We start from the raw sequence: 60,948 nt of genomic DNA on the forward strand, positions 1-60,948 counted from the left end.
ATTATAGGCATGAGGCACCATGCCCTGCCTTCACGTGGCGATATTTTAAAGCAACCACAGAGGACAAATGGTCGGCACCTGTAAAACAGTTACATTGGATTTGTAGCTCATATCTGATTCTAGGATAAAGTCCAAATTGATTTAAAACCTAAATGCAAAAATATAACCCTTGTGTGCTAAAAGAATCAGTGGGAGACTTATAGCCTGGAGCTATAACATAAAATATAAAACTCAGAAGGCACAAAATTAAAGATTAATAAATGTGACTGTGTGTGATGCTTTGGCCATGCAGAAATTTGTTTCTTTACATGTAGTCAAAAGATAAAGTGGGAAAACCACTTGCCAGTAATACCCCAGACAAAGGGTTAAATTTCCTAATGTATATAGAGTACCACAAGTTGATACAAAGATATATAACTCAGTGGAAAAATGAGAAAATAAGAAAAATTCACCAAAAAGGAAATTAAGAGTCACTTAAGAGTGACTAAGATGTTCAACTTGATTTATAACAAGAAATGCAAACAAAACCATTCTGAGATTTCATTTTCTACCACGCAATTTCACAGATCTGAAAGTTCAACAACTGTTTATTTATTTATTTATTTAATGTATTCATTTTTGACTCAGAGTCTCACTCTGTCACCCAGGCTAGAGTGCAGTGACGCGATCTCAGCTCACTGCAACCTCCGCCTCCCGGGTTCAAGAGATTCTCATGCCTCAGCCTCTGGAGTAGCTGGGATTACAGGTCACCCCTGGCTAATTTTTGTATTTTAGTAGAGACGGAGTTTCACCATGTTGGCCAGGCTGGTTTTGAACTCCTGACCTCTGGTGATCTGCCCACCTTAGCCTCCCAAAGTACTGGGATTACAGGTGTGAGTCTCTGCACTTGACCATACCTGGTCCATTGGCTAAAGTGGAGAAAGCAGCAGTCTGTCTGCTGGATTATTGTATGCTTGTCCACGTATGCAGCTCTTGGAGGATAAGCCAGCAATGCTTATTACAATTATAAATCATACTCTTTGACCTAAGAATGCTACTTCTGAGAGATGCAGATTATTTATTGTGTTACTGGTTGTAACTGCAAAGGATTAGAAACAATATAAATATCCATCAAGAGAATGAATAACCTCATAGGACAGAATACCCCACTGATCCCCACCCCCAACATGCTCACACTCAAAGATGAAATTCTTATATGCTGATGTGGAAACAGCGCCACAATATATTACTTAAAAAGAAAAGCAAAGTCAAGATACACAGCAGTGTAAACCGTGCACTGCCTGTTTTTGCCCAGGATTGGGTGAAGGAGGTACTATGTGACTGCTGTGAAGGTAAAACCTGAGACGTGCATTCATTCACAAAGTTAGCTTGTCTTTCTTAAGACTGAGATGCTTCCCTGTCCACTCCAATGTCTGTAAATCACTGCTCATGTCCTATGTCACGTTTCCTTCTAGACAAGCAGATTGTCATGGGAATCATTCCTCTTTAACAGGCAACACAGCCTCCTGCTCAAGACCCATCCAGCTTGCTCCAGAATGAAGGGTTAACCTTAAAATGTGGCCAAGCTTGGTGGCTCATGCTTGTAATCCCAGCATTTTAAGAAGCAAAGGGTGGATCATTTAAGGTCAGATGTTCGAGACCAGCCTGGCTAATCTGGTGAAACCCCGTCTCTACTAAAAATACAAAAAATTAGCTGGGCGTGGTGGTGTGCATCTATAATCCCAGCTACTCGAGAGGCTGAGGCAGGAGAATTGGTACTTTGTTCCCTGGATCTGTAAGTAGAATTTGATTTTGGACTGAGGCTGAATAGCTTGGCTTGAAGATCTGTATGCTATGATGGAGTCTACAAACTGACACAAAGAAAGACCTATGGCTCAATTTTTAAAATAGGGAAAAAATAGAGAGACTTCAAATAAACAAACAAACAAAAAAAAACAAATAAAAATGTCCCTTAACACCAACGCTGGTCTTCAGATTGTAACATAAGCCCACTCCCTGTGTTTGTCATTCCAAGCGCATTTTCAATACATACTCCATGATCAACCGAGGAATTCCTTGAGCTGTTTCTTCTTTCAACTAAGCATGATATCAATCAAACCTTCTCAGCTGTAGGCACAATTTGGAGGAGAAAGCTCAAAAACACCAGCCTCAGCTGGGCATTGGTGGCTCATGCTTGTAATCACAGCACTTTGGGAGGCCAAGGCAGGTGGATCACAAGGTCAGGAGTTCAAGACCAGCCTGGTCAGTATGGTGAAACCCCAACTTTACTGAAAACACAATAATTAGCCAGGCATGGTGACGCACACCTGTAGTCCCAGCTAGTTGGGAGGCTGAGGCAGGAGATCTCTTGAACCTGGAAGGCAGAGGTTGCAGTGAGCCAACATGGAGGCACTGCACTCCAGCCTGGGCAACAGAAAGAGACTCCATCTCAATAAAAAAAAAAAAAAAAAAAAGCTTTCCATGAGTAATGTGTTCAGCTTAAGAAGTCTCAGCTCCCTTTGCTTTGCCCTTTGAGGTGAGATAACCCCACGGTATGGCGTCCTTGCCTTCTGGTGGTTTTTGGCAAGCTTTCATTAGCATTCCTAGTCTCACCATGCAGACCCAGTTTCTCAAATTCTTTTTCAACCGGCTTTATTGACTCTGCTTGTTCACTCATTAATGAGTTAAATAAAAATTGGGCATGTGCTTATTTCACATAATGCATCAGTCTGCATTACTTGTGGATTCTATATGGGCAAAAAAAATTTTTTTTGGAGACAGAGTCTCGCTCTGTCACCTAGGCTGGAGTGCAATGGTGTGATCTTGGCTCACTGCAACCTCCTCCTGGGTCCAAGTTATTCTCCTGCCTCAGCCTCTGAGTAGCTGGTATTACAGGTATGCCACCACACCCAGCTAATTTTTGTATTTTTAGTAGAGATGGGGTTTCACCATGTTGGCCAGGCTGGTCTCGAACTACCAACCTCAGGTGATCCTCCAGCCTTGGTCTCCCAAAGTGCTGGGGTTAAAAGTGTGAGCCACCGCACCCGGCCTATATGTGTAAATTTATTTATAATACCCAATCACTACTCAGGGCATTTCCATGATCACTGGAGAACATGTGCAGAGTGATGAAGAGTTTCAGATGCAGTATAATAAGCACATTCTCTGCTGTGGTCAAAAGGGCAATGCTCTGCCTTCCTGTTCCAGCTCATGCTGTAGGTGAGGGTCTTCCTCCTTGCCTATCTGTGCCATGCTTTTCACATTTTGGTGCATTTTTGTAGTAATACGGCAGTTTAAGATAGTCCCAAGCAGAGTGCTGATGTGCTGTCTGCGTTCCTAAGCCCAGTAGGGCCATGGGTGACATGCCTCATGGTGCTGAAGGCTGTGAGTTCTGTGCTGATGCATCAACAATACACACATGCAGAAAAGAGGGAGCCAATGTGCCCATTTGCACAGGAGGCCATGCCAGAAGGTGCTAAAGTAACATCTATAGTGTGTGATGATGCCATGGGAAAAATGGAAAGTTGGCTAAATGTGTGGATTCCTGAGATGATGACTCATTTCACAAAGTACAGTGGATAGCAATATAGTGAGGCTGAAATGTACAGAAATGTATGACCACGGTACGCAGGGTCAGGAAACTCTTCTTGGCTAGTGCTGGAAGCTTACACATTTCAAAAGGCGATACAGTGCAAACAATGTTAAACTTGCAGGTGAGATGGGTTCTACAGATCAGGAGGCTGCGGGAGAATTTTTAAAATATATAAATGTTATGCACTTACGAAAGGGATTGTATGGAAGAGCAGGTTTCAATGCTGACGCTTGTTTTTTTTTTTTTTTTTTTTTTTTTTTACAAAGACATTGGCAAAGTGAACCTGTATCATACAAATGGTACTTCAGTAACAAAACATATTAGGACCAGGACTCACAGGAAGCTACGATGTATTTGCACAGGATCAATAGTTCAGTGTTTGCTAATCCAGTGTTCACAGTGACTTTCTAGAACCTATCACAAACAACAAGAACTGGCTGTATTTTTTTTTCAAATAATTTAAGAATTATGCTTTATAGTCTGGTTACCCTGAACTGTGGAATCTTACAAGAGCCAATTAACATCAGCAAGAAGCTTCTCTTTACCCAACCTGAGGATATATCTAGTTCTTACCATGCTAAAATATCCTGCAAAATTATTTCTAATTTCATCCCATTATGTCCAACACAGAAAAGATGCCAATTTTTGGCCAAGTATGGTGGGTCTTGCCTGTAATCCAAGCACTTTGGGAGGCTGAGGTGGGCAGATCATTTGAGATCAGGAGTTTGAGACCAGCCTGACCAACATGGTGAAACCCTGTCTCTACTAAAAATACAAAAATTAGCCAAGCATGGTGGTGGGTGCCTGTAATTTCAGTTTCTTGAGAGGCTGAGGTAGGGGGATCACTTGAAATTAGGAGGCAGAGGCTGCAGTGGGCCAAGATTACGCCAGTGCAAAGCAGAACAAGACTCCATCTCAAACAAAGACAAAATAGAAAAGAGGCCAATTTTTAACAATTCCAGACAAAGGAGATTTTTAAAAATCAGTTAATTGACAAGGGGACAGCCACATCAAATCGAAATTGAAATTTTATCTTCACTGAAGCCCCTTTCCCTGGTAGCTTTTCTGTCGTGTTAAGGGACCACTTTTGCTCACCTGAGGAGTAGCCGAGCCGAGAGGTGGCAAGAGAATTGTTGATTGCCCACGGATGCCTGCTTCCTTCCTACTAACAGGCCTCACAGCCAGACCAGGTATCTGGCTCCCGCCTCAGGAGCAGCTCACCTCACCTGCAGGGAGGCTGGTTAGTCTCAACCTCTTCAGGCTAATGATTGGTTCAGAAACAGCCATCTGATAGGATTGAGGTCAGTAAAGAGGAATGATGGGTTTGGAGGGCCTTCAAATTCAGAGAAATTCGTTCTTCTCTCTTTAATAAGAAACCCTCTGGAAATTCTTCTTTCCATAAAAACTACTGTAGCTGAAAAGACAAAAAAAAAAAAGAAAAGAAAGAAAGAAAGAAAGAAAGTCATTTCTACATTGTACACAAAAGACAGAGACTCTAAAATTACATTATTACTGAATCTACTCTGTGCTCGTATTGGTTGCATCATACAGAGAAGTTAACATGCCTTCCCATAATGTCCAGACATCAGCTTTAACACGACTATTGACAATGTCCAGGTCTGCACAGGAGTAACTTCAAGTATTACAGGGTCGCCAGGTCCATATGCTTGCTGCACAGTAACAGCCAGTGCACCAATACAGTACTGTTCACAGCAGAGTAGGAGTTTAGTGACTGCAGGGTGGCCAAGTGAGCAGATGGGAGGAGACCCTCAAATCTGTCTCCCTGAGGAGTTCTGGCTGGGGTTTTTTAAAGGGTATCATGGAAGGCAAGGAGTGGGAAAAGTGGGTTTGCTGATTGGTCAGGGGATGGGGGATGAAGTCATCAGGATGTGGAAGTTGCATTCTTTGATGAGTCAGCTCCTTGCGGAGTCCTTCCCAGCAGCTGGTGTCAGTAGTTTCACTGGTATGCAGGACCCGAAGGAATGTCTCAAAGGCAAACCTTAATGTTTTATCATTTCAAGTTGTTATGTACAGAGCATTTAAGGGGAACTATAATCTGTGTCAGAGTCCATATGATTCTGGAGCAACAGGCACCAAACAGCTATGAGGACGGGGCCAGAGAGCCAGCTGACTCATGGTGAATGCTGAGAGTGCTGCAAGCTTGGCTTATTTTCATTTCTTCCCCCTCCTTCTTGTCTGATTAATTTTGTAAAGTTTTTAGGGGTGGTTTCACAAGTTGAACAGTGTAAATATTTAAGGAAGGCCAGAGTCCTCAGGTAATAGCCACATGGAAAGCCCTAGATCACCACTACATACATTCACCTGGTGCAGTCACTTCACTGCTTCCTTTTCTCCCAGGAACAACACCCTTTAGGTGAAATTACTGCATTCGGAAAGAAAAACAACACATATTTGCACAAACAGTCTACAGCTTTTGAAGAATAAGATGCATTTGTGGCCACTCCCCTGACTTCCAGCCTGCCCACATTTGTAGCAGATGGTGTTTTAAACCAGCAGTTTTAAACCACAGGTTCACAAATAGAATGGAAAGATTGCTTTCACCCTTTCCTTCCTCTGGATGGAGGTCTTCCAGTGCACCGCTGTTCTCACTGTACAAGCTGTGAGCAGCCGCAGCTCAGCACTGCAGCGGGCTCTGCTGTGATCACCGCTGGTGACAGCCAGCCACACCTCTGTTAGTTGGGGCATCCCTGTGTCTACTGTGAACTCCAGTTGCTGGAAGCCCCTTCTGGGCTCTGCAGTGATCACCGTTGGTGACAGCCAGCCACCCCTCTGTTAGTTGGGGCATCCCTGTGTCTACTGTGAACTCCAGTTGCTGGAAGCCCCTTCTGGGCTCTGCAGTGATCTCCCTTGGTGACAGCCAGCCGCCCCTCTGTTAGTTGGGGCATCCCTGTGTCTACTGTGAATTCCAGTTGCTGGAAGCCCCTTCTGGGTTCTGCAGTGATCACCGTTGGTGACAGCCAGCCACCCCTCTGTTAGTTGGGGCATCCCTGTGTCTACTGTGAACTCCAGTTGCTGGAAACCCCTCCTTTCTGCCACTGCTGGTCTTAAGTCTACATCTCAGCCCCTACCCAGCCAGGTGGTCCCAGCAACAGCCCCAAATCCTCAGCATTTCTGGGTGTCCCAAGTCTCACAGCTGCCACTGCAGGAGGACAAGTGAGGCCAGTCGTGTTGATGCTCACCTGACTCCTGGGGCCCTGCTGGGCTCTTTCTAGAGGGTCCGATTCTCAATCCCCAAGGGAAGGGTCTTCACCAGAGGGTACCACAGCCCAAGGACACAGTTGAGGACTTGCCTGTGCCAGCGGCTACACTGAATTCTTCATATTCATGGTCTTCAGAGTCATCACGAATTCGAATGACCCGTGGCTGCGGTGAAAAAGTGACTGCCTGCAGCCAGCAGGTCCATGCCGTGCCCATCTCTCCCGAAGCCTGCCCTCCACATCACTGCACATACCGTCTCCTAAACACATTCATAGAATAATCTCTAGGACGAGCCTCTAGGGCAAGGGTTTGAAAAGGGACAGATAGTAACTATTTAAGGCTTTGTGGGCCAGGAGAGAAAACTGAATCTATTGGGTAATTCCCTCTGGAACCATTTAAAATTCAAACATTTCCAAATGTAAAAACCATGCTCAGCTCACCGCTCATTCCTGGCCCTGATGACAAGCTGCCCGACTCGCTAACTCCTGGGCCCCATGGCCAGAAAGCGGAGGTCGCAGGTCTAATAACTGCCTCCAGTCCCTCTCCAACCCTTGCTCTGAGGATTGATGGAAGCACAAAGGTGATGAGAAGCTGAAACTCTTTTTTGACTTTTAAAAATTTAAGTATCAGTGTACATGATTCAAACGTCAAATAGAGAGTCGCTTTTGATAAAAATCTATGCTCCTCCACTTCTCCCCAACTCCGGCTTTATGGCCCAGAAATAACCATTACGAGCTGTTAGCTGTCTCCCCCAAATCCTGTGAGTATCTTGTTTTCATATTTATGGTCTAGGCTTTTATCATTTCTCCACTGCTCCATTTCACATACACAGACTTCCTCCTCATCAAGGATGAGAATTTGGTTCACCGTCAGCTCCTCATTGGATGTCTAACTTTTAGGTTATCAACTACGGATGATGTCTCTCACGCCCCTTGTACAGAAGCGTGAGGGACGTCATACTCTGTCTTAGCATCTTCCTCCCCCTCTTCCTTATCCTTGGGTTAAAGTTGGCAGGCCACATTCAATTCTGCAGCCATCATGGTCTTCTCCATGCTGCCCATTAGTTGATTATAAAAGCTGAAAATCAGTAAGCTGAGTTTGCATCCTGAGTACAAGAAAGTATTGTTCCATGCCAGATGAAATAGTAAACTGTGATATTACCTTACAGTTTTATTTTTCCTGGAATCTGATGGCTTTTCCCCTTCCAGTGTGTTCTTTTCATCTCATCTTTAAATCATTCCAACCTCCTCAGGATCCAGCTAAATCTGCATATCCCTCCCTCTCTTCCTGTTAGAAACCTGAGGTCACACTGTTTCCACCTGGATTTACTCCTTCCTCGTCACTCTCCAGACACGTTATCCTGCAACTTCCCTTCATGGCTTCCTTTTAGAATAGATCCACCCTTTATTCCAATAAAGAAGTTCTCATTTTTCCTTGTTTTGTTCAACAGATAGCCTCCCAAGGTATTTGCATACAAACGAAATAAACTTTGATTTTGTTTCAAGATGATTTCTTCTGTTTTCACATTTTGCTTTCGTATGTAGCCAAACTGTCATTTCAGATTAAAACAGATTCTCCTAAAGATGTAAGACATCGCTTCACAGTCTTCCAAGATTCAGTGGTGCATTTGAGAAATTGAATGACAGCCCAATGTTTGTTCCCAGTGTTTGTTTCTTAAATGTTATTTCTGCTCTGGAAAACGCTGGGATCTTTCTTACGTTTGGGGCTCTAATTTTATGAGGATTATGCTTGTATAACTCAATATTGATGTATTTTTGACCCTCTTTGGCCCTTTCATTCTAGAGGTTGTGCTAGTTAAACTCTGGAAATTTCTTTGTCATTTCTGATGGTTTACTGCTCTTTTTAGTTCCTACTTCCTGGAGCACAAATTCATTGATTTGCCATCTATAAAGCTTTCTTTCATTTTCCTTCCTTCTGCTCTCCTTCCTGGGAGATATGACTTCATTTTCCATTCCTTTTCATTTCTTTTTCTTTTTTTTGTTTTTTTTCTTTGAGATGAAGTCTCTCTCTGCCATCAGGCTGGAGTGCAGTGGCACCATCTTGGCTCACTGCAAACTCCACCTCCCGGGTTCAAGCAATTCTCCCACCTCAGCCTCCGAGTAGCTGGGATTACAGGCATGTGCCATCATGCTCAGCTAATTTTTTGTAGTTTTAGTAGAGACGGGGTTTCACCATGTTGGCCAGGATGGTCTCCATCTCCTGACCTCGTGATCCGCCCACCTCGGCCTCCCAAAGTACTGGGATTACCGGTGTGAGCCACCATGCCCGTCCTAAGAATCTTATTTTTTAAGAGGTCTTTCTCATGCCAGCTGTCCTTTCTCAGTTTACCATTCTTGTTGCATAGATGCAGAATTTTTACGCAAGTGTGAGAATATGAATTAAAATTTTGAGTTTTGTTTTTGAAAGACACTGTCTATTCTTGGAATTACTTCTCCTCTAATATCTTTGTGCTTGTTTATCTCAGGCTCACGGTCTCGCCACTAACTCTCTGAGTGCCTGATTATCCTCAGTTGTCTGCAAGGGGCTGCACAGGCTGTGTGGTGCTGGCAGTGGCTCTGTGTAAGCATACGGGACCTCCTGGCAGGACACTTCCATTTTGGGTAAACAGGTGAGGATCTGGCCATCCGATGGGGGCATGCTTGAATGTTAGAATGTGGCAAATGTGATTTCCAAAATGAATTTACATACAGTAGAGGCTGGAGAATCATCTGAGGCCAGGAATTTGACACCAGCCTGGGCAACTTAGTGAGACCCTGTCTCTCTATTTTTTTTAAGTTAAGATTAAGTGAAAACTAAAAGCAAGAGCTGGCTTTGATGTTGCCATGGTTTGGCTGTGTCCCCACCCGAGTCTTTTCTTGAATTACAGCTCCTATAATTCCCACATGTTGTGGGAAGATATTTAAATCATGGGGGCAGTTCCCCCATACTGTTCTTGTGGTAGTAAATCTCATGAGACCTGATCATGAAGTCTGGTGCTTTCGCTTGGTTCTCATTCTCCTGCCTGCCACCATGTAAGACGTACATTTCACTTTCCTCCATGATTGTGAGGCCTCCCCAGCCATGTAGAACTGTGAGTCCATAAAACCTCTTATTTTTTATAAATTACTCAGTCTCGGGTATGTCTTTACCAGCAGTGTAAAAATGGACTAATCCAACTCTGCTAATGCAATAAATGGAATATTAATTTATAAACTTCTGAGTACTGTCTTCAGTGCACAAATGCTACCCTTGAGAGCACCTTGAAAGTCACATTTAAATTATATGTTGTCATTAACTCCATTCTACAAGTGGGCCAGCAGACTAGGCAGGTACCTTAGATAGAGATCAAGTACCTGGGAAGTGGTAGATCCAGGATGCAAACCCACACCTGGGCTCTGCAAGGCTGTGCTGTGCCAGGTTGCTGCTGGGGGCCCTGGAGAGCTGTGGAAGCCATAAAATCAACCAAACCCGCCCTCCATGGAAACAAGTAAAACACCAATGAAAGCCTGCTGGAAATATTCCCCAAATGCAGACCTCCCTTCCTTATACTTGAGCCTGTTTTTCCCATCCTGTTTTGATTTTTCTAAAAGCTTCCCAGTAGCCATGCTACAACAGAAAGAGAGGAAAGCTAGAGCCATTATGAAGAAAAGTGGCCAGGCATGGCAGCTCACACCTGTAATTCCAGCAATCTGTATGCTGAGGTGGGAGGGCCGCTTGAGCCCAGGAGTTAAGAGTCCAGCCTTGGCAACACTGGGAGACTTCATCTCTTTAAAAAAAAAAAAAAAAAAAAAAAAAAAAAAAGAGGCTGGGCGCGGTGGCTCAAGCCTGTAATCCCAGCACTTTGGGAGGCCGAGGCGGGTGGATCACGAGGTCAAGAGATCGAGACCTCCTGGTCAACATGGTGAAACCTCGTCTCTACTAAAAATACAAAAAATTAGCTGGGCATGGTGGCACATGCCTGTAATCCCAGCTACTCAGGAGGCTGAGGCAGGAGAATTGCCTGAGCCCAGGAGGCGGAGGTTGCGGTGAACCGAGATCGCGCCATTGCACTCCAGCCTGGGCAACAAGAGCAAAACTCCATCTCAAAAAAAAAAGAAAAAGAAAAAGAAAATATTGATTGAGGATGCTTTTTATAAGTGAGTGAAATAATACACCAAGTATATTGTAAAATAGAAAATGGACAATATGGGAGGGGAGAGGGAAAATGGCTGAGGCAGGGGAATCACTTGAACCTGGGAGCTGGAGGTTGCAGTGAGATGAGATTGTGCCACTGCACTCCAGCGTAGGTGACAGAGTGAGATCCTATCTCTAAAAACAAACAAACAAACAAAAAAACACAAAAAAAAAAAACACAAAAAAAATGCCAGCCAGCTATGTTGACCTCTTTTCTGTGTAGAATTACGTGACTCTGGCGTGTGCATTTAGTGAAAGGAACCCTATAGTCCCAGAAGCCACTGGTCTGACCCCAGCCATGCGTGTGTGCAGAGAAAGCCGTAGGTGTCTGTCTGGATTGGACGCAGGGGCCCCCTCTGAGGCCGGCTTGGCAGAACCCTGCACTGTGACAGAGCTTGCCAACCTCAGGAGGAGGGATGGTGAAAGATCTAGCAGCCGCTCAGGCTGAGCTGGGACCCCGATGACCACTTAGTTTTCCGTGAAGTCTCTTGTCCATAGCGATTTCCCTCCTGGCAAGTTGAAATCAGGTCTAAAATGATCAGAGGAAAGAGTAGGAAGGCTTTACGTATGCGTTCAGCTTTCCGCTTGCCTCCTCTCCTCTCTGCTCTGCACACCTGTCCCTGGAGAGGCAGCCTGTCCTTCGAACAGGGGGTCCGCTTTGCCATGGTGCTGACAGGCCTGAAGGGCAGCTGCCTCCACCCCTGCCCTTCCTCTGTGCAGAACCTGGGGTCTCCACCTGGGAGGAGTTCATCTCCAGCACCAGGCTCTGTGCATCCCCTGCTCCTGACTTTCCTGTGTGCCCAGAGACTGTCAGAGCTAAAGGGATCTGTCTTTTTGTCTCACTTTCCTCATTTCCGACTTACAGTACAGCTTTTTAATTCACTTATTCTTATTAGAATAGAGAACACGTTTGAGTGATTTAGAATTCGCAGGATATAAAAGAGTCTCTGATTTTTAAAAATTCTCCAGCCACCCAGTTCCTCTTCCCGGAGGGATCAAATGTAAAGTTGCTTTTTTTTTTTTTTTTTTTTTTGAGATGGAGTCTCGCTCTGTCTCCCAGGCTGGAGTGCAGTGGCAAGATCTCGGCTCACTGCAAGTCTGTCTCCTGGGCTCAAGTCATTCTGCTGCCTCAGCCTCCTGAGTGGCTGGGACTGTAGCAGGAGTGGCTGAGAGAAACAGAGCTCTCAAACATTGAATGGGGAAGGGAGGGGTTTATTATGGCCGGGAGCCGGGTGATGAGTTGTCCAAACCCAGCTCATCTAACAAAGGAAGGTTCTGCCTTTATATAGGCTTACACTCTAGATATTACATGCGGAAGAATCTTACGTTGACAGCCTTAGAAATCACAAGTGAAAGGGTTTGGGATTTACACCTTTAGGAATCACATGTGAAAAGGTTTCCGGGTTTACAGCTTTAGAAATCACATATGAAAGGGTTTAGGGTTTACAGTTTTAAAAATCACATATGAAAGGGTTTTGAGTTTACAGTTTTAGAAATCACATATGAAAGTATTTCTGGGTTTACTGCTTTAGAAATCAAATGTGAAAAGGCACTGGTCTCCAGATGGAGGAGTGGGGTGGGGGTTTGATCTTGTTGTTTTGTTTTGTTTTGTTTTATTGCATTTTAGGTTTGGGGGTACATGTGAAGAACATGCAAGATTGTTGCATAGGTACACACGTGGCAGCGTGATTTGCTGCCTTCCTCCCCTTCACCTATATCTGGCATTTCTCCCCATGCTATCTCTCCCCAACTCCCCACCACCGGCTGTCTCTCCCCAATTTCCCCCCAACAGACCCCAGTGTGTAGTGCTCCCCTCACTGTGTCCATGTGTTCTCATTGTTAAACACCCGCCTATGAGTGAGAACATGCAGTGTTTGATTTTCTGTTCTTGTGTCAGTTTGTTGAGAATGATGGTTTCCAGGTTCATCCATGTCCCTACAAAGGACACGAACTCATCGTCTTTGATGGCTGCATAGTATTCCATGGTGTATATGTACCACATTTTCCCTGTCCAGTCTATCATCGATGGGCATTTGGGTTGGTTCCAGGTCTTTGCTATTGTAAACAGTGCTGCAATGAACATCCGTGTGCATGTGTCCTTATAGTAGAATGATTTATAATCCTTTGGATATATACCCAGTAATGGGATTGCTGGGTCAAATGGAATTTCTATTTCTAGATCCTTGAGGAATTGCCACACTGTCTTCCACAATGGTTGAACTAATCTACACTCCCACCAACAGTGTAAAAGTGTTCCTATTTCTCCACATCCTCTCCAGCATCTGTTGTCTCCAGATTTTTTAATGATTGCTGTTCTAACTGGTGTGAGATGGTGTCTCACTGTAGTTTTGATTTGCATTTCTCTAATGACCAGTGATGATGAGCATATTTTCATATGTTTGTTGGCCTCATGTATGTCTTCTTTTGTAAAGTATCTGTTCATATCCTTCACCCACTTTTGAATGGGCTTGTTTGTTTTTTTTTCTTGTAAATCTGTTTTAGTTCTTTGTAGATTCTGGATATCAGATCTTGTTTTAAGTAAAAACAGTGTCTTCCAGAGAGTTTCCCCAATACCAAGCATGTTATTTAAAGGAAGGTGATTCAGGAGGCGCCAGCTGGCCTGCTTTTTCTTCTACTGAAATGCACTGTGGAAGTCGAGGGGGAGGTGATCCCAGATGCCTGGGTCTCCTTCCTCAGGACTACAGGCGCCTGCTAACATGCCTAGCTAATTTTTGTATTTTTAGTAGATATGGGGTTTCACCATGTTGACCAGGCTGGTCTCGAGCTCCTAACCTCAAATAAGATGCTCATATTTACCTAGAGATGTTTTACACATTTCCTAGCAAATAGGAATACAGGCTTGGGTGTGAGGCCCTCATTGCCACGGTCTCTTTTCCTCACACTTCACTACGGCCACCCAGAGCTGTACCCAGAACACAGCGAGATGCACTACTGTACACGACACGAGAAACGAAAAAGGTAAGCAAAGTATCCGGCATAGTGGGCTTATGCCATGTGACTTAGTGAGCTGATAAAAATTTAATCGTTGGTCATTTGGTTTTCTGTCATTAATAAGCCACAGGGAGAAATAAGGGGGGCAGTTTGGCAGCTGCCTTCTTTTTTTTTTTTTTTTTTTCTTGAGATGGAGTTTTACTCTTGTTGCCCAAGTGCAATGTTGTGCTCCTGGCTCACTGCCACCTCCGGCCCTGGATTCAAGCAATTCTCCTGCCTCAGCCTCCCAAGTAGCTGGGATTACAGGCATGAGCCACCACACATGGCTGATTTTTTTTTTTCCACATTTAGTAGAGACGAGGTTTCACCATGTTGGTCAGGCTGGTCTCGAATTCCTGACCTCAGGTGATCCACCTGCCTCGGCCTCCCAAAGTGCTGGGATTATAGGCATGCACCATCAGGCCTGGCCCCTGCCTTTAAACATCTAGTTCTATAAAAGAACTTTCAGTTTGGTAACTTATAATAATATTCATTAGCATGTTTTTCCCCTACACTTTGAAAGTATGTGAAAACATCACCCAGTGAACAGTACAGAGATCATTAACTGTATATGAATTCCAGTTTAAACTTTTTTCTTTGCCTTCAAAACCAGTCGACTGAGAACAGATTAAAAAGCTTAAAAAGGAAGACGGATCAAACAGATTTAAAGTAAAGGCTTCATTTTCAAGTGAATTATTTAGCGTAAACCCACCCTATGGGAATGCCCCCAGAGATATTTGGGATGCCTGGAGAAAGTGTTGGGGAAACAGTTGCTTCTTTAGAATCTTAGCATTATTTTATATTTCTGTGCTTAATTGGCTTCAAAAATAACCTGCAATAGAAATATAGTATCAAGACGCTATGATCTCCTATTTACATTCATTAATTCAGGACCGCCCATAGGATAGGTTTAGTCTTGTACAGCAAAGTCCTATTCACCCCTTTCTTGTTAACTTAAGAATATTTGTGTTTTAAAAAGCACTGGGCAATGATAATGTTTGCAAGCAACTAGAGCTAAATATTTATTCTATGCTGTCTTTTTCCCCCATGCTATCTGTTGAGACTGCCCTGAGAGGTCTGACTCTCCCATACAGGTGCTGATTTGCAGCCTCACCCATGTCTCATGTCTTCAGCTCTTCCTCCTCTCCTGATTAGGATGCCTCACCCCTCCCTCACACTGGGGTGAGTAGCAATCTCACAGCCCCGTACAGGTCTGCAGCAACTCCGGTTCCTGACTCCTCAGAAGAAGGAGTTTGATGGAGGAGGCAGAAGGCAGAAGCAGACCCACAGTGGCAAGTTTTGGAGCAGGAGTGAAAGTTGATTAAAAAGCTTTAAAGCAGGCGTCCCCCAAACTATGGCCCGCGGGCCGGCCGCATGCGGCCCCCCGAGGCCATTGATCCGGCCCCCCGCCACACTTCAGGAAGGGGCACCTCTTTCACTGGTGGTCAGTGAGAGGAGCACAGTATGTGGCGGCCCTCCAACGGTCTGAGGGACAGTGAACTGGCCCCCTGTGTAAAAAGTTCGGGGACGCCTGCTTTAAAGGGCTGGGCGCAGTGGCTCATGCCTGTAATCCCAGCAATTTGGGAGGCCAAGGCAGATCACGAGTCAGCAGTTCAAGACCAGCCTGGTCAACATGGTGAAACCCCGTCTCTACTAAAAATACAAAAATTAACCAGGCATGGTGATGTGCACCTGTAATCCCAGCTACTCAGGAGGCTGAGGCAGGAAAATCACTTGAACCCTAGAGGTGAAGGTTACAGTGAACCAAGACTGACCATTTTACTCCAACCTGGGAGACAAAGTGAGACTCCATTCCCCCCCCCACCCCCCCCAAAAAAGCCTTTAGAGCAGGAAGGAAGAGGACCAGGCAGGCGACCCGACACAAGTGACCTTTTTTTGGCTTGGGGTTTTGCTCACTGGCATACTTGTGTTACTTCTCCCCACTCACCCAACTCCTGAAACCTTCTCAGAAGCTGCTGATCAGTTTCAGGTGTTTTCTGTCTATGAAGAGACTGCCTTTCCCTGGCGCTGGCTGCAACCAGTTACTGGTTTAGAGAGATAGTTGACAACTGCCCGACCCTCAGCTGGTGGTGGCCCAACGCCCTGGTGTATGGAGGGGAGCTCTCTCCTGCCCTGCTCACACCCAGCTAGCTACCTACTGCTGCATTCTCTTCTTCCACTCTCTTCCACATACAGAACCCCTCCCCTTCTTCAAGTGCAGCCCCTCGACTCCCAGTTGGTTTTGTTTCGTTTTGAGGATATGGGGCATTGATTTTCAGCTCTTGTGTTCTGTGACCCACGAAACCTGCTTAACCATTCGTTAGGTTTCATGGGAGTTCACTGCCATGCCTTCTCCGAATCCTTCAGGGCTCAGAGCCTCATTGATGTATTTGAAGGTGAACCCTGCACTCCACGTTGGTGAGATGGAGAGGGCAGGAACTGTGTCTTTGAGAAAGCTCGTGGTCCGAGGAGATGGTGCTACCACAGGGGGTTGATGATGTTTCAGAAGTATGGGGAAGGATCCCAGAAAGGAGCCTGCTGGGGAGAAGGTGACTCCCCCAGTGGTCTCGGGGGAAGGAGAATTACCCACGCAGACCCTTTACGTATTTCACACCAGCTAGCATGTTCTCATCCCCTTCAGAGCTGAGTGCAAAGGTGGAGCTTCCCTGGGCATTGCAGGACATCACGGAGATGCCTGTCGGGGAGGGGCCGGGGTGGGGTGAAGGTCTTGTCCTCAATACACTTAGGCCAGGGTTTCTCAGCCTCTGCACTGCTGGCCTATAGGGCTGGAAGGTTCTTTGCTGTGGGGCTGTCCCGCGCACTGTACGCTGGTCTTCGGTTTCCCTGGCTTCCACCTGCTAGACATCAGTGAAGCCCCCTCACCTCCCCTTCCCGTCACCACCCTCCACCTGCCCTCAATTTTGACAACAAAAAGTGTCTCCAGGCATTCCGAGTCCCCTGGGAGCATTCCCTTAGGGTCTTCTTGGTGCTCCTTCAAGACTCACAGGTAAGTTTTTGTAGGTCTTCTCAGAGACGTAACAAGGTCATTTTACTTGGCACCTTTCTGTTCACAGGTATCTATCAGCATTCTTGGAAGTTGGGGTCTTAGGGAACATGCCTTGGAAAAGGCAGGTTTAGGAAACGCTCCCTCTGGGGTTGGGGGTCCTGCTGGAGGGTCGCAGGCTGAGGAACAGGACTGTGTGTGTTCCGTGAGCCGCGCCAGTCAGAGACTTTCTGAAGCAGGCGGGGCAGGGAGCCCTTCTCTTCTGCTCTAAGGGCACTTCCTTGCTCACTCTGTGTCTTTGGTCACCTCTTCCGAAGGTGAGTGCTGGAAGCAGACATACACCCTGGAGATGGAGACATTGACCTCTGCCTAGGTTTTCATCTTGCTGGGGCGGGAAACATGAGAGGAACTGGTATCCACAAAGTCCTGGTGGTTCCCACCCCCCTCCCCGCCCCCGCTCTACACCCGATGCGCTCCTCTACCTGCAAACCCCCTAAGCGGCGTTTCTGTCTCCTTTGTCCTGTTCTAAGCTTTCAAACGGCGTTCTGAAATGCTGTATTTCTCTTGGAAAAAATGTGGGGAGATTCCCCTCCCCTAAGTCCCGGCCCACAGCCTCACATCTACGAAGGAAGCATGGCGACATTGTCAGCTCACAGGGTCTCTTCCAGGCTGAACCCCGCACCCCCCTGACACACAGTGCGTCCCAGCTGGACTCTGACGTGCAGTGTCAGAAGATGCTTTTTTTCTCCTTGTAGTGCTTGGGTCCAGGCGAGCAAGAGATTTGGGGCTGACAAGTTGTTCTCCTCGGTAAAAACGTACTTTTTCTGCCTCACATGAGGCATCGGGGAAACCAGATGTATCCCCTTGCATATTTATGGCCTCACAGCTTCTTCTATGAATAATTCATCACCCACAGTAGTGTCCACCCGTCGACAAGGGCTACACAGGCAAAGAGAAGCAACAGAGGACGTCCCCCTCCCCTCACCCTGGAAGTCCCTGAACCCTATCCGGACAGATGGGGAGCCACATGTCTGGCTGGGATCACCCTGTGAAAGATAATAAAACACACTTTGTTGGAATTTTCCATAACAAGCCTTTATTACTTTAATAAATCACGGGGGGAAATCAACAGGAAAAAGCATTGCTTTTCCAGCCAAATGCCTAAGAGGAACATTAGGCTGCTTTTGTCATTGTGGGGCCAACTATTGTTGCTAAATTCGTCTATTTGAAATACGTAAAGAAGCTTTTGGCCTCACCCGAGTTAGCTTTGTCTTCAGCTCATAGATCTTTCAGAATTATAAACGTCTTTGTTTCTGATTATGTTATATTCACCGTCAGAATGACAGACAATATTAAAGTGAACAGAAAAAGTCACCTGGAATCTTAGCGCATAGAGAGAAGCTTTGTCACCTTCGCGTCTTGCTTTGCAACCGAGGACTGGTGAGTCTGCATGTGTAAATACGAACTGAAAAGCAAAAGCGGTCTCATGCTCTAAGTTTTTGTCTTATGAATTGCTTTTGGTACAAATACATTGTAGTCTCATTTCCTATAATACACGTGCACGCATGCATACACACACGCACATGCACACACACACAACATGATGACTTCATGGCATTTCATTGTACTTATTATTATTAATTTAGACATCGTCTTACTCTGTCGCCAGGCTGGCGTGCAGTGGCATGATCTCAGCTCACTGCAACCTCCACCTCTCGGATTCAAGTGATTCTCCTGCCTCAGACTCCTGAGTAGCTGGGACTACAGGCGCACACCACCACGCCCAGTTAATTTTTGTAGTTTTAGTAGAGACGGGGTTTTCCCATGTTGGCCAGGATGGTCTCAATCTCTCGACCTCGTGATCCACCCAGACTCTGGAAGTGCTGGGATTACAGGCGTGAGTGCATGGCCCCATTGTACGTATTATTCTGTGACATCTCACCTAATTCTCTACTTGTTAGTATTAAAGTTGCTTCTACCTTTTCCCCATATTTAAAACAAATGCCGTGATGAGCGTTCTTGTGACTAATTTCCTTTCCCTGTCCTCCCTCCATCCTGTCCTGCCAGGAGAAGGTCTGTGCCCTCACGTCTCTCCTTGTCTCACTTCCTCGCTCCAGTCAGCGTGGAGCAGCAGGTGATAGAGTCTTCAGCGTTCCGCAGATACTTAAAGCCTTTCCTTCTCTGCTCGTACAGCATCAGGAGCTGTCAGAATGGACCACAGGAGAGTCGTGCCCAGACTGATCCCTGCGGGGTCGTCTCCTACTCAAAGAAACAACTGGCAAATTAGTCAGAGAATCAACCTGCAGGGACCCAAAGCCTCTGTGATGGGAGTTACTGCACTGGAGATTTGAGAGCTCAAAAGCTCAGTGCATAAACAATGGATTTTGATGTTATAACAAAATAAGCATGGGGTTTTTCCAAGGTTAGAGGCTCTCCAGGTTGTTTTCTTGGGGACCTGTCACAAGGGGAGTGTCGGAGCATTCAGCAGCAGAGGCGCGCCACACAGCAGGGTCACACCAGCCCAAGGAAACACTCTACACACAGGTGGCTGCTCCTGCCCTCCGAAGCCTCACTCCGCACTGTGGCATCTGTCACCCCCAGGGACACTGGGCTGTCCCTGGTGGAGTCACAGTCAACCAGGCTCTAGCAAGCTCTGTGGTATTTCTTCTTGTAAGGACACTAATCATACCTCGGTCATATCATTACTTCTCCTAACCCTAACCACTCCCAAAGACCCCTCTCCAGCTACCGTCACACGGGGGTTAGGGTGTCCGTGTATGAATTCTGAGAGGAGCACAGCCCCTAACAGTGGGGTTTGCACCTGAGAAGAAATGTTTGGAGTCAATGTTCACACAGACTGGAGGATCTAGATTCAGAAGAGATGAAGGAAAGGCTGTATTTGGGTAAAATTTGATTCTTTCTTTCCTTGGAACCAGTTCTGATGACCTCTAACACAAAACACTTTTTCGTTTGTTGTTGAATATCAGCAGATCAGGTTTTTCTCCTTTTCCTTTTTAAAAAATGTCAGCTTTTCCTGATCTGAAGCCCCCTGTGCAGATGCGATTAGCTCAAAAACAACAAGCCCATCATTGTAAAAACAAAGATTCAATGTGTTACATTCTCTGATTCATTAAGAGCTCCTTTAGGTCTGCAAACCCTGTGAGCTAGGCCACTGGCAAGCTATTTGTTTGAACAATAGGTCTGTAAGGCATGTCCTAATCTCTAATTAGGGCCTCAGCCAGCAAGCCTGTTCTCAGTTTGTGGAGAACATTATCTCAGGTTCGGTGCCTGGGGCATCAACAGCAACTGCCACCATATTGGTGGCTGTCCTCCTGCAGGAGGACACTCAGAAAATAGAAGGCATTTAGCTCCCAAGCAGAAACCAACCAAGCAACCAGGGAGTAGGAGTCAGCAGCTTTTCCCATGCCAGGGGTGAACACTGGCTTCCCCTGGTCACGAGGAATACAAAATTATATTTCTCATTTTAGACCAAAATGGGTTTCCTGGACTTAGGCACTCCGACGTGGGCGTGGCCCGAGCACAACACCTCTACGTGATCGGCAGTAGCAGTCACAGCCCCCTCAGCCCGTACACGGTCTGCTTGCACAGCCTGCCCTCATTTCCTTTGTAATAAGCATGAGGAGGAGTTACCAGGCTTCTGGGAACTTGGGAAAAGAAGTAACCACGGCGGTGATCTGAAAAAAATAATCGTGTTTTCAGAAAAGCAACTATTCCTCCCAGGCATTCTGATAAGTCTCCTGAAGCACGTACAGGTTTTATTACTACAATTATTTTATTGTCTTGTGTTCTGAGAAGCTGCCTCAAAGTCTTCCAAGGACCAGGGAGAGAACTAACAACTTTCTTGTGAACTTCATTTCCAGTGCAGAGGCACAGCCAGGGTGGAAGTGGTGAGTGAAGCATGTTTATTATTTTTTAAAGTAGGCAGTTTGCAGCCGCAAGACAATTCCAGATGAGCCCAGTTCTTCCCTTCTGGAAGCATTTCTGTAGAAAGCTGTGTTGTGTTGCAGATCCGGAGGAGCTACACAGCTCTCAGGGCCTCGTCACCTCAGAAAAGTCCCCATTGGGACTTTGGCAGCGTGGAGGACAGTATAAATTCAATATTCATGAAGCGGTCACTCACAGGAGCCAGCACGCTTTAGAGGTGCTCATTACCCAGCTCTGCCTCTGAGCCCCACGCCCATCACTGCTGGGCTCTGCCCGGACGTCCTCTAGAGAAGGCATGCACTGATGAAAGGCTCTGTCACTGAAAGGAGTCAAACTCTGTAAAATATTTGGAGAGATTTATTCTGAGCCAAATATGAGTGACGTGGCCCCTGGCACAGCTCTCGGGAGGTCCTGAGAACATGTACCCAAAGCAGTCGGGGTGTGGCTCGGTTTTTTAGGTTTTAGAGAGGCGTGAGACATCAGCGAATGATCTGGTTCATTGATTCTGAATTCTCTGATTCAGACTTCAGGAAAACTGCAGGCTGGGGGCTGTGAGTGGAATAAAACCTTTTCCTACGCACACGCTTCACCTCCTGCCCTCTTCAGGTCCACTAACAGTTGACTTTGGGTGAAATACATTTAAAAAATACATGGGTTTGGTTCATAAAGGCGGGCCCACTCAAAGCAGGGGGAAGCTTCCAGGCTGTAGGTAAATGTAATTATTTTCTGGTTGACAATAGGTTGTTTTATCTGAAGATCTGGGATCAATGGAAAGGAATGTTCAGGTGAACGTACAGGATTGTGGAGACCAAGTTGTACCGTGCAGAGGAGTCTCTCAGAGAGCAGATTTCAGAGAGAGCAGGTTGTACAATGTTGCTTATCGAACATAAAAAGGTGGGTGTCTCTTAGTTGATTATCTCCTGGATCTGGAAAGAAAAGAGTGGGGGAAAAAGGGGGAAGAGGATTCTCTATAGAATGTGAATTTTTCCCACAAGAGAGTTTGCCAGGCAATTTTAAGATATGGTAGAGAAACATGTTTTGTTGTAAAACATTTTTAATGTTTTCCTTTGTTATGCCAGAGTCAGATTGGAAAGTAAGTCTCGATACACAGGGTTAAATAAAACCTATCTGATGAGAACTTATGGTTGGTAGGGCGTGACTCCCCAGGCCTCTTAGAAAGGAATTCAGGCAAGATAAAAAAAAATCAGAGCTTAGTCTTCAGGTCTTATGGCTCACTGAGTTTGAAAGCAGCCCACCAGGGATATTGGTCTTCTGTCCAGTAAGGCCACGCTGAAATCACCCAAGAGAGAGGAGCCACCTCCCTGTAAAGGGAGAGCTCCCCAGGTGACTGTCTTTTCACATTCTACTCAGCCTGGACTTCAGGGAAACTCTGGGCTGGGGGCTGTGAGTGGAAGAAAACTTTTTCCCACACACACGCTTCACTGTCTGCCCTCTTCAAGTCCACTAATAGTTGACCTCGAGTGAAATTGCGGGGGCTAGTTTAAAAGCGGCTTTTATTTTCTATTTGTATAAGCAGAAGTGAGGCTCCTAGTCCCAATCCGAGCCTTTTGGGAATGTTCTCCTCAAGTCCCAAGGCTTCATGTGTTCTCCAAGGTCAGAGTCATCATTTTGGGGGGCAGCCCCAGGAGAGTGAAGTCTCCACTTACCTGGGCTTCTTCCCCTCGAGGGATAAACCTGGGCCCAGCACCCAGGTGCTGTCAGGGCAGAGTGGTCCTGAGCCGAGGGGAGGATGTTGGCTGGGACACTGCGCGGCCACGCCTTCGTGGGTTAGGGGCTCTGGCCTTGCCGATCACACACCGCTGCTGGGAACACTCTGGTCAGCATCTCCTCCCTGCTGTGAATTACCATGTTGATTTCCAGATGAAGGCTGACGGGCCCATGTGCCCACTAAGCCACATCTGGATACAATGTATACATCTGCCATCCCCACTGCCCAAACTACCAACAACTGGAAAGGGTCTCGTTATATCCCAAGAAGGTAGCCAGGGACTGTTTCTTGATGCTGACAGAAGACTTGAGACTCGTGTGTCACAGACAAAGGACGTTTCTTATTTTTAAAAAAGAAGAAATCAGTGTGGTATATGGCAAAAGTAGTAGGAGAATTTTATGTTTCTGTCCTTTTCTGCTGTTTTAATACACTCCTAACATAAACTTACTAGCTTAAAGAATGAAAATCTGGCAGCGCTTACATGTCCCATAAGTAGAGTGACGATTTTTCAGTGTTTTGTGGTGTTTAATATAAATCACACTGCCTTATGTTTTACAACAGGGGTCGTCTAGTAGTAAGGGGATATTATCTTAAATGTCTTTTAGGTTTTCTACAGTTGTCTTTGAACTATTGCTATGTTGACTGTGTCCTGTAAACTCAGGTGTTGCCAATGTGATGGTATTACGAGGTGGGGCTTTTGAGAGGGGATTAAGACATGATGGGTTCTTCCTCATAAATAAGATCAAGGCCCTTGTAAAAGGGGCCTTATGCAACTTTCATCTCAGAAGGCACCAGCTTGGAAGCAGAGAGCAGACAATAAACCCACTGGTGTCTTGATCTTGAATTTCCCAGCCTCCAGAACCATGAACAGTAGAGTTCTGTCCTTTATAAATTAACCAGTTTGTGGCATTTTGTTATAGCAGCATAAACCAAGACAACCACTAATGTAGCTAATTTATGTAAATATTTTACAGTCAAGATTATTTACATTTACATGTTAGGGTGTGTCTTAAAGCAGGTATAGTATTTGCTTTTAAGATACATTTCCTTACTTAGTGTTGTGAATTCTATTGTGATTCGGAAGCTGTAAAGTTCTTGCTGCTCTGTAAAAATGAGTAATAGCAGCATGACAAAATAAATCATTTGCATGTGTCCTATCAATAAAATTGTATCTCATGGATAGTATGATATTTTTAATTCGCATTATCTAGAAAAGTTTGAAAGTTATATTAATTTACAGATTCATGTGGATTCAAATGTGTAATTTATAAGCATTCAGCCAAAAAGATCAATAAAATGGGTAACAGATTGTTTTAAAGTTTCACAGGAGCAACAGGTGAGCGTGGGTGGATGCTGCCCACGCAGGAGGCTGGGTTAGGGGAGAGGATTTTTGAGCTTGGAGTGGAAGTGGAAGCAAGCCTGCTCCTTGTCCAGGGACCAGTGTTATCTTTTCTCTCAAGGTTGGTCACCTGAGAAATGAGTGTAAAGAGTGTAGGAATTAAAGAAAGAGGAAGGAAAAACCAAAGGTGGCTCAACAGGCAGAGACAGATTTATTTCAGAGAATAAACCTGAGAGGGGCTTCTGGCCAATCTCAGTCAGGAGCTTTCTTTCTGACAGACTAAGGATATATCTGAGGGTTTTGGAAGCGGGGAGCTTATCATAGGTTCAAAATGTTTCCATGTGAGGGAAAGTCTCTTGTGGGATTGGAATGTCTCTGGTTGCAGGGGAGGCTACCTTGGGGCTGGCATGTTTCTGGTCAGAGAGGGGTTTATCTTAGGGTTGGAATGTTTCTGTTATGCTGATATTAGCCATTAGGCTGAAGTTTGGGGGCTGGATTTAGGCAGTATTTTAATGAAGGGGAACTTAGAAGGGCGGTTTTTGTCCAAGATGGTGACGCTCCTGTCTGTCAAAGAGAAAGAAGGGTCCTGCATTCCTGGCATGGTCAGCAAGCATGTGCAGGTGTACCCAGGGACCATGGCACATTGCCTTGCTCCACAAGCAGTAAAGTACAGGATAAAACTGGTACAGGAGTGGCTAAGAGACCAGTGGAGGAACAGAGCCCTGCAGAAGGGGCTCTTGCAGGTGGTCTGCAGGTTGGGGGAGAGGTTGTGCCACCATCACGAGGTGAGATGGCAGCCTCTGATTCTCAGGATGGAGAAGGAAGATACCCAACCCCTGCCTCCCCAGTGAGCACACTAAAAAGGTGGCCAAAACAGGAGCAACCCCAGGCCAGGATGCTGTGCTCCAGGGGGAGTACTCTGATGGCTCCAAAGACCAGTCATGGAACTAGATACCGTATTTAGGGTTAAGTTTCATTCTGTGCCTATAGTCCACAGGCAAGCTTGCTATGTAGGCAGTTTACCTGATTTAATGTAGGCAATGTTACCAACATCAGCACTGATCTCAACCCCACCCCACATCTGTAAAAGTTTCAAGATCACCAGATGGCATAATAACAACATATGAGTGTGCTCCCAGAATCTTAGACTCGTCTTTCAGAATGTGGTCACCATGGGGATGTTAATGGAACTAAAGTCATTTGAAGTCACAGTACTTTGGGTAACTCTCATGTAACTACTCATATCATTAAAAGCAGTGGAGGATGGAAGAAGAATGTCCTTGGTGTTCCATAGGACACAGTCCTTGGATAAGATGATTCAAAAGATTACAGTTGGATTGGAACACAAATAGTAGCAGCCAGATGGCACTGAGGCCTTGGGAGCCTGAGTCCTCTTCAAATGGCTCGGTGCAAAGAACACTGCTCAGAACCTCTATAGCTCCCTAAAGCAGAGAGAAGCGAACTTTGGGATTACAGAGCAAATGCCTTGCCCAATTCATAAAAACAATGACCGTTTGCCTTTTGATGGTATGAAAGGGTGCAGGATTTAACAGAAGGCCACCTACTACCTCTTTTAATTTCCTGTGGCTACTGAGATAAACTACCACAAACTGGGCAGAGAAATTCATTCTCTTCCAACTACATAGAATTTGTGTCTCTGACTCTTTAGGGCAAAAACAACAATGTCTACAGTGGATTTTTGGAGCAAGAAGCCTTGCAGAGAGCCTGGAGTTCATCTCACATGGTTGTCATCCTAGGAAAGCCTGAACCAGTGTACAATTATATGATGCTGCTCCCTCAAGCTGTAAGGGAGAATCCCAATGACACTAACCCAGTCTGGAAAGTCCTGGGTGTAGAAAAACAAATTCTGAGGGAAAAGAGACAGGGTCTCACTCTGTCACCCAGGCTGGAGTGCAGTAGTGAGATCACAGTTTGCTGCAGCCTCCATCTCCCGGGCTCAAACAATCCTCCTGTCTGAGCCTCCCAGGTAACTGGGGCTACAGGCGAGAAGAGAAAACTTTCTTTAGAAATAGTTCCTACTTTGACAGCCGCCTGTGACAGGGGACTTCATTGGCTCTCGGGGTCTTCTAAGCAAGGCTGGCCAGGGTGGCACCCAACTGGGGATGTATTCAGTCTTAGATTCCATTTATTCTTAAGCTTCTTCTAGGAAAGATTTAAAGTAAGAGAACCCAGTATGAGGTGGAAACCTGTGTTCATTAAGAAGCCTTTGTTCTGGGAAAGAAATGCTTGCTGGAGAATTTGACCTGAACTCTGAGGTCAGAACTCTCTCTTCTCCTAAACCACAAGACACGTGAGTAGCCTGACTGCACATCTGAGACCCTTGACCCATTTTGCACAGGCAGCTGAGACAAGATAAGCTGAGTCAGGGAGTGATAAAGAATGAGTGTATTAAAATCTAATAAAATAATAAAATACAGCCCTGCTCCTTGGGTAAGATGATCCAAAAGATTAGTTTGATTCAGGCATTGAGGTATTTAATACAATCCCAACAAAAATGCCAACGATGCTTTATCTGGAGCTAGAAGAGTTGATAATGTTTAATTGGAAAACAGTATTTAACAATATTAGAAAAGCCATGCCATGAAGAACAATGAAAATAATTATATGATACTGAAATGTTTAATTTTATGTGTCAACCTGACTGGGCCACAGGATGCCCACATATCAGGTTAGCCATCATTCTGGGTGTGCCTGTGAAGGTGTTTTGATGAAATTAACATTTAATTTGTTGATGCATGAAGCAGGTCACCCTCCCCAATGTGAGTGGGCCTCATCCAGTCTGTTGAGGGCCTCAGTAGAACAAGAAGGTGGAATAAAGGAGAGTTCTCTCCTCTGCCTGACTGTCTTCAAGCTGGGACTTTGGTCAGCTCGTGACTTCAGTCTCAGATCAAGACAGAACTTACACTATCAGCTCTCTCAGTTCTCCAGTTTATCAGCTGAACCTCTTAGTCTCTCTAATTGTTTAAGCCAATCCCTTATAATAAATCTCATGGATAGATACACACATATATACACACATATAGATACATACCTACATATATATACACATATAGATACATACATACATATATACACACATATAGATACGTACCTACATATATATACACATATAGATACATACATACATATAGACACACATATAGATACATACCTACATATATATACAAATATACATACCCACATATATACACACATATAGATACATACCTACATATATATACACATATAGATACATACCTACATATATATATACACATATACATACATACATATATATACACATATAGATACATGCATACATATATACACACATATAGATACATACATATATACACATATAGATACGTACCTACATATATACACACATATAGATACGTACCTACATATATACACACATATAGATGTGTACATACGTATATACACACATATAGATACGTACATACGTATATACACACATATAGATACGTACCTACATATATATACACATATAGATACATACCTAAGTATATACACACATATAGATACATACCTACATATATACACACATATAGATACATATCTACATATATATACACATATAGATACATACATATATACACATAGGTAGATAATATAGCTATAGATAAGATATATTAAGACATAAATATTAATATGGTATATATATAATTATATATATATAATTTTGGTTCCATTTCTTTGGAGAACACTGATGTCTTATCTATTCCTGCTGCTGTAACAAAATCTCAGACTGGGTCATATTCAAGGAATAGAAGTCTATTTCTCACTTACAGAGAGTCTGAGAAGTCCGAGATCAAGGTGCCAGCAAATTCAGCATCTGGTGAGAGCTGCTTTGGCTTCCGGGATGGTGCCTGTAACGCTCTGTTCTCACGTGGCAGAAGGCACAGGGCAAAAGAGACAAACGCGGTCGTAGAAGAGACGGAGAGGCAAAGGGCATGGCAGAAGCCTGTATTGTCAGGACACAAATCTCACTCATGAGGGCTGTGCCCTCGAGACCTCTCACCCAGAGACCCTTACTTCCTAGCAATGTCGCCTGGGATATTAGCTTTCAACATATGAATTTTGGAGGGACCCAAACATTCCAACAATAACACCTGACTAATACAAAGACCTGCTAAGTATCATAACAAACTCTAACGCCTCTGTTGGTATTTATTGTCAGTGGCGCATGAATAGACAAACAGCCATGTGCAGGGGGATACAGAAATCCAGAAAAGGAGAGAATGTTATTGTGGGAAATAGAAACGTTCCTTTTTAAAGTTTCCTTTAAAGATAAAGAAAGGGAAGATTTTTCTTTTAGAAACTCAGGCAGAACAACAAAGCCAAAACATGTTTAAAAAGTCTAAAAAGGAAAATTATAAAGTAAAAGAGGAAGGAATTGTGGGAAGTAGAAAAGTTCCTTTTTAAAGTTTCCTTTCTTGTTAAAGAATAAATCATAAGTGTACTAATAACTCATTTGTTAAGCCCTATGCTATGTAGCTGTTAGACATGCCATGCTTACAGGCACATAGTATATTCTAGGTCCTTGTGCTTTAACCAAGATATCTGTGCTTGATGTGCTCACAGGCATGTCCCAACTCTCTACTGCTTTTACCTGTTTAGAAAAGTTTTAAGTTGTTAGCCAATCAGGTATTAGCTTAGATGATAAGGTGTGGCTCCAGCCAATGGGGATCAGACACAGCAGTAGGACAACCCCAAATGCATAAGGAATAAATGTGTCTGTTTTCCTTTGTTCATTGCACTCTCGTGGCAAGATGGCTAGTGAGAGTACCCTTCCCGCAGTCCAGGAAATAAAAATTGTTAAAAAAAAAAAAAATCCTTTGTCTCAGTGCTAACTTTTCTTTGTGGCACTGAGCATCTATTTCCAACGATTATGATGTTAGCGACCATAGCTGATGATGCGACGTGACTGGGGCTGAGGCTATCGTGCTGTCATGAGAGCTCCTGTGTATTCTACTCTTTGGTTTATTTATTTAAATACATTTTTTGAGTTGGAGTCTCACTCTCTCTCCCAGGCTGGAGTGCAGTGGCACAATCTAAGCTCACTGCAACCTCTGTCTCCCAGGTTTAAGCATTCTCCCACCTCAGCCTCCTGAGTAGCTGGGATTGCAGGTGACCACCACCGCGCCCAGCTAATTTCTGTATTTTTAGTAGAGACAGGGTTTCACTATGTGGGTCAGGCTGGTCTTGAACTCCTCACCTCAGGTGATCTGCCTGTCTCAGCCTCCCAAAGTGCTGGGATTACTGGTGTGAGCCACAGTGCCCAGCCCTACTTTTTGGTTCATTTAAAATTCACCGAATCTAGGGTTCACACACACACACACACACACACACACACACACACACACACACTGATCTCCAAGCTGCTGTTCATTTTTATTTTATTTTTAGCAGATTTTCTGTGACACTGAGAACCCGTCGGCCCAGTTCTTTCATATGCACCTGTTGGTCCTATTTAAATGTAGCACAGAGCTGGACTGATATTCTCTTTCTATCAAATGTGGTTCTGGTTTACTGACAGGCACTTTTCTCCAGCTGCACTTGAGAAGCATTACAGAACAAGCCGGAGTCATTTCCCCAGCCCTTCCTCCTTTCCAACCTCATTTAAACATTACAAAAAAAAAAAAAAATTAAATTCAACAAGATAAACTGAACCCTGTCAAAAAGTTCTAAAAGACCATATTTGGTTACCTGAAAAGGCAATCCCTTTTGTTGTAAAATAATAAGGGAATGCACTGGTGTCAATGGTGTGGTTTATCCCTGCTGCCAGGTCAGGGGAGTCATTTTAAATTGTGTTTGTTTGTTTTGCCTGTCTTCCTTTTCCTGTAGGCTAATTGTAGGAATAACTTTATCAAGGTGAAAAAAATCCAATTATCTTAAGGAGCAGGAAGGACGAAGAAAGCAAAGTGAGAGGCAGCCCCTTTGACTCAGCTCCATTCCCCACCACCTTCATCCCATCGTCTCCACTCCTAGAGCAAGGTCTCATTGCACCTTAACAGTGCCGGGACAGGACAGAGGCTCCCTCGGTGAGGTGACAGCGAGCCTGTCGGAGACCCAACAGGAAGCTAGGGACTCATCTGTCTTTGTAAATCAGACCACCTCCTCTTTCAGCCAGGTAGAGACTCCGACTTGTGGCATGTTAGGAAGGCAGCCAACCTACAGGTCACCGACTGTCTTCCCTTGTAACCCCCCGAGTCCAGTTTCCAACTGAGCTGAAGGTGGAGATGGGATCCCTGGAGCAGCGGTGGCTGTAAATGGCACTAGTCTCAAAGTCTGTCCACCTGTGCAGAGGACTCGATATTCTTCCTTCCTGTTAACAGAAACCTTTGGTATACAGCCTGACGTGATAGCTCTGTGCACAAAATATGACTCACTAAGTGAGTTGCGGGGGAGGAGACCTCAAATTAGGGGGCTTTCTGGGGTCTCAGCAGCTGTGGACAGGCCACATTCGGTGATGTGTAAAAGGCCTTGAAATGAGTTGCACCTTCTACTCCCGAGTCAGGAAAGCTCCCGCTATGCTGTAGGCTGAGACACTTGGGCCTCATTTTGACGAAGACACCTGGCTGATTTGTTTGCAGCTTGGTTACTACTGCTGAATGTTTGATTAATGGAATTTATTTATTTATTTATTTATTTTTGAGATAGAGTCTTGCTCTGTCACCCAGTCTGGAGGGCAGTGGTGTGATCTCAGCTCACTGCAACCTCCACTTCCCGGGTTCAGGCAATTCTCCTGCCTCAGCCTCCTGAGTAGCTGGGATTACAGGCACATAGCACCACGCTCAGCTAATTTTTGTATTTTTAATAGAGATGGGGTTTCACCATGTTGGTCAGGCTGGTCTCGAACTCCTGACCGCATGCTCTGCCCGCCTCAGCCTCCCAAAGTGCTAGGATTACAGGCGTGAGCCACCGTGCCTGGCCTGATTAATGGAAATCTTATATATACACACATACGTATGTGTTCATGTGTATGTACATGCATATACACACACTCTCTTCCTGTTAACCTGGGAGACACAGCCAGGTTAATGGCACCAGGTTGGTGGAGCAGGAAGGAATGTGAGAAGCAGTCTGTGTCCACGTGGCCACTAAGGCTGTGTGTCTCTGCTCCAGGCAGCAGCCTGATCCAGGCTGGGCAGTGAGGGTTGAGTCTTCCCCTGCCTTGCCTGCCCACCCATCACATGTTTTGGCCCAAATTCTCAACAAACAGAGTTCCAAGTGCTCTGCAGATACATGAATTGAGTTTTTATACACAGAAGTCTATTTTAAATCTGCTACCTTAATTTAAAAGTGATGCCTTATAATTTGATGAATTACATTTGTGTATTAAATTAAATTAACCCAATTTGTGTAAACCCATATCAAGTTTGCATGAAACAGAGTATAGCAAAATGGAATTCTAATTTTATCCATTCTTTTCAGTCTTAGATTCCAGCTCCGTATTTTGTTTGTTTCAGGTTAGAACAACAATCATCCTTCTGTGGTTTAGAAATCTGGGAGTGGCTTAGTTGGGTTCTGCTTCAGGGTCTCTCCTGTAGTCAAGGCTCCGGCTGGGGCTGTCGTCATCTGCAGGTTTGACTGAGGCTGGAAGACCCCCTTCCAAGATGGCGCACCCAACAGCTGGTGAGTTACAGACTCACTTCAATCTGTTGCCGTATTTCTCCTCAGCCCCAAATCCCCTTCTCACCCTTTTTCTCTCATGCAAAGCCCCATTCCTCTTCAGCCTATTCTTACCACATGTAGACGTCATTCTCAACACCCAGGATGACCCCCAGGAGTGACATCTTTTTGTTCTCCGAATTCTTAATATTTTAATTTGAAGTATCTCCATTTAAGGTTCTGAGCACGAGAACCAAGAGAGGTTTCCTGATTTAAATCTTCACAACTAGGGGGCTTGCCAAATGTCAAATCCTGTCACCAAATTCCAGCTCCCAGCTCTAGAGGTGAAGGCCCTGGTAAATTAACTTTAGCAGCATAAAGTTAATTACAGTTAAGTTGGTCACTTAAAAATGTTTTCCCCTCATCTTCAGAGAGTATCTCTATGCTGAGCAGCAGCAGGAGCACCAGGGCCCAGGCACAAGCCCCCGAAGCCAGGTCCTGCAGGTCCCACCCTGCATAGAGGGTTCTTTCCAGCTCAAAAGGAGCAGCAGTGTCACCCACACTGGGAAAATGATATGAAGAGAAATCGACGCGAGGACCCGGAGCACTCCTTAAACAGCCGTCTGGCACTGCAGCTTCCCTGTCCTTGGAGCGAATCTGGGCACTTGTTATCTGAACGACCATATCCCTCTTCCTCTGGGAGCATTAGGTCAGTCATTCATGTCCTCCTGCTGCGTTCTGTTTTGTGTTTGCCACTGGAATCCCCTGTAGAGAAGCTCCAATGGCTGCCAAAAAGCAAAACAAAACGAACCTTGAAATTGGAGAGGGAAAGAAAACCACATTAGTCCCTGAGGAAATCCTGGGGTGCAGCGGGCCGTCCTTGGCACCACCTGAACCGCAGCCAGAGGGAAAAACTTCCACCTGCCTCTGGCTGCAGAGCCTGACACTGTTAATCTCAGCTGAATCTACTGTACCAGAAAACCTCAAAGGCAGTTCATTTGTGATTTTACAGGCTGTCTATTATTTCTGCTGGCAAACTGTTTACTCACAAGTGAGGTCGTCAGTTGATAAACTGGGTAAAGAAAAAAAGGCAAAATCCAAATGCGCAAGAGATGAGAGAAGGGGCAGAAAAATACTACAGACCGTGTAGAAACAGTAGCACCTGTGGACCCCAGTCCGTGCTGCCTTCCTTTGGGGGAATTCTCGAGTAGGGTTTGGCCTGCATGGTGAAACCCCGTCTCTGCTAAAAATACAAAAATTAGCCAGGCACGGTAATGTGGGCCTGTAATCCCAGCTATGTGGGAAGCTGAGGCAGGAGAATCACTTGAACCCGGGAGGCAGAGGTTGCAGGGAGCCCAAGATCACGCTATTGCACTCCAGCCTGGGAAACAAGAGCAAAACTCAGTCTCAGAGAAACAAAAAAGAAAGAAAGAAAAAGACCTCCGAATCCTCTTCAAACCCTGCTCCAAACCCTCTTCCAGCTCTGGGATGAGATGGCTCCTCTCTTGGCCAGAGGACCGTAGATGAAATGCTACCATCTAAACCATGAATGGCATGGCAAAGAACATGGTGGTTGCTGGGCACACCCTACAGCAGCCAGACGTGGCCCCCTCGAAGGGCATGGTCCCCATCAGGGCTGTGGAGCCCTCTGACAGGAGGGACTCCTGGGAACCCACGCAGGTGCAATCTGAGCGCGGGGTGTGGCGTCTGTGTCCCCTTTGCGTGACTCTAGGTGGTGTCCAGAGTCTAGCCGGGAAGTAGAAATGCGCCAGCCATGTTAACAGAGGAATGGAATACACAAGTCTGTTACTCAGGGATGAGAGGACTGAAGGGGGGGAAGAGAGGCATAGCGGCGCTCCGGCAGAGATGGTCCTGACGGAGGCAGCTGCCACCGCCAGGCTTTGAGAGTTCTGAAATCTAGACGGTCAGGGGAGAGGCCCAGCCAAGATGCTGCTGCAACCTCCAGGAAGGGGCATGCTGGGCTGGTGCCTGTCTCCAGGAGCTGGGAGTGAGACCCGTCGGGGGAGATGCTCTTCCGCCCCAAGAGCTTGAGGGTGGGCGCTCTGCTGAGTTGGCTCTAAGGCCTCCAGGGCTGGTGCTGACATCTTTGAGGAAGTACAGACAAGGATAAAGGCAAAAGAGAGGCTGGGCGCGGTCGCCTATGCCTGTAATCCTATTTGGGATTACAGCTATTTGAGTGGCCAAGGCAGGCGGATCGCCTGAGGTCAGGAGTTTGAGACAAGCCTGGCCCGCATAATGAAACCCCACCTCTACTAAAAATACAAAAATTAGCCAGGCATAGTGGCCCACACCTAGAGCCCCAGCTACTCGGGATGCTGGGGCATGAGAATCGCTTGAACCCAGGATACGGAGATTGCAATGAGCTAAGATCACACCACTGCACCCCAGCCTGGTGAAAGAGCAAGACTCTGTCTCAAATAATAATCATAATAATGAAAGCAAGCTAGAACCACCTTCTGCTGCTGAATACACACTTGCCACGGTGACACCCGGTCTCACAGCCTCTCTCCAGTCCCCCATGGCACAGCCTGACAGGGAGGAGCTGGGAAAGCAGACATGTCTGCAGGGGTTCAGCTCCAGACTTGCACAGCAGGGCACATTTGTGTAACCTAAAGACGGCATCAGGGAGAATTGCAAGCCCCCTGTTTTATAGATCATGGGACGGGCAGCACAGCATACTCACGGTATGTATCATCATAGGCTGCAATAACGACTCTTCTGGTCAAGGATGGACCGCATGTACAACAGTGGTCCTGTAAGGTTATAACAGAGCTGAAATCTCCCACTTCCTAGTGACGTCGTAGCCATGGTAATGTTATAGTACAATGCATTTCACTCACACAAATCTAAGATGAAAGAAAAACAAACCAAGCAATCCACAATGGACATCCTTCTGAAAAGAGTATTATCTCCTCCAGAAGAGCCTCAGGCAGGTCCTTCAGGTGTCTAAAAGAAGGCGCTGTTCTCACAGGAGATGACAGCTCCACGCGTGTTCTGGCCCTGAAGGCCTTCCCGTGGGACAAGGTGTGGAGTTGGAAGACAGTGACCTTGATGATCCTGACCCTGTGTGGGCCTGGGTTAACGTGTGTCGTAGTTTTTAACAAAAAGTTTAAAATGTAAGAAATAAAATTAAAAACAATTTAAATAGGAAAAACGCTTATAGAATGAGGATAGAAAGGAAGAAAATACTTTTGTATAGCTGTGTAATGTTTGTGTTTTAAGCTAAGTGTTATACAGAAAAGTCAAAAAGGTTTTTTAAACTAAAAAATGTGTAAAGTTAGAAAAGTTACAGTAAGCTAAGGTTAATTTACTGTTAACAAAAAGGAAAATATTTTTTAGAAGTTTAGTGTAGGCCAGGCACGGTGGCTCACACCTGTAATCCCAGCACTTTGGGAGGCTGAGGTGGGTGGATCACCTGAGGTCAGGAGTTCAAGATCAGCCCGACCAACATGGTGAAATCCCATCTCTACTAAAAATGCAAAAATTAGCTGGATGTGATGGTGAGTGCCTGTAATCCCAGCTATTTGGAAGGCTGAGACAGGAGAATCAGTGGAACCCTGGAGGTGGAGGTTGCAGTTAGCTGAGATCATGCCATTGCACTCCAGCCTGGGTGACAAGAGCAAAACTCCCTCTCAGAATAAAAGAAGGATTCACCTAGATCTGCCTCCACTGCAGCAAAGTCCGTTCATGGCAAGTGCCCTATGCAGGTGCACCATTTTACCGCACTGTTTTAAATCATTTGTTACTGTACCTTTCTTACATTTAGATATGTTTACGTACACAAACCCATTACCATCATGTTACAATTGCCTGTGGTATCCAGTACAGTAACAGGTTCACAGGCGTGCATCCTAGGAGCAAGAGACTACACAGTACAGCCTGCGTGGATAGTGGGCTGTCCCCTCTAGGTGTGAATGAGTGCACTCCGTGACGTTTGCACAGTGTTGAAATTGCCCAATGACGCATTTCTCAGAACATCCTCATGGTGATGAGACTGTAAGTGAATCTCAGCCACTCCCCTTATTAGCACCAGGGGCAGAGTCGCCATCTCCCTTACTTCCCATCTGTCATCGCTCATCTGCTGGAAACTCCTTGTTAGGCCACTGGGATTGGTGCAGTGTAGATCACGGTTAGCTTGTACCTGATCTCTGGGGCAGATTTGGTATGGGAAGCCGGCGCCACACAGAGGGTGACCTCCAGTCACCAAATATCACCAAGGAAAAGGACACTATTCAAAAGATGTTCTGTGAAAGCTGGTGCTTTTGTAGCATCTATGTGAGCTGTACTTGGTGTAGACACCGGAGGGGAGGAAGCGGTTGTTTTAAGTCCCTGCCCTCCTCTGGCTCTTGCAAATCACTTTGTACAGCCTCCGTTTAGGGGCTGTTTCTTTGTTAACGTACAGAGACCAAGAACTAGAGTTTGGAGCCAGGTCCCAGGGTTCTGATCCTGGCTCTAATTTGCTAGCTGTTTCATCTTGAATGAGTAATTTAATTTTTACAAGACCCAAATGACTTCTGTGTTAAATCTCCATGGTACCTCCAAGGGCTATTGTTGGGACCAAATAGGTGTGGCTATGAAGTGCATAGCGCAGTGCCCTGTATGGGGTCAGGGCTTAATAAACGTTGACGATCATTTGCTTGGTTGTGGGGAAGCTGATTAAATTTGCTGTGCATTGTGCTGCGTCTTCCTTGATCCCCTTCCCCTGCTCGCGGAGCCTTGAGCCAGACCTCAGTCAACACGGCCAGCAGCTGACCCAAGCTGTTACAAAGGAGGCCATGGTAGAAGGGATCATGAGTTTCAAAGATACTCCCAATGGAAAGGCAGATCCCTTTCAGGAGGAGACAGAGGAAGACGGAAGGCTGGGTGCAGCTGGACCTGCAGCCAGGACAGCTAGGAAAGAACTACCCGGGGCTGGTGGTCCTGACAGAGCCATTTTTTTCAGTGGACAGTGGCCAGGCTGGACCTCCATCCTCCTGGAGCTGGCCGCTCCCCAGCACAGCGGGGACGGTGGACACCAATGTCCTGAGTGGGACCTCACGAAGGCAGGGAAGACAGCTGTAAACCACAGATGGCCCCAGCAAACCATCAGGGCCCAGCCCATGAGCAGTGCAAAAGCTCTCCTTTCCTGACACAGGACAGAGATCTTTGAAAAGCCCACCTGCTCCCCTCCTCTGATCCCATTCCCTGGACATGAACCACATCCCTGCTTGGCAATCACTTTCACTCAGCATCCGAGCTGTGGACTCAGTCTTTACTTTCTCTGTAATAGAAACGTGGCAGAGTGTTGTCTCTACAGCCTCTTTGGCTATGAGCAAGGAACTGTGAATCCAACAGCCAACATAGAAGCAAAAATGCTCCCCATGGGAAGAAGAGACAACAGGCTTTTATCAAGAATTAATCCCTACAATCTGGTCTGATGTCAATACAGACTCAGGAACATCTTCCACTAGTCTTTCACCACTGTACAATAAAAATCTCAAACTGATCGTGGCCTGGAGAGGGCTAAGATCACTCATCAGGAGAGAATTATCTCCTCGGTACATTATCTTTAGGCGGGAGAGCAGAGCTCTGCATTTTGTTCAACATATTCTACAAGATCTGAAAGGAGGGCTTTGGACTGGTTCACTTCAGTCACCCTAGAGAGGCTTGCAGGAAACCTTCCAGCCTTCTCTGGGTGCACCATCTAACAATGGTGGTTGTTGCAATCTGGCATGGGAACCGGATTATAGTAATTTGAGCAATTTCTTCTGTTCATGATTCATATAAATTTCTAACCTGATAAGATATTAGCAGTCAAACATAAGTGAAAGTGTTTTACAAATATTTGACTTGCATACTAGAGGCTCAAAGTCAATGAATGTCTGTATTTCTTAGCGGGGTATAAACAACTTTTGGTACTGAAATCGAAGCAAAATAATTCACTAGTTGCCACTTCTTTCTTCTCATATACTGCATGTTTCTTGCTCTAGATAGCATATGTAGGGTTTTGTATATAACGTATAAGTGACACCCGGGAGGTTTTAAATACATATTGAGTGATAAAAGTAATGAGGCTTGCTCATCTTATGAAAAGACGAATAAAAGCCTCAGTTGGAGGTTGAATTAATATTATAATAACATTGTTCTCCAACTAGGGTATGAAGAATCCTGGGAGAAGAGTATGAACTTTGAAACAGTAAGACACACGTGATTTATGGAGTGAAAGTTTTCACATGGATTTTCAGGTAGAATAGACTTAAACTTTTACCCTCGATTCTAGTGTCACCTCTCCAGACTCGTCCAGTTGGAATATTTCTTCTCTGCCATGGGGTACTGAATAAAGTTTTGAAAACGCTTCCCTTATTAAAACTCTAGACGGCAAGAGCATGTGTTGTTCTCTCTGACTTCAAGTAATAATGGAGAAAGGTAACTTGAGTAAGTGAACAGTCTGCGTTTTAAAATACTTGTGGGCTTAGCACTTCAAGTGATACATACAGAAGACAAATCTAGGATGTTTCTAAATAAATCCTTCAATTCCTGTCACTAAATTTCTCAATGAATCTGCTTGAATGCATAAAGATCTGCATTTAGCATATCGTGACTTGACAGGTGTCTAACAGTTATCTTCTCACATTCTTTTGATAAAGCCAGTATTTGCAATAAAGGCAAGCCTAAACTTCAAGCCAAGATCACATATAAATTATCACAAATTTCCTGTTTGAACTCTCAATTGATATTATTTATTATATACAATATATTGCACGAATTACAATTAATTCAGACATTATTATAACGTATAATTCTTTAATTCATGCATTTAAAGAGTCAGGGACATAGCAGACCACAGGCAGTTTTATTGCCTAGGATTTTTTTTTAAATTTGTGTATAATGGCACTGGTTGTATGTGACCGTACGAATGCTGCCTCATCACTTAACGGCCTCGCCTCCCCAAGTATACTGTCCGTTTGTACAGGACTGAGGTTGCAGCTTATCCTTGTTCCATCTTTTTCATTATTTTCTTGTCTTGGCCTCCTAGCAGGTATTCACATACCAACAAAAAATAGCAGTTAGCAAATTCATCAAAGAGGCCCCCAAAGTGCCTGTGTTTGGTGAATGTGCCTTCATAGTCATTGATCATGAAACGCTCAACCTTATCGCAGCTGAGCTATAATCTCATGATCTGAGGACCAAGGTCTTTGCCCAGAAACACTTAAATATATCCCACACACATGAAACCAGTAGCAAATAAGAAAGTTTGACAGATTGTGTGAGACCAGAAGGCTTTTCTATTGTTTATAAACTGTTGCTTCAAAATGGAAGGAACGAGTTGACCCTCAGTGCCTGTTTCATGTCAGGGGATTGCATTTTGGAGTAAACTAGCCAGCTAGAATGCCTGCCTCTTTCATAGTGTGTGTGTGTGTGTGTGTGTGTGTGTGTGTGTGTGTGTGTGTGTGTGTATTTACCGCAAACAAAACCTTAAAGCTAATATTCCCTGCCCTCATGGACAGGACTATGTACTTTAATATATTTGGAGACAGTGTTTTTTGTGGTCAACCCTTGGGGCATACCCCACTGCTATTAGGGTATGTGTACTAGGACCACAGAGGAGAATATTTGAAATGGGGACTATGCCAGAAAGCATGGAACTGTGGTCTCCTACCCCCAGATGTCTACATCATGACTTGTTCGTTCTTTTCTATCCATTCTCAACCTGCCCATATTGTTTTGCATCCTCCTCCTTATCTGCCTTGTTTGACTTCCTTAGGACAACATTGATCACCATGCCAAGTGAATAAGGGGAGGAAAGGGCACTTTGTGGGCAAAGTCCATGGCTGTCAGCGCAGAGGCAGGGATAGTAGGTAAGTTAGATACACGATGTCATCAAAACTGCTGTGAGGATTCATCTTCCTACTGAGGAGGTGGAAAGGCCAATGCAGTTCTGAAGATGACCCTGGAGAATGGTGAGGATTCCTCTCGCCACGTGGCTGCTGGATGGGGATGGGAAATGGATGAACGGGGAATGCCACTGAATTATGGGAAGAAACTCCCTTTAATCCTAGTCCTCTCCCTCAGTGTTGCCTAGAAAAGAAGTTCTTGAAGGCGCTGTTGTAGTTCTTGTTGAAAGCCGTATAGATCAGGGGGTTAAAGAAGGAGTTGGAGTAGCCAAGCCACAGGAAGATGCTTTTCCAGATGGCGGGGATGTCACAGGAGCAAAGCGGACTGATGAGCTCCGTGAGAAAGAAGGGGATCCAGCAGAGTGCGAACACACCAATGAGGATGCCCACCATGAGGGCGGCCCGCTGCTCCTTCTGCTCCCGCCACGTGTCCCCTTCTGTCTGGAAGGTGACGGTGGCATGGCGGACCGTGAACACCATCTGAGGCTGTTTGGCGGGGTCCTTCACCTGTAAAAGACAAGCAGGAGTTTTAGGAGGAGCCACCTCTGTCTACCTGCCAGCCTGAACCTAGACACTGACAGGCCTGGATTCCGCACATCCAGTTCCAGGGAAGGTCCCAACAGATAGGTGTGGGAACCTGAAGGCCCGTGGCACACACCGTCAGATGTGGGAATCAGGCGCTGGAGCTGGGGTGTTTGCTTATGTCTTAGAAATGAAAGAACCAGATGTGATGGAATTGACGTCCTGAAAATGGACTCCCTATTGCCGTCTGTTCAACAGAGGCAGTGGCATAAACGAGCAGGTGACATGGCACGCATGACTTAGTGGCAGAGGTGCACACGTCATCAAAAGTGTGCTGGATTGTACGCTTACGACCACATGTCCCACCATCTTTATAACCTTCTGGGCTCGTGTAAGTCCCCTCTATGATGTTAAAACTTTCTAGAACTTTTCCTTTGGCACAAAGATCCTACTGCTGTGCTCTGTAGCATATTCTGTTTGAGGCAGTCCAGTGGCTGGGACACTTCTCTCTGGGTCTATTCTGTGTCTTCCTCTATGCCCCTATATTTATGTAAAACAGAGACCCCAGTCTTTTAGAGTCTCCCCTTGGGTTCCCCCAAGGCCTCCACAGGGCAGGTTCCCACAGAATGAGGCCCTCCAGTTCACTTCCTTCTCTCAAGGAGTGGAATTCCTGGAAAGGAAGCTCTTCCTCCATTCTGGTCCTATTTCTAGCTGTTGGGAGGACTGACATAATGAGTGTCTACTGATGAGGCAGCCTAAATATGAAGCAACTGTAAATTTACATTAGGAAATTACTCAATCCAATCAAAATGTGGGACAGTTTCTGAGTCAGTCATTCTCTGGCAGGTGAGATTGCATTGACATTAAATCGTATTCTTCCCCTCTCCACCATACTGTGACTCTAGTACATTTAAACGATTTACACAGCCTGTTCTCAAAGAGCATACTATCTTTTAGGCAAAGAACCTTCAGGTCAATCTAACTCACTTAACTCATTCTTGGCCTCATTTATAAAGTGGACTCAAAAGGAACTGACTTACTATCATATGGAATAACAGGTGGAAATAGGAACACCGTGGTTAAGGCAATGTACCTGATGAATAAACTACCAAATTTGTAGAATAGACTTGCTGACATTTATTTGCAAAACAGTATAACATCAAGTACTATACACTAAATTAAATTTAAAAGAAGATAATAAATAGTAAAGCAAATAGTCCATAAGGCAACCTTTAAAAACACATATAAAATAAGCACTGAAAATCTCTCTTTCTGTACCTCTTGATGTAACTCTGTAACCAGAGTTACCTTTGGTTACTGATTTATCAATACATATCTGGAAATGCATTTGAGGGGATTCATTTATAGAAATCTAAACCATAACTAGCTTAATTTTTCGGCATAAAAGAAAGAGGCAAAGCTACCAATTTCCCCATAGTAAGAGAATTCAACCCCATAGTAACATCACGGAAGCTGTTTCCCCTATTGTCCCCAAATGGCAATAAAACAAGAATCTAGCTGGCCTCTTCAACCCTCTGGAAATTCTCCTTCTTCTTGGCACATTTTTATGAGTGACAATGGGGACACGGGTCATACTGGAGACACTGGTCACACTGTGGAGGCTGATCACACTGTGATCACATAAAGGATGCTGGTCACACTGGAGATGCTGGCTATACTGGAAACACCATGGATTCTGGTCATACTAGAGATGCTGCTCACACTGGGAATGCTGGTTACACAGGAGATGCTGTTCACACTGGAGATTCTGGTCACATTGGTGACACCATGGATGCTGATTACACTGTCAACGCTGGTCACACTGGAGATACCATGGATATGAGTCACACTGGAGATGCTGGTCGCACTGGAGACATCATTGATGCTGATAAAACTGGAGATATTGGTCACACTGTGGATGCTGGTCACACTGGAGCTACCATGAATACTGGTCACATTGTGGATGCTGGTCACACTGGTGACACCATGGATGCTGGTCACACTGGAGATGTTGGTCACACTGGAGACATCATTGATGCTGATTATACTGGAGATGCTGGTCACACTGGAGACACCATGGGTGCTGGTCACACTGGCGATGATCACACTGGTGATGTCAGTGACACTTAGTGCTTGATTTAGACATGTTTCATAGTTTAGTCATAGAACTCCAAGTTGGTCAGAAAAGAATATTTTTCTATTACCTTGTGAAATGTTGATTATTTTACTGGGCCATCTTTGGTGCTGCATTCAGCATCAACTGGCTTGATGGAAGAAAGATCCGTGACATTGATTTAAAATGGTACCTCTGGGACAATAAAGACTCCAGCTGCTAGGAGGATGTTGGTTGCTTGTGGAGTTTCAGGCTTCTAATGCCCTCAAATGGTAAATTTGTTTGCTTGCTCTATGGCTCTCTGATTTATGGACTCTTTAGCTCTTTGCTGTCTTCTAATCAATGGTTGCAATAAAGCAATTAATTTAGTCTGGAAAATAATGCTCTATGAATTACTGGATCCAACCTGGTCATTAGTAAACTCACAGAAAGAGAGGAAATAGGGTTAAAAAGTTAACAGTTAAGCCAAATTAATTTTTCCTAATAATCTCTGAAATGCATGTAAAGCACCTACCTCATAATTTAAGATTCATTTATAAATTTTTTTCTAAATGAACACTTATCCTCATCTTCCTCAGCAAACAAGTTCTTTGGGGACAGGAACGTATGTGTGAGAGCTTTCATTCTTCCAAAATGATTGTGCTAAATAATTATTTACCAGTTAATCATAAATATGATATGTTCTTTTATTTCATCCAACCACTCTGCTTTGCCTCTTTAATAATGTCATAGATAATCAATGGATTACTGTCAAAAACGGGTATTGGAATTAAGGGACAAAGACTCCTACCTTGGAAGTGTGGTTTCAGGCGATTTGCAAGTTAGACCACAGAATAAAAATGTTTAATTAAAAACGGTCTTACACATTAAGGAAGGCTCCATGAGGGTGTGAATAAAAATGGTCCCACACGCTTAGAACAAAACTAATTGTTCTATACAGTTATAGATATAATATAATATAGATATAATAACAAACAGGCTTTTTTTTTCTTGTTTAAACCCCTTCAATTGATCAAGGACAATGCAGTTTTGTGAATATACACTTGTAAACCAATTAATCCGTGTCAGCCCTCACTTCTGAAAGTCAGCCATTTAGGGTCAGACTCAACCTAATAAACACACCTCTGAGCATCAATCATCCAACAGAAAACCCCATTCTGAGTAAACTCCGTTCTGCAGCTGATGTCAGTCTGCTGCTCCTCAAGTGTCCCCAGTGTCTAAACCCACACCACCCCAAATCATGGATGCTTGGCACTCCGCTCTGCTCTGGGAAATTGCTGTCAAGCATTGCTTCCTCTCACTATTCTGAGTCAAAGATTCAGCTTTGTCTATTTAAGATTCTGAACAGTAGTGGCATCACCCATGGACAGTTCTGGAGGTTCCACTGAGGTCATTTTGAAGACTCCCTGGGATCCTTGGACCACAAGCGCATTCACTGGGCCCCAAACTCAGTTGCCCTTTGCATCTGCAGCCAAGTGCATCAACCTCAACAAGGATTTGAGTTCCTCCTCATTTTGCTGGGCTCTTAATGCTCAACGCATTTTGTTATCCTAAGATTGGAGACCAGCTATGTCCTTGGATAAGGTCGCAAGGCTGAGGTGTTTGTATTACGTAACTAGATCTTTGATTTGAGATCTACCATCAGGTCATTGTCTTAGATCTCTGTATAAAGCTTTCAGCCTCTTGCCATGAAGGTGTATCATTTGGCAAATATTGCCATGCCATTATTCTACTTATCCTACGGCCACTTGCTTTGCTTTTGTGTTGTCTCATGTACAAAGCCTCAGTGCATGGGTTTTTGTTTTGTCCTGGAATGCCTTCTTCTGTTGAATACAGAAGGAACTATTCTGTAAGGCACTGGCTTGTTAAGTTTCCAATCTAATCCAAGCAGGACCTGAGCGCTAATGATTTGAAGACCATTATTAGCCAGTGACCAATTTATGACAAAGCAATTGATCAAACTTGGCTTGTGGTCCCCTACAAAACTTCTATGAGGGCACTCCTGACTTGTCAAGTGGTGAAAATACATCACTTGGCTCCATCGTTTTCCAGCTTAATGACAGTCGCGTGGACAATTGTGTGTCCCCTTCTGCCATCTGTTTAGTCCGGGACCCTGAGACACTATTCACAAACACAAACTGTTGGCCAACCACAGTCACCTCCTTCTCGTGTTCTCCTGTGCCATGGCTTGCCCTTGTCAAAATCCCAATCCTCTTTTTTAAGAACTATTTCCTCTTTAAAGTTGTATTATGATCCTAACCCTTGAACTTTTCTTCACAAATGCCAAACTTTTTTTTTTTTACTTCATGAGAAACATCTGATGAATCAAAAATTAATAAGTTATTTAAGAGAAGCTCTAGAAAAAGTAGGAGACAAACATCAAATGGCTAAAATTCAGTCTCTTACTTGGTATTTTGAGGCCTTAAAACAAAATTCTAACTCTGAAATAGTACCAAAGATTTTGTAACCTTCCGAAACCTACTGTCTTTGCATATCTCTATCTTGTATTTTTCTGTTCAGCTTTATCTGACTTCCTAAATGAATCAGGTTTTTCTCAGGAAAAACACAATCACATTATAAAATTACCAGAAGAAAAATCAGATTTATAGAATTTAAATTAAAACCTTTGTCTAGACCTAAGTTAAGAGCTATAATTAATAAATATTCTAGGGCAGGCATGGGGGCTCATGCCCGTAATCCCAGCACTTTGAGAAGCCAAGGTAGGAAAATCATTTGAAGTCAATGGTTTGAGATGATCCTGTGCCACACAGAGAGACCCATCGCCACAAAAATTTTTTAAATTAGCCAGGTATCATAGCATATTCCTGTAGTCCCAGTTACTCAGGAGGCTGAGGCGGGAGGTCTGCATGAGCCTAGGGTTCAAGGCTGCAGTGAGCTATGGCTGTGCCACTGTACTCTAGCCTGGGCAACAGAGCAAGACCCTGTCTCAAAAAAAGAAAGGAAAGAAAAGAAGCAAAAGAAAGAAAATAATAAAGGAGAAGAAGGAGAAAATTTTTAAACTTTTGTTATAGAATTTATAATTTTGTTAGAATAGCAAACAAAATTTTTATTTTCTTGAACTATACACGTGTAATCATTAGTTAAATTAACTGAAATCCTCTCAGATAAAAAATATGGTTAAAAGCAGAAGCATAGAAAATAGAAAAATTATATAACCCAGTTGTGAAAATTTAAAGATAAAAATAGAAAATATATTATGTAAAGTAATTTTAGAAGGCTTTCTTTTAAGGAGAGGTTGAATAAAGATTCAAAGTAAACTAAATAAAGCTGGGCACGGTGGCTCACGCTTGTAATCCCAGCACTTTGGGAGGCAGAGGCAGGAGGATCACTTGAGCTTAGGAGTTTGAGACCATCCTGGGCAACATGGTGAGACCCCATTGCTATAAAAAAAATACACAAATTAGCCAGGTGTGATGGCAATTCTTGAAGTCCCATCTACTTGGGAGGCTGAATAAAGATAGAAAATAGACTAATAGACTTCAGAAAACTTTTAAGCAACATACTTGTGTTCACCCAACAGCTGAAGTTTAGACTTGTCCTGTCTTTCTATAAATGGCTTAAACCTGAATTTGGGAGTTTAATAAGAAAAAATAAACTGAAATGTGAAATTGCTGATTTGCAAAATATCCAACATGGGGGTAGACATTTCCAGATAGCCTTATAAAGTAAATGCTAGAAATCAATACAAGATATGGCTTTCTAGATAAAACACCCAAAAGGGCCTCTGTTCTCAAGGATTTGAGAGCCAAGATAAGAATTCTTACATATATTAATATATTGCTAGCAGAAGGAGCCTTGAAAGAATAAACATCTCATGTTGGCTAAAAGACAAAATGACAACTGTATACAATCTATCCAATAAAGCCACTCCAAGGAAGGTATTATCACTCAACAATTCTTTGTCTTTTTAAACTTCCAAGGAAAATTTTCTATAATGTGATGTATAGCTATATAAACTCTTTTGTTTATGTGGCTGTCACTATAACTACCAGTAACCCTGCCACTATAGAACAACAGTCATGCCACATACATTTATTAAGTTGTCTGAAAAGCAAAAAGGCAAATCAACTTGTAGTAAGTTTTTAAAAATTAAAACAAAAAATTTCTTTAATAAAGCTATTGATGGCTGGGTGCAGTGGCTCACGCCTATAATCCCAGCACTTTGGGAGGATGAGGTGGGCGGGACACCTGAGGTCAGGAGTTTGAAACCAGCCTGGCCAACATGATGAAATCCCTATCTCTACTAAAAATGCAAAAATTAGCCAGGCATTGTGGTGCACACCTGTAATCCAAGCTACTTGGGAGGCTGAGGCAGGAGAATTACTTGAACCCAGGAGGCAGAGGTTGCAATGAGCAAGATCATGCCACTGCACTCCAGACTGGGCAACACAGGGACCTGAAAAAAAAGCTATTGGTTATACCAGATAGTGAAACAAGATAATAAATGACAAATTTCTGGCTATATAGTACATTTTTCAAAGGCTTGAGAGAAAGTCAACATTATTTAATGGAACGATTCAAGTAGTAACAATCTTTAGCAATCCTGTATGATAACTTATAACTGATATTTCCAGATCACTAGCAAAAGAACGTTTCTTTAATCTATGACATTCCTACAATAGGTAGAATCTGCTTCCAAATAAAATGTGCTGCAGCCTTGTTCATGATGATATTATAGCTGATTAGATGTGAGAATGCCTACATTGTATGCAATTTTTAAAATTACTAAAGAAAACTCGTGGTTCTAGAATCTCTATGGACAAGAGACTCCACAACTAGAAACTTTAAGTGAAGTCGAATTCTTAAGAGTTAAGACCGGGTCTTCCTAGGTTATTATGAACGTTCCTTTTCAGGCAAATATGAAAACATGGGGCCATGCTCTGGGTGGATTAAGGTGACAGCGTGGCACCCGTCAAAGAACATTGCCTATTTTAAGACAATGTCACTGCTTAATTCAGTAACCTGGAGGATTTGCCTCCTTGTCTCAGAGACATTACAGGCATCAATTCAATTAGTCCTCACATCTTCAGAACATTTCATGTTAGCCTTTTAAATCTGATGTACCACAGGTAATAAGCCCCAATTGCTAACATAAACTATCCAGTATTTTTCTGCTCATTATTGATGGTTCACGGTTACTTTCTCCTTCTCCTGTTGCAATATGTGTCACCCAGCAGCTCTGAAACCCTTAGACAAGGAAGGGGAATCACATGACTGAATTTCTATAATTAAAGTATCCTGGCTTCAGAGAGAACTTTGATGCTCTAGTACCAAATTCAGATCTTTACATGCTTCTGCACAATTGTCCTGACAGATGATTCAACAGATAATTTTAAAAACAGTAGAAACTCATGTCGATCAACATGCAGTGTGGACATCACATCTCCACAGATGAAACTTCATCGTCAAAGAGGACCAGCCACAGTGGTGAAAATCTGGACAGCCATGGCAGTCTCTCTTGCAGCTCTGGCTGAATGAGGACCAAGAAAGGCAGACTGAGAAGGAAATGTTCCCACGTACTTAGGAAAAGAATGAGTGCTCTTTAGCCCAGAACGAGTTTTAAACTTATTCTATTGATCAAGGGCAACCCATCTCAATAGAGATATTTTTGAAATTTTGTTATCTTAAGATTTGTCGGGGCCAGGCGCGATGGCTCACGCCTGTAATCCCAGCACTTTGGGAGGCTGAGGCGGGTGGATCACGAGGTCAAGAGATCGAGACCATCCTGGTCAACATGGTGAAACTCCGTCTCTACTAAAAATACAAAAAATTAGCTGGGCATGGTGGCACGTGCCTGTAATCCCAGCTACTCAGGAGGCTGAGGCAGGAGAATTGCCTGAACCCAGGAGGCGGAGGTTGCGGTGAGCCGAGATCGCACCATTGCACTCCAGCCTGGGTAACAAGAGTGAAACTCTGTCTCAAAAAAAAAAAAAAAAAAAAAAAAGATTTGTCACCACCAAGTATGTCCTTGTATAAGTTTGTAGGGCTAAGGTGTTTGTATCAAGTCACTATATCTTTGATTGAGAGATTCTACCGTGAGGTAATTGTCTTAGATCTGCGTATAAGGCGTCAAACCTCTTGTCACACAGGTGTACTGTTTAGCAAATGGTGTCAGGCTGCTCATCTGTCTATCCTACTGCTGCTTGCCTTCTTTCGCCCCTGTCTGTCTATATGCACAGAGCCTTTTTGCATAGGCTGCTCTCCTGGGTGTAAGTCTGCTGCAGGGATCATACAGGAGTCAAAAGTTAAGTCTGTACAGTCTGTATATGCATTGCTTTGGTACCATTGGTGCCTGTAATTTTGAGAGTCAGAGCATTATTAATTTTGTCTATTATATAAAGAAGGAATAAGGATTGGAAGGCAATTAGGGTTAGAATAAAAGAAAGTAAAGTAGTTCACACTGTTTCTACCTCCTGGGTGTCTATAGCACCTGTGTAGATTATTGGTGTTAGCCCCTCAGTTCTGAAAGTCAGGCCACCAAGGATGGACTCACCCCAGTAAACACTTATTGGAGAAACAACCAATCAACAACAGCATCTCACACAGAGGATATCATCTACCCACAACTCAACAATCCACCAATCCCTAAGGCCCCATACCTCCCAAAAGCGCTGTTTCAGGTCTTCCCACATTCTGCTCTGCTCAGGGAAATCGTACCTGGACAGCACAGCCCCAGCTCCCTCTGGCAAGCAAGGCATTTTTCTTTGTCATTTTATTTCAGATCTCTAGCAGTGGCTTCCTCATCCTTTGACAAGGGCAAGGCTTACCTATCCTGTGGTTGCCAGATCCCAGCTCAATGTCTGAGCTGGATTAGGGTTTCACGGCATGTATTTAAATAAAACTCATCAGAGAAAGAAATGAGAGAGAAGTGTTGTGGTTTCCCTAGGTAACACCTAGCTGGTGGTAGAACCGCATTTAGAAACTCTGACGCCCACTCCCACTACACAGAGCAATCAGGTGGCCTGGTTTGTAATTAACCCTCCAACATAACATAAGTACAGAGGCAGCCCCACATTATATTTAGAGAATTGGATTATTTAGAGGACTTGCCAAGCCAAGGGACCCATTTTCAAAACTAATCTGGCAGGGGGGTTGAGGGAGAGAGGAGACAAGAGGGGTGTGTGTGTGTGTGTGTGTGTGTGTGTGTGTGTGTGTGTATAAAAAGCACAAAGATGCTATAATGCTTTGCTTCTGCTGTCACTGAAGCAGAGAAATGAGAGTCCCCTCATCCTTTTACAACAGGCCTTGGGATAGAATTGTAATTAACTTTCTCCTTCTAAAGCTGTGTTTGGGGTTGACTGTAAATCATATTTGCCTGGATAAACATCAGGGAAGAGGAGAATTTATAAAAGGAGGGCCCTTGGGGGTGACCAGTCTTCTTATTCCTAGCTTGGAATTTGAGTGGACGCTCACATGCATGGAACATAGCTTCAGGTAGTTTGATGGGAACTTCAGTGTTCTTACCCAACAGCACTCTTTGTTCTGCTTAGAAATCGAATAGATCAGAGTTTCCCAAAGTCAGTACAATTGACGTTTTGGTCTGAATCATTCTCTGTTGAGGGGCTGTCCCATGCATTGTACAATATTTAGCAGCATTCCTGACCTCTCTATACTACATGCCATTAGCACCCTAATCTCAAGTCTCGATCATCCAAACTGTCTCCAGATAGCCCAAATGTTTCCTTGGGGGCAATATCACCCTTCGCTGAGAAGTGCTGATATAGATAAAAGGGCAGGTAGCCTCTGACCCCTTGTTTTCTTCTTTCCTCTAGGATGATGCTGTCTCCCCCTTTTCCCTAGCTACACCTGTGGTCCCTCTAAGCTTGACTGACTGGGGATGGTTAGAATTAGCTACTGACTCTAAGAGAAAGCACTTGCAGAGCCCAGGTGGGTGCCCATCTCCCTCCCTAGACCAAAGTCTTCATGGGCAAAGACAACATCTCTATCATTCTCTTACCTCTTGCACCAAGCCTATAGTATGCACTCCATATGCTGAATTAGATTACATTCTTGTTCCAGAGCCAACGACAGAAAATGGGGACTGCGTAGACTTCTGGTCTAACCTAAATGTGTACATTAGATTCAAGGAATCATCCTTGGTAATGAGGGGGGCGTGGTCTTCAGAATTGTGAGTCATAGGGTCAGATTATTAAGAGTTAACAAAAAGCAGGAGTGGGAGAAGAAGAAAAGCTCCCTTGCTGTTGCTGTAGTGATTGTCATGCAATAAATGCCTCTTGTAGAGAACTGGGGAATTCTCTTTCCTAAATTTTTAATTTCCTCTGCAGCTTTACTCACTTTCAGGAAGGCAGACAAGTGGTCCTCAGTCACACCTACAACCTAATAGGGCTGTGGGGGATAGATCCAGAAAGTAACACCCCAAGGCAGTGGAAGCAGATAACAAATGCAGGCTCTGGGATTAATGCAGACATCATCTTCTGTCTTACGTCAGGATGGGAGGATGCCACAGAAGGACAGTATCCTAGGTGATACCATATTTTTAATAAATCAGTTGCTGTAATTTGGAAAGCAAAATAATAGACTAGGATGAAACACTAACCTGCATTGCCTGACACATGACAGTCTTCTTATCAAATCATGCTCCCACCCCTGGAGCCCCTCCTCCTGGAACACCCTCATTCTAAGTGCAAGAAGCTGTTAATTTTTCTAGTGTACTGAATCAGTGTACACCAGATATTAGCTTATCCAGATGTTCTAAAGGGTGTTATAGATCCATAGAATTTGGGGGCCTAAGGGCACCCTGCAGAATGACGTCATTGGAATTCCTCATGTTCTGTATATTTAACAAATAACCCATGAGAGAAGGAATTAGCTCTGTGAGAGGGAACACATCAGAGCAAAGTACACCTCTGATGCCTTCTTCCACTCTCCCAGTGTACTCCCCCTACTCCCAAACCCAAACAGTTCCACTTTCTACAAGTGTGGGGGGTGGGGCAGGTGGCCTGGAAATACAGCCTGTCCAAATGCAAGTCGAGTATTTTTAAGGATTGCTGCAATACCCACCTCCACAGCTTCGGTTACGGGCAAGACGCTATTGGTTTTCCTGGAGCCCACGCGGAACTTGGCAGCCTTGTAGATCTTCCAGTACACGAAGAGCACCACGCAGAGCGGCAGGTAGAAGGCGCCCACGGTGGAGAACACGGCGTAGGAAGGCTCACGACTGACCTGGCACTCCTCGCTGCCCTCAGAGTAAGTCTCTCCCCAGCCAAAAAGCAGCGGAGCCAGAGAGATGACAGCGGACAGCGCCCAGGTGAGCGCGATCATGACGTTGGAGACGCACTTGCGGGTACGGAGCGTGTATTCCAGGTGGCGCGTGATGGACCAGTAGCGGTCCAGGGCGATGGCCGTCACGTTCCAGATGCTGGCCGTGCAGCAGAGCACGTCGCACGCGATCCACAGCTGGCACAGCCGCCGGCCCAGCTGCCAGCGGCGCCCGGACAGCTCGTGCACCAGGCTCAGCGGCATGACCAGCGCGGCCACCAGGACGTCCGAGATGGCCATGGACGCCACCAGGTTGTGGGGCACGCGGTGGAAGGTGCGCACACGGAGAATGGTCGCCAGCACCAGCAGGTTCCAGGCGAACGTCGCTGCCACCAGAAAGCCCAGCAAGGTGAGAACGAGCACTCCGAAGACTGAGTGCAGGGGCGGGCTGGGGCGCAGGTCATCTTTGCCTAGGCTGCGGTTGGTCTCCAAAGGGGAGGGGGTGGAGAGGGAAAAGGAGGTTAGGTTCACAGGTAAATCCATCTCTGGGTCAGGAGACCGGCCTGGGGTGCTTGCAGAAAGGGTGTTCAGGAGGACTTAAGGTGGCCACTGCGCCCAGAGCCAACCTGGATGTTTGCAACCTCTGGCCAGTGGTGGGGTTTCTGGAAAGTGTCTGTGAATTTGGCCCCAATCTCCTGCTAGTGAGCATCCGTGGGAGACGGCATGGCTGCAAGTGCTGCAGGTCTGAAGCCCTGAGAGGCTAAGGAAGCAGAGGCAAGGGGCTGCGTCTCCAGCCAGGGCCCGCCTAAGCGGTTAGGAGCCCCGGGCTCCTTGCCTTGGCGGAAAAGGCTGTCTGGCGGCCCAGAACCGAGCATCTCCCCGATGGGGGAGAAGCAGGGCGGCCCGCAGCGTGTGGATGCTGGAGAGGGGCTGGTGCGTCAGAGCGGTCGCTCTCACCGCTTTGTCTCCCTGCCCACCCTTCTCTCTAGGCAGCCGGCTGCAGCTTTAACTCCGTGCTAGGGAAGCCAATTTGGGGGAGACCTGCTTTCTGGGACCTGCCTTCTGTCCCGGTTGTCCCCGCCACCCTGTCTGAGGCTGCGTCTCTGCAGAGCGAATGATGTCGCGCCCACCGAGACCTGCCTTATCCAAGTTGAGATCTAGCCCTACGTAAGCCATCAGCTGATAAGGCCTCCTCTCCCCTCCTCCTGGCTCGGAGCGCGCGGCTTTGGGGCTGTCCGCGGTGCTGCTGCGCTCCTGCGCTCCCCTCGCCGGGCGGCTCCCCCTACACGCCCCCTCGTGCGGTGCTGTCCGCGGTGCTGCCGCCTCACCCTGCCCGGATGCAGGAGGGTTGGCGCTGTCCACGGTGCTGTCGCTCTTGCCTGAAATGGGTTCCCACGTGGAACAAGTTGACCAATGAACTTTCCTCGAAACGTTCCCCTAGCCACCCACACGCATCCCTCTAGGGATGGTCTGGAGACTTTGAACACTGCTTTCTCAGCTTGCCATAAGTATCTGCTGTTCCTATAAGAGCTCCGAGTTAGGGGTCTAAGATCGTTTCACTAACTTTTGTTCTCCAGAAGATTTCAACACATGATTGCTTTCCTCTTACCCAGTTCTCAGTTGCTTCCCTTAAGGGTTGTTTTCCTTGAAGGAGAAGAGGCTCTAAGATAGCAGGTGCTGCTGTCCCTAGATATGGCTGAGGTGTTGGAGCTAGAATGCTTCACCTGGCTCCAACAGGAATGACTGAAGAATGCTTTACCTCCTCAGAGTCATAAGGCAGCCGTGTAGTCCCCAGTGGTTCCTACTAAATTTGCTTCCTGAGAAGGAAAAATTGGGATACGCGTTATTATAAGAGCTCCATCTCACACAAAAGAAAGTGGGACTGTAACTCTCCCCTCACACATAAACACAAATCCCACCAACACATCTACATACATTGAGAAAATATCAAAAGCTTCTAACAAGAATTTAAGATTTGAAGCACCTTATAAAGAGGCACATGATATAGCAATATAAAAGAAGCTAAAATTTTACAGCAAACCACCATGGTACGTGTATACCTATGTAACAAACCTGCATGTTCTTCACATGTACCCCAGCACTTAAAGTATAATAATAAAAAATAAATTAAAAGAAAATTTTTAAATGGCGTGACAGAAATGACATTAACGAAAGTAAGGCGGTAATAAACTTTGTTTTTAAGTATATGAAATGAGTGTCATGAAAGTAAAATGGGTGCATTTACAAGTAAATTTGATCAGAAACATTTTAGTTATTTAAAGGTTAGCGACATGTTTCGGTATAAGATTTTGTTTCTTGCAGAGTAAAACGAGTATCTGGAGAATGCACTGAGAAAAGAGAAACTCCTCCACTGGAACCCAGAGGAGAGGATAAAATCATTAAATACAGGATTATTACAGGGCTGTTTCAGACACCACTTAAAAACAGCTGATGGTGACTCCAGTTGCATGCAGCAACTGTGCATGGCCCCAATCAAGAAGCAAGCTTGTGCTTATTTAGGGCACATCACCTTCTTGAGGTCATGGAACTAATTGGAATGAGATGTAAACCATGAATCGTATTCTTTGAAAGAAGTTCTGCATCTAGACCTGGAGGAATGGATGAGCTGTGTTCCCCACAGGCAGGCTGCGATGGACCTCGTCATATAAATCTTGAAAGGCATTGTTGGCTTGCAATTATATTCCCTACTGATTCCCCAGGCCACAGCTGTCTATACTGAGAGTCAAGTGATCAACAGAACAGTCTAATAGAGACAAAGCCAAGGACAACTGAGGATAATTTGTTAAAATTAGAGTGTCATAAAGTAAGGGGCCGAATAGAATATTCCCACAAAGGAGAGAGCCAATGGAGCATTTCCAGAAGGGACAAACCCTGTTCAGAAAGTCTGGTTTATCTCAAAAATACACAAATGAAAAATCACAATATTCCAGTTTTATCTCAAAGCATAGCCCCAATTTTATCTTGAAAAGTTAAAATTTTATCACTGAAAAGAAAAAGAAATCTGAAAAGGTATAAAACTCCCACCTGCCATATGGTACCTCTGAAATGGCAGCAATGGGAAATATAATTTCCTGGGTTGTCACCTGTTGGGTTAAATTGTTTCTCTTCTTCCTCCCTTACACCTGCCAGATTTATAAATGAAGGTCCTAACCCCTAGAACCTCATAGTGTGACTATATTTGGAAATAAGGTCTTTAAAGAGATGATTAAGTTAAAATGAGGCCATAGATAGGACCTCATTCAATCTGACTGATATCCTTACGAAAAGAGGAAGTTTAGACATGCAAAGAGACACTAGGGATGTGTGTGCATAGGATAGGCCACTTAAGAATAAAGTTTGAAGGTGGCCATCTGCAAGCCAAGGCGAGAGACCTTAGAAGATACCAGCCCAGCCAACATTTTTATTTTGGATTTCCAGCTGCCAGAATTGTGAACAGATAAATTTCTAGTGTAAGCCACTCAGTCTGTGGTATTTTGTTATGGCAACCCTAGAAAACTAATATACCATTTGACAAAGGATACAACCACGTAACTGAACAAGGTGCTATACTGGGGGCAGAGGAAATTACAGACATATCAACAAATCATGGGATGTCTACTAAAAGCTTTCCTTTACAAAATGTCATCTGCAGCCATCTAACAATCATTTAGAGTGAAGACTGGGCTGTCTATTGAGGTTACTTACACTTTGTAATCAAGTCATGTCATTCTCATGTAGAAAAATGCTTATTTTAGATTTTCTGTAATGGGAAGGTATTAATCTATTTCATGCAAGTAAGAGCTGATCATTTGTTATTTTTGCTTTTGTTTTTTGAGACAGAGTTTCTCTCTGTCATCCAGGCTGGAGTGCATTGGCATGATCTTGGCTCACTGCAACCTCTGCCTTCTGGGTTCAAGTGATTCCCGGGTATTTTTTTTTTTTTGTATTTTTAGTAGACATGAGCTTTCACCATGTTGACAAGGCTGGTCTCGAACTCCTGATCTCAAGTGATCCACCCCCCTCTGCCTCCCAAAATGTTGGGAATACAGGCCTAAGCCATGCACACGGCCAAGACTAATGATTTTCAATCTAACAGGGTATAAAACATGCATGATATGATTTCAGATTCCACATCACAACAAACCTTTAAGGTGCTACCACTGACTTCACAGAAAAATATCCATAATTATCTGAAGAGTATTAAAACACTCTCTTTTCAGCTGTATATCTATATGGAAGCGGATGTTCTTCACAATCTTAAACCAAAATAACATAACAGATGGAACAGAGAAACATATGATGTTCTAGCTGTCTTGAAGAGATCTGCAAAAATATTAAACAATGCCATTCACAAGTATTTTTTGGAAAATAGTTATTTTTCATAATGAGGTGTCATTTATGTAAACATGTAATGGATTTATTTTATTTTTAATAAATACACAAATATGTTGAAAATGCCTCCAGTTTGGTTTCCAGCACATATTAATATATCTGTAACCCATGTAAACAAAAGCTCTTTGGGGTACTCGATTTTAAAGAATATGCTGGGAACCTGAGACCACCATGTTTGAAAACCGCTGTCACCAGGACATCACACTCGTCCACCGTGTCGATGTGGGATGTTCATGAGACAGGACAGGCAAGAAAAGAAGTCTCAAGTTTACTAGAGACCTCTGTAAAATACGTATGCTCCGAACTGTGAGAAATAATTTTGTCTTTGAAGAAACAGACGCCCACTGCATCATGGAAGATGTCAGGGCTTCAGTGCCCTGGAGCGCGACAGGGTATTTATTCCTTTCATTATAAAAATATACATGTTGCACCTGGTACCTCCCCCTGCTGGAAAGGAAACCTCAGGCTTGGTCAGCCCTTTGAATGCCAGAGGCAGCTGCTCTGACTCACATCCTGCTGACGTGGAAAGGCTGCCAGATTTGGTTGGGGCTAAGAGCAGGAAACAGCTCTAGGAGAAGTCCTAGCTGCAGTGAAAGCAGCCTACTGCTGGGGCTTTACAACTTGCAAAGCTTACGTCACTTGGAGTACCTGTAATGGGAGAAACGCCATGACGATTTGATGACCAACACCAGTAAAAGAGTCACAATATAGACCCTGAGGGTTCCGGAGCAAAGTCACCTCATCTATAACAGGAAACATTACACTGTTGGGAAAGCGGTTTGTGTGAGCTGGGGCTCCGGCAAAAATAGAGCATCTGAGCATGAGGCATTAAGTGACGCTGGAGCAAACTACAACCACCGTAATGTGGAATTGTGCAGACCCACACACAAGACTGGGTGGGCTCAGCAGCAAAACAGCATAAAATGAAGTGGTACAGAGCAGAGCTGCACGGAGAGCACAAGCCAGTTCCACAAGAGGTGGCCCAGACCACCCTGCCATCTGTCCTCACTGTGCAAGCACCTACCCTTCAGCTCAAAGCCCTGGCTGCAGGGTCAGCTAATGGGATACCAGCAGGCCCAAGGGGGATTCAAAGATGGTCAGCCTGCTGTGTGGGTACAAGTCAGAAAGAAGACTGCTGCTGTCTCATGGCTCTACTCTGAGTGGCCTCGGAGACAGCAGTCAGGGGACATCCTTCCAAGGGGCAGAGCGCCAGGTACCGCACCTGATCTTCCGTTTTGTGTGAAAAAAGTTGTGGCCTGAAGCAAGACTGGATACAGACCCATGAGCAGTGGCTATAGGTCCGGAAGGTAAATGACGGGAAGGAAGCAGGTCTGTGAAAGAGGCATGTAGATGAACCAGCGGAAATAGGGACAAAGTGTGGATGTCTTTATCGCTTTTCACATTCTCCAGAGAGCGTCCACTGCAGATTAGAACACTGGCAGCAGGATGGCTCAGCCCACCGATGACAGCCTGTCACTTGTCCACCCCAGTTCAGCACAATAGTTGAGTGGAGTAACCATGGCAACAGAGAGGGAAGCCGTGCATGGCTGAAGCAGTGTGGTGTCTCTCAGCAAGCCTGGTCTAGTTACTGCTGCCTAACATCCAACCTGCCAGTCATAGAGACCAATGCTGAACCCCCAAATTGGCACATCCCCTAAGGAGAACATCAGCCACCTCGAAGGGTAGCTATTCATCAGCAGGGATGGATCTGCTTTTCCTGCCTGCAGGGTCTCAGGCAGATCACTCTCCAAGGACCTCTGTAAGCTTCCATCTTCGGATACAGGATTGCATTTAGCATCCTTGGAACCAACGGCCCCACTTTACAGCAATGAGCACGTGGCCTCAGGTCCCACACGGACCACCTGTTGCAAGTTGAGCTGCACTTCTCCCGACTGAGAAAAACGAAGTGTCGAAGTCCTCACCCCTGGTAATGTGACCTCCTTTGGAAATAGAGTCTTGGCTAAATTTAAAATTGTTCTGGATTAATGTGGGCCCCAAATCCAATGACAGTAACCTCCTAAGGAGAGGGAGATGTGAAGACACAGACACAGAGAGAAAGCCCATGTGAAGGCACAGCTGAGCGATCTGCCACACATCAATGAACACTGATGATTGGCAGCAACACCAGGAGCCAGCGAGGCAAGGAAGGACCCTTCCCTGGAACCCTCAGGAAGCATAGCCCTGTCTGCTGGAACCCTGATTCCAGATCTATAGCCTTTACACCATAGGAAAATTAATTTGTGGTGTTTTAAGCCCCACAGTTTGTGGCAAATGGTTGTAGCCACCCTGGGAAATTAACACGCTATTTTACCCAGAAACTGCCAGCCTGATGGAGTGTGGGGATAGCCTCTCAAATGTTCTAGGGAAATACCACTAGGAGATACTACTCTGCAGCACCATTCCTCTACAGACAGTAATACTGTACATCAATATCATTTTATGGGACTGTGCCTTTAAGGTGGACTATACAGACAGGCCTGGAAATCACAGAATAGAAGCACATCGTCATGCTTCCTGTCACAGTCGGTGACCACCTGGCAAAGTTGTCCTTCTTGCCCATGTGACTTTAGGCTCTGTGGGTCTAGAGGTTCTGGTTCCTAGAGAGACAGGGCTTCCATCAGGTGCCACAGGAATAGTTCACTGTAACTTTTTCACTTTGGACTGCTCATGCCAAAAGACTAGCAGGAAAGGACAAGGGTCATCAACCTGACAGGGGTAACCGATTGTGAGGAGGTGGCAGGGTGCGGCTATGGAGGGGGCAGAGAAGGATGCCGCATTAGTCCATTCTCACGCTGCTGTGAAGAAATACCCAAGACTGGGTAATTTATAAAGAAAAGAGGTTTAATGGACTCATAGTTCCACATGGCTGGGGAGGTCTCAGGAAACTTACAATCATGGCAGAAGGGAAAGCAAGCACAACCTTAATAAACCAGGAGGCAGGAGAGAGAAGTGCCAGCAGGGAAAATGCCAGATGGTTATAAAACCATCACTATCACGGGAACAGCATGGGGGAACCTCCCCCACGAGCCAATTACTTCCCACTGGATTCCTCCCATGACATGTGGCTGTGATGGGAACTACAATTCAAGATGAGATTTGGGTAGAGACACAGCCAAATCATATCAGGTGTGTCTGGCAGCCAGGCGATTAGTGCAGACATGCCATTCTCCAGTGTAAATACGTAGATGTGGCAGTCAGGGCATGAAAAGAGCTTGATGACCAGTGGGTCGGATCCCTTAGGGATGAGGGCCTTACCTGAGGGATGATTCTGACACCAAGGTCAACAGAGCTGCTAGCATGGGTGCAGAGAAACACAGGCAGCAATCCCATCACTGGGTATATATCCAAAGGATTATAAATCGTTCTACTATAAGGACACGTGCACACGAATGTTCATTGCAGCACTGTTTGCAACAGCAAAGACCTGGAACCAACCCAAATGCCCATCGATGATAGACTGGATAGGGAAAATGTGGTACATATATACCATGGAATATTATGCAGCCATCAAAAACGATGAGTTCGTGTCCTTTGTAGGGACATGGATGAACCTGGAAACCATCATTCTCAGCAAACTGACACGAGAACAGAAAATCAAACACTGCATGTTCTCACTCATAGGCGGGTGTTGAACAATGAGAACACATGGACACAGGGAGGGGAGCACTACACACTGGGGTCCGTTGGGGGGAAATGGGGGAAGGATAGGGGGATGGGGAGGTGGGAAGAGATAGCATGGGGAGAAATGACAGATACATTTTCCTCCAGGTGAGGGGAAGGAAGGCAGCAAACCACACTGCCATGTGTGTACCTATGCAACAATCTTGCATGTTCTTCACATGTACCCCAAAACCTAAAATGCAATAAAAATCATAATAATAATAAAAAAGAAAATCACAGGCAGGTCGTGGAGAAGGGAGATGATGAGTATCTGTGACAGCCTTGAGACCAGCTGCAACAGTGAGGGTAATGCCTGATCCACCAACAAGAACCCTGGATGGAAAGAACTCACTGAGAAGCAAGTAGGCTTGAGAGTATAAGAAGTGGACTGCAGTGGATGCTGCGGTATTTTGCCTAGGTCCCTCCCTCTGTACCGATTCCTCCTTCCCTAAATTCTGGGTATCAGCTATTGATGGCTCATAGCTACATCCCTCACTGGGAATCGAGCTCTGCTGCATAAAACAGCCTTCCCAATGTTGTCCCATCCCAGAAGGTGACCTGAAACCAGGAATTGACTGATGCAGGAATAGACAGTCCCAGCTCCCTTGACTCGATCTGGGACAGTTCTGATAGGCAACTCCTGCTCAAAGCCCCTGAAGGATCGGTCGAAGTCTCAATTGTAAACACACTGAAAACCTATTACAGCATTCAGCAAGTGCAAATGCTCAGATGAACAGAAAATGTGTAGCCTAGGAGAGCTCATCTTCTGAAGAAAAAGAAAATCAAAATGCATATGCCACATAACATTTCAGTCAACAGCAGACCACATATACAATGACAGTCCCATAAGATTATGATGCAGCTAAAAAAAATTCCTAACACCTAATGATTCATAATAGCACAACATATTACTCACCTGCAATCCTGATGTAAATAGTAACATTTTACACCTTCATGGTGTAGGAGCAATAGGCTATCCCATATAGCCTAAGGTGTAGTAGGTATCCCATATGGATTTGCATAAAAACACTCTACCATGTTTGCAAAACAACAAAATTGCTTAACAGGGGAAATAGGGGAGGGGCAGTGAGGGGTGGGGAGGTGGGGAGAGATAGCATGGGGAGAAATGCCAGATATAGGTGATGGGGAGGAAGGCAGCAAATCACACTGCCACGTGTGTACCTATGCAATAATCTTGCATGTTCTTCACATGTACCCCAACATCTAAAATGCAAAAAAATAAAAATAAAAATAAATTTTAAAAAAGAATGTAAAAAAAAAAACAAAAAAACCCAGTGCATTTCTCAGCACATATCCCTACTGCTAAGCGACACATGCCTGTAGCTATTTATTGGATAAAGTTACTATCCTAAAGTGAGTACATTTTTGAGATGAGATTACTTGAAGTATCTTATTCTAGAATAGAAATTATTTGTCTGTACATTCTTACCTGTCTCACTTAGAAATGTCCCATAATATAAGAGGGTAAACATGAGTCTTAAAATGGTCATTATATTCAT

General features: G+C 44.9%; 1 protein-coding gene across 1 annotated transcript; it reads right to left on the bottom strand.

The window, feature by feature from the left end:
• Nucleotides 1-38,329: 38,329 nt before the first annotated feature.
• On the bottom strand, nt 38,330-52,743 carry HTR5A (5-hydroxytryptamine receptor 5A). The gene is made up of 2 exons (XM_003941834.4): nt 51,179-52,743; nt 38,330-40,008 (listed from the first exon to the last, which is right to left on the bottom strand). Exons 1-2 carry the CDS (start codon nt 51,917-51,919, stop codon nt 39,676-39,678), a joined length of 1,074 nt encoding a protein of 357 aa, XP_003941883.1. The 5' UTR covers nt 51,920-52,743; the 3' UTR covers nt 38,330-39,675.
• Nucleotides 52,744-60,948: the final 8,205 nt, after the last annotated feature.

Source organism: Saimiri boliviensis, chromosome 10 (genome assembly GCF_048565385.1).
Source record: "Saimiri boliviensis isolate mSaiBol1 chromosome 10, mSaiBol1.pri, whole genome shotgun sequence".
Taxonomy (NCBI): Eukaryota; Metazoa; Chordata; class Mammalia; order Primates; family Cebidae; genus Saimiri; species Saimiri boliviensis.

Bases quoted from the DNA above. Each gene is read 5' to 3' on its own strand.
- HTR5A (XM_003941834.4), bottom strand. From the start codon at position 51,919: ATGGATTTACCTGTGAACCTAACCTCCTTTTCCCTCTCCACCCCCTCC. The intron at 40,009-51,178 runs GTGGGTATTGCA...TGTCTTTTACAG, and splicing joins CCGTAACCGAAGCTGTGGAG to GTGAAGGACCCCGCCAAACA.